This window comes from Hyla sarda, chromosome 11 (assembly GCF_029499605.1).
Source record: "Hyla sarda isolate aHylSar1 chromosome 11, aHylSar1.hap1, whole genome shotgun sequence".
Classification (NCBI taxonomy): Eukaryota; Metazoa; Chordata; class Amphibia; order Anura; family Hylidae; genus Hyla; species Hyla sarda.
Window position 1 is genome coordinate 76863635 of NC_079199.1, and position 72089 is coordinate 76935723.

Below are 72089 nucleotides of genomic sequence, written 5' to 3' on the forward strand. Positions count from 1 at the left end.
TTCCCTTGCCTTCTGCATTTGTTTCCCTATTAACAGTGATGGAGGTGCTTTGCTCAGGGGATGGCTCCGTGAGACACTCGGTGTCCAGAATTTATGAGGTGTTGATGTTTCCCCCGGACCGGGGACCCCTGAGTTTTATTTCTAAGTGGGAGGTGGACCTACAGATCTCTCTGACCCCCGTGCAGAGGTCTCAGTTTTACACCAGTCCACGATTAGTTCCCACTCCTAGGAAGCTAGATATAAAATCTTATCTAGGTGGTACAGAGTGCCAACTCAACCTCATGCCATGTGGTCACATGTAGAGTCTGCTTTCTGGCGTTGTGGGGACGCAGAGGGCTTTTTTGGTCATGTCCTCTGTTGACCCAATTTTTGGAGGGGGTAACACGAATCATAAAGGCTGCAACAGGCATGAAAATAGATCTGTCTCCAGCTCTTTTTCTTCTCCATCACTGTGAGGTACCCATTAAGATATATAAGAAGCCTCTTTTGAGGTTTCTAGTTATGTCCGCTAGAGCCTGTGTTCCAATTCTTTGTAAAAAAAATCTAATGCTCCATCTTTGTCTCTCTGGGTTTCCAAGTTAAATGATTTAATGACTCTTTAAAATTTGACTTCTTTTATCCATGATGCCGGTGAACAGTTTCAGCAAACATGGTATGCCTGGAGGGAATTCTGTGAGACGTCAGAATATAAGAATATAGAGGGTTTTCCCTGACAAGCTTTTATATAAGGATGCTCTTTATGAGTTAAGCAAGTATGAGATTAGGTCCTAGCGTCCTCCTTTTTCTTTGCGATATATGATAAGCTGGACCTAGTGCTGAGGGAGAAGAGGGGTTTGGGGTGGTTTTTTTTTTCGGGGCCTAACTGGGCATGGGGGGGGGGGGTTAGGGATTGGGGTTGGTTATTTATATGTCTTCAGAGGGGTGGAATAGGGAAGAGAGTGGCGATTATATTTCATCAAGTTGTTGTTGAGGAGATTGCTGTATTGTTTTATTTCTCTTAAATGGAATGTTTTGTCTTGGATTATTCCTTTATTGATGTTATAGGGGAGGCCCTTCTGGCCTAGTGTACCACCCTTTTGGAGACTAAAAAGTTACATAAAGATAAAAAAAAAAAGATATGATAGCTGCAGATGACGTTACACACCTGAAGGATGGCGGATGAACCCTTTGGATCATAGGAGCACAGGTAATGTTAAGACATACCTGTGCATTGGACTACTAAACAGGCAGGAGAGATTGGCTGATTGTCTGGCACCTAATGATGAGTTAATCTACCTAGGGCATGTTTGACCGGGAGGACCACGAGGAAGGGTGTTGCCTTATTATCCTCCTGAGGACGGTGCTGCTGCACCGAAAACTAGTAGAGGGGGTCAATATTATTGGTTTTAATTCACAATACAGCAATCATAGAACAGTGACTGCAGACCCCAGTACCTAAGATTTGTGGGTATATCCCAACTGTATATACATAAATAAATGGAGCAGTCCTGCCATGCTAGGGGTATAAGATGAAAGATGAAGAATAGAATATTAAAGAGATAGTAGATGAAGAGTTGTGTCAAATATTAAACATTTATTAGTAGGGATCGACTGATTATCTGTTTGGCCGATATTATCAGCCGATAATCACGATTTTGGGCATTATCGGTAATTACCTTTCCGATAAGCCGATAATGCCCCGCCCCGCACCGCCCCCCTACCCGCCGCAACGCACTGCGACGGCCCCCCCCCCCGACCCACCGCATCGCGTCGCACCCCCCACCGCACCACCCGGCCCCAATGCCTCCCCCATCCCGGTTTTATAATTACCTGTTCCCGGGGACCATGCTACTTCTGGCTCCTGCTGCGTCCTGCGTTACACTGTGCGCAATGACGAGTGACGTGACGTGTGCGACGTCACCGTCAGTGCGCACAGTGACAGCTCAGGAGGACGCCACCGGAGCCAGACGTAGAGTGGACCCCGGGCCCCGGGAACAGGTAATTATAAAACCGGGGATGGATGAGGCAATGGGGCCGGGGCGGAGCGGTGGGGGGTCGCGGTGCAGTGGGTCGGGGGGGCGGTCGCGTTGCGGTGGGTCGGGGGGGCGGTCGCGGTGCGGCGGGTCGGGGGGGCGGTCGCGGTGCGGCGGGTCGGGGGGGGGCGGTCGCGGTGCGGCAGTGGGGGGAGCGATGGCGGTGACAGGACTCAGGACCCCCGGACAGGCAGGGGGAGAGAAGCGGGTGGCGGCGGCGGCCTATGGCACCGCAAAAGCCACTACAGTTCATTGATTTAAATCGCCCACTTTAAATCAATGATCTGCAGCGGTGTCGCGGGGGGATAAATAGCCGATAACTTATACCGGAATATCGGTATAAGTTATCGGCTATCGGCACTAACCTCCACCGATTATCGGCCCTAAAAAAACGATATCGGTTGATCCCTATTTATTTGATTACATTAATTACAATAGTTTCATAGTGAGGTCCTCGGCAGTGCCCTTGCTTCGGACGACACACAAATAATATTAACCATATATTAAAAAATGAGTAAAATACAATTGGGGCTAATATTGCACTAGAGGGATATATGGGAGAGAAGGTGTCAAGCAATAGTCCAGGGGATGACGGTGACCTATTTCTGTGGATGATAGGTAATGAAAGTAATAGTCTTGTAATAGTCACATAGCATACATAGCACTGATAGGGTTAATCCACAGTAGTTTTGGCGCTCGGCGGCGCTGTAGGCTTTCAGAAATTAGACCACTTTCCCTGTCTGCGCAGGGTTTACTTAAAATAGATGCGCGTAATAGCGCTGCAGGGGTATCAGGTTATATACAGTTGTGCAAGATGCGCTCTCCTATACCCCGGCGGCACGGGGACAAAATACAAGAAGAGGTCAATGAAGAACGGGCACTATGTGCCTCTTACCGGCTCCTCTGAATTTGAATGCGCGTGTCAGTGCTGGAGGTCCTCCGGTGCCTGCCATCTGTGACCCGGCAGCATGGGGAAACAGGAGCAGGAGAGGGATGGAGGTCCGGTGTGAGATGACGTTGCTGGCTGTAGCGCTGGGAGCCGGTGCTGTCTGCGGCTGATTAGCGGTGACTGTTCGGGACTCTGCTGTGGTAATAGAATGCTCTGATGTGTCCCGGTCTCTGTGCAACTAAGCAGTCTGTACCAGACGCGTTTCAGGGAGCCACGGTAGGGATAAAAGACTGAATCAGTCTTTTATCCCTACCAGTTTCTTCTGCTTCCAGAGGAATTTAGAGAACAGAGGCAGTATAGAGGCAAAAAATGCTTCCGGCAGGGCTATTGGGACCACGTGCATCCTATATGTGAGTTTCAGGAGAACATTACATTGAAGCCATGATATGAGGGTGATATCGTACTCCTCCAGTAAGGATGGTATGTCATGTAAAAGTGGTTTGTAGTTGGCATCATAGAGAGTGCCCATCTCTGCTGTGATGTGGACACCTAGATATTTGAGGGAAGTGGGAGCCCAGGCAAACTGAGACTGAGATTTGAGCATGGAGGTTTTAGAAGATGGGAAGGAGACATTCAGAAGCTCCGACTTTTATTAGACACCAGACACCCCCCCCCCAACCCACCGAAACCCCCAGCCCCCCCCCCTCCGCACGCGACACCGCTGCAGATCATTGATTTAAAGCGGGCGCTTTAAATCAATGAACTGCAGCAGCTTTTGCAGTGTCAGAGACTGCCGCCGCCACCCACTTCTCTCCCCCTGCCTGTCCGGGGGTCCTCCTGAGTCCTATCACCGCAACCGCCGCACCTCCCACCGCACCGCCCCGGACCCATTGCCTCGCCCATCCCCGGTTTTATAATTACCTGTTCCCGGGGCCCGGGGTCCACACTACATCTGGCTCCGGTGGCGTCCTCCTGAGCTGTCACTGTGCGCGCTGACAGAGAGGTCGCGTTGAGGACGTCACTCATCATTGCACAGCGTAACACAGGACGCAGCAGGAGCCAGAAGTAGCGTGGACCCCGGGAACAGGTAATTATAAAACCGGGGATGGGGGAGGCCATGGGGCCGGGGCGGTGCGGTGGGGGGTGCGGCGGGTGGTGCGGCGCAGTGTGGGCGGGGGCCATTATAGGATTGTCGGCAAGGTAATTGCCGATACCAGTAACGCCCAAAATCGTGAATATCGGACGATAAAATCGGCCAAACCGATAATCGATCGATCCCTACTTCTAGAGACTGCTTAGGGAGAGGGGTACCCTGGAACAGTGAGGAGTACAGGATTTGTGAGATGGGGGTAGTAAGATATCTTGGAACTACTTGTAATAAAGTAGTGGTAGTCTGTCTGGACTAGGGCTTTTTCCGGGGGGGAGGAGAGCACTACTTTTACCTCTTCTGGTGTAAAAGGGGTGAGAAGCTCTGCAGACATGTCCTCATGCAGTTGAGGAAGAGATAGAACTTTAAGGAACTGCTCAATCAGCAAATTCCGCTCACTCACTTTGGATGGGGGACTTTTATCGTTAAGGTTGTATAATTTGGAGTAGATCCGCTGGAAATCAAATTCAATGTCTGGTGTGGAGGTGCTAAGAGCGCCACCAGTGGTTCTCACCTCATGAATGTGTTGCTTATTGTCATGAGCGTAGATGCGGTGCCTGAAATGTAAGTATGCTTTGGATGATTTATGGTTGAGAAGTTTTTCTCAGAGGAAGCATAGTTCTTTCTGGGTGTCTGCTGTATGTGAGGCTTTGTGGATCCTCTCCAATGCAGCTATTTATTGCAAAAGGGAGTCATTCTCATGCTGGCTAGCTTTCGTTAGTTTAGAGCCCCAGGATATGAAAATTCCCATAATGCAGGCTTTGTGGGCCTCCCATATGACTGGTACAGGCGGGCCAGAGTCACAATTCAGCTTGAAATAGGAATCAAGATGAGACTGAATATCTGAGACGGCCTGTGGGTTCTCTAGAATGTGTTCATTTAGGCACCATCTCCAGGTTTAGAGGTGGTTTTAGAAAGGAGAAGACAGAGGTGAACAGGAGCATGGTCAGAGAAATAACATCAATACCTGTGGCTGTGAGGTGTGGTAAGAGAGAAGAATGGACAAACAAGTAGTCCAGTCTCTGGTAAGAGTTATGAGCTGCTGAAAAGTGCAAGTAGTCTTTGACGGAAGGATTCTGCAGGTGCCAGGCATCTATGAGAGATGAAACTGAAACCAAAACCATAATTTAGCAACTTATTCTGTAGGTCCATACGATTACAGAGATACCAAATGTTTATGTAAACATTTGTTAACCCCTTTAGGCCAATTTTCATTTTTACATATTCATGTTTTTTTGTTTTCTCCATATTTAGTTATTAACCCCTTAAGGACCATGCCCGTTTGACCTTAAGGACCAGGCCAATTTTAGTTTAGCATTTTCGTTTTTTCCTCCTCTCCTTCTAAAAATCGTAACTCTTTTATATTTTCATCCGCAGACTATATTATGAGGGCTTGTTTTTTGCACGACCAGTTGTCCTTTGTAATGACATCACTCATTTTACCATAAAATATATGGCGCAACCAAAAAACTACTATTTATGTGGTGAAATGAAAAAGAAAAACGCAATTTTGGAAATTTTGGAAGGTTTCGTTTTTACGCCGTACAATTTATGGTAAAAATGACATGTGTTCTTTATTCTGTGGGTCGATACGATTAAAAAGATAACCATGATTACATACTTTTCTTTTATTTTTGTGCTTAAAAACAAATAGCAAACTTTTAAAACCAAATTAGTACGTTTAATCACGGCATCTGAGGGGTTAATGGCAGACATCCGTGCGATCACAGATGTCGGCCATTACCAGAGGCTCCTTGGCTGCTATCAGCAGCCAGGACCTGCCGCGCATGACCCGAGCATCGCTCCAATGTTCGCGGTCATGTACAGGACTTAAATGTACATCCTGGTGCATGAAGTACCGCCGCACCAGGACGTACATTTACGTCCTTGGTCGTTAAGGGGTTAAAGTGTACCTGTTGTCAACAAAAACTTTTTAGACAATGTAGATAATACCATTATATGCGTATTTGTAATATACATTGGTTAAAAAATAAGGAGATTTTTTAATGCTTACCGTAAAATCTCTTTCTCGAAGGATCCATTGGGGACACAGACCATGGGTGTATGATGATGTCTCTAGGAGGTATGACACTATGGCAACAAAAAAAGTCGGCTCCTCCCAGCAGGATATACCCGCCTCCAGGCCCTGAGCTAATCAGTTTTAGTACCAGAGCAATAGGAGAGGACCGACAGGTCAAGGAAAAAACACGAACTGTTCAAGAACCAGAAGAAAAAGCATAACTAAACACACCCTTGGACAGAGAACCAAAGAGAAACCCAAAAGGGTGGGAGCTGTGTCTCCCAATGGATCCTTCGAGAAAGAGATTTTACGGTAAGCATTAAAAAATCTCCTTTTCTCTATCGACTCCATTGGGGGACACAGACCATGGGATGTACCAAAGCCGTCCCTTGGGTGGGCAGATAATCAGTCAGGCAGGCGGCTGTTCCACTGCCGCCTGCAGCACTTTACGGCCCAGACTAGCATCAGCCGATGCAAAGGTATGAACCTGGTAGAACCTCGAGAAAGTGTGCAAAGACGACCAAGTAGCCGCCTTGCAAATCTGCGAGGCCGAGGCTTTGTTCTGGAGAGCCCAGGATGCACCAACAGAACAGGTAGAATGAGCCACAACCCTGATGGGAGGAATCTTCCCCATACAGCGATAGGCTTCCAAAATGGCAGACCGGATCCACCGAGAAATGGTGGCCTTGGAAGCCGGTTGTCCCTTACGACCTTCCGTAAGGACGAAAAAGGAATCGCACTGACGAAATGAAGAAGTGATAGAGAGATAGGACCTAACAGTGAATCACCAGAAACGGAGAACAGCAGGAGAGAGCTGCCAATTCAGACACTCTCCGAATGGAGGTGATCGCAACAAGAAACGCCACTTTCCAAGAAAGGAGGCGCAGGGACACCTCCCTAAGGGGTTCAAAGGGTTCACCTTGGAGGACACCCAGAACAGATTCAAGTCCCAAGGGGGAGAAGGTGACCGATAAGGAGGGGCAGCATGCGCCACTCCTTGAATGAAGGTCTGGACATGAGAATTAGAAGCCAGAGGACGCTGGAAAAGAATAGAAACGGCCGAAACCTGACCCTTAAGGGAACTGAGAGACAACCCAATCCCGACTGCAAGAAGGAGATAAGACGGGGAACAGAAAAAGTAACAGGAGACAAGACCTGAGCTTCACACTAACGAAAATAAGACTGTAAATTTTCGCCGAGGAGGGCTTACGAGCCCTGAGCATGGTGCGAATGACTTGGGAAGAGAAACCGTGGGCTCTCAAAACCGCGGTCTCATCCGCCACGCTGTCAAATGTAAATTGGGGTGGCAAAGAGGACCCTGAGACAGCAGGTCCGGACGAAGTGGAAGGCGCAGCGAAGAGTCGTCCAGGAGCCTGACCATGTCGGAGTACCACGTCCTTCGGGGCCAATCTGAAGCTACCAGTATGGCGGGAATGTCCTCCGCTTTGAGCTTCCTCAGAACCCTGGGAAGGAGCAGAAGGGGAGGGAACAGATAGGGCAGGGCAAACCCTGCCCAAGGAATCACTATGGCGTCCACGGCTAGAGCCAGGGGGTCCCGGGACTTTGAAACAAATGGAAGAATCTTCCGATTGTGCCGAGACGCGAAGAGGTCCACGTCTGTAATGCCCCAGAGGTCGCAGATCTGCGCGAAGACCTCTGGATGAAGGTCCACTCGCCGGGGTCGGCTGAGGACCGGCTGAGGAAATCCGCTTCCCAGTTGAGCACACCCGGAATGTAAATCGCCTAAATGGCCGGAACCTTGTTTTCCACCCAGATGAGAATCTTTGTCACCTCGGCCATGGCTGCCGAGCAGCGAGTGCCGCCTTGCCAATTTATGTACACTACGGCCGTGGCGTTGTCCGACTGGACGCGGACAGGGCGGGTCTGAAGCAGGGACTCCCAATGAAGAAGACAAAGAAGAATCGCCCTCAGTTCCAAGATGTTTATCGGAAGAAGGGCACCCCGGGGAGACCAGAGGCCTTGAACCGTTTAGTCCCTGAACACACCGCCCCAGCCGACAGACTGGCAACTGTTGTAACTACCTGCCAGTGGAGGGGAAGAAATGATCGCCCCTGAAGAAGAAGGGGGGAGCGGAGCCACCAGAGCAGAGACTGACGGATCCGACAAGGGAGGACAATCTTGCGATCGAGAGACAGAGGAGATCTGTCCCATCGAGAGAGAGAATCGCCAGTTGAAGGGGGCGGTAATGAAACTGGGCAAAGGGTACGGCCTCCATGGCCGCTACCATCCGACCCAAGACTTCCATGCAAATGTGGATGGAAACTGGGACCTGGGCCCGAAGGGAGAGGACTACTGACAGGAGAGTCAGACGTTTGTCCGGCAGAAGGCAAATCCGGGCAGATGGCCGTGTTGAATTGAAGTCCCAAGAAGATCAGAGACTGGGTGGGATAGAGGTCAGACTTGTCCCGGTTGACCATCCACCCGAAGCGATCCAAGGTCTGGAGATTGAGATCCACATTCTCCAGAGTCTGGACTCTGGTGGGAGCCTTGATGAGAAGGTCGTCCAGGTAAGGGATCACTGAGACTCCTCTCGACCGCAACAGGGCTATCACTGGCGCAAGGATCTTGGTAAAGACCCGAGGAGCAGTGGCCAGACCAAAGGGGAGGTCTACGAATTGAAAATACCCCTCCGGAACCGCAAAGCGGAGGTACCGCTGATGGCCGGGAAATATTGGAACATGGAGGTAGGCATCCTTGATGTCCACCGAAGAAAGAAACTCCCCTTGTTCGATGGATGCCATTACTGAATGGAGATATTCCATTCGGAAGTGGCGGATGAGAAGATGACGGTTGAGACGCTTGAGGTCCAAGATTGGCCACACAGAACCGCCCTTCTTGGGGACCACAAAAAGATTGGAATAGAAACCCCAAAAACGTTCCCCTGGAGGGACGGGGACAATAACTACTTGGAGAAGTAGGGACTGGAGGGCCTCCCGAAACTGCTTCGCCAGAGAAGGAGACCGGGGGGCCCGGGACTGAAAAAAATCGATCCCTCGGAAGGGAGGCAAATTCGATTCGGTATCCGTTGGACACCACGTCCCTGACCCAAGAGTCCTGAATGTGTGTGGTCCAGATGTCTCGAAGAAGTAAGAGACGACCTTACACCGGAGAAAAAAATCTGCGGGTGGGGGCATCACTTCATGCGGAAGTGGGTTTGCGGTTGCCCTATTTGGCCACAAAACGTCCGGAACGGTTGGTGTCTGATTTCCAAGACGGGCGCGCCCGGAACGAGAGAGCCGTCTTGTTCCGCGAAGGCGCCTGCCCAGACCCCTTATTGGGGCCAAAAGTCCGGCATTAACCCTCTAGACACCGCAATCAAAGTTGATTGCGGCATCTAAAATGAAATTGAAAGCATCCTGGCAGCTCAGCGGAGCTGATCGGGACTATTGCGATGAAATCGCGATGTCTCAATCAGCTAAATGGACAGTGGAGGGTCCTTACCTGCCTCCTCGCTGGACGATCGGTCCTCTGTTGCTCCCAGCCGTCCATGCAGGCTGAAGCAGTAGAGCACTGATAACACTGATAGATGCTATGCTATTGCATTGCATTGAACAGTGTATGCAATCAAAAGATTGCATGGTATAGCCCCCTATGGGGCTTAAAAAAAAGTTAATATATGTGAATAAGCCCCTCCCCTAATATGAGCCCTCATGTAGCCCTGTGTGTATGTAGCCCCTATGGGGGCTATAACATTGCAAAAAAAAAAAGTGGATAAAGATGATTTAACCCTTTCCCTAATAAAATCATCCCCCTTTACCCATAAAAAAAAAAACTGTGTAACTAAAAATATTTATGGAATAAAAACTGATGGAATAAAGACTTTCTGCACGGATACACAGGTGAGTGCGGTTCCTCTCTCTGCATATTACAGTAGCGCTTTGTGCTCTTCTACCTGCACTACCAGTTTTAGCAGCCTCTTTAACCTCACGCCAATCAAACTGTGTGTGCTACCAGTGCAATCTACGCACTACACCCTTGCAGTGCCGGACACGACAGTCTGTATCTCCTACGAACACAATAATAGAAAGGTATGTAAAGATGGGCATCATTTTAATTGTATTGACCCAAAGAATGAAGAAACTTAATTTTTACTGTAAAGTGTACAATGTGAAAACGAAACCCTCCAAAATTAGCAAAATTGTGTTTTTTATTAAAATTTCCTCACTAAAAAACTGTATTTTTGGGTTCATCGTACATTTTATGGTAAAATGAGAGGAGCTTTTATAAGTACAATTGGTCACGCAGAAAAACAAGCCCTCATATGGGACTGTGGATGGAAATATAAAAGAGTTATGGATTTTAGAAGGCGAGGAGGAAAAAAATGAAAATGCAAAAACAAAATTAGCATTGTTCTTAAGGTCAAACTGGACTTGGTCCTTAAAAGGGGTTAAACATACTAATTTTGGTGCATGTAATTATAATTTTTTTTAAGGGTGTCTTTTTTACCGAAAGGTGCACTGCGTAGAAACGAAAGCCTTAAAAAGTTGCTAAATGGTCTTTTTTTTAATTTTTTATTTCACCCCACAAATAAGTTTTTTTTTTGTTTTGCCGCAGATTATGTTACAAAATAAGTGATGTCATTATAAAGTAAACTTATTGGCGCAAATAAAAAGCCCTCATATGGGTCTGTAGGTGCAAAATTGAACGCGTTATGATTTTTAGAAGGGGAGGAGGAAAGAACGAAAATTGCCCTTAAGAGTTCTTAACCCCTTAAGGACATAGGGCGTATCCATACGCCCCCGTTTCCAAGTGCTTAAGGACCGAGGGATGGATACGCCCTGAGCATTTCCGGCCCCCGCCGCTAGCCAGAGGGGAGCCGGGGCCGGATGCCTGCTGAAATCGTTCAGAAGGCATCCCGGCATATCGCCCAGGGGGGTCATTATGTCCCCCCATGTCGGCGATTGCCGCAGATCGCTGGAAAATTCAGTCCAGCGATCTGCGGCGGATTCCGGGTCAATGGGGTCTCCAGTGACCCGATGACCCGGAATTACTGGCTGATCAGCCAGAGCCAGCAGGGGTGAGGTGGCACTGGTGCCACCTCACGATCGCCCTGATTCGTCGGCCGGATTCCCGGCCGACCAATCAGGGCGCCTGCTGCGGGTGTCACTCCCGCACCCGCTCCGCCCCTCTTCCGGAGGACATGAGCGGGTGCGGGCAGAAGACCCCGGGTGCTGGGGACCCCGATCCCCGGCGTCCCTGTTGGGATCGGGGCCCCAGGAGCGACAGCGGCGGCGGGACTGACCTGTTCCCTGAGCAGCAGCAGGAGGTGAGTGACAGCCTCCTGCTGTTGCTTAGCAACAGATCCCAGCATGCAAAAAGGGCATGCTGGGAGCTGTAGTTATGCAACAGCAGGAGGCAGACCACCACAACTCCCAGCATGCCCTTATGGGCATGCTGGGACTTGTAGTTTTGCAACAGCTGGAGGCACATTCTTTCTATGGAAAAGTGTACCTTCAGCTGTTGTATAACTACAACTCCCAGCTTGCACAATCAGCTAAAGTGCATGCTGGGAGTTGTAGTGGTGCATCTGGTGGTTGCATAACTACAACTCCCAGCATGCCCGTTGGCTGTCGTGACTGCTGAGAGTTGTAGTTTTGCAACAGCTGAAGGCACACTGAGTTAAGTAGCAAACCAGTGTGTCTCCAGCTGTTGCATAACTACAATCCCCAGCATCCCCAGCCAATGTAGTATGCCTTCGGCTGTTGCATAACTACAAGACCCAGCATGCCCTTCCGCTGTCCGTACATGCTGGGGGTTGTAGCTTTTGCAACAGCTGAAGGCACACTGGTTGCAAAACACTGAGTTTGTTACCAAACTCGGTGTTTCACAACCTGTGTGTCTCCAGCTGTTGCAAAACTACAACTCCCAGCATGCACTGATAGACCGTACATGCTGGGAGTTGTAGTTTTGCAACAGTTGGATGTTCCCCCCCCCCCCCCCAATGTGAATGTACAGGGTACACTCACATGGGCGGAGGATTACAGTAAGTATCCGGCTGCAAGTTTGGGCTGCGGCAAATTTTCTGCCGCTGCTCAAACTGCCAGCGAGAAACTACTGTGAACCCCCCGCCCGTGTGACTGTACCCTAAAAACACTACACTACCACAAAATAAAATAAAAAGTAAAAAAACACTACATATACACATACCCCTACACAGCCCCCCTCCCCAATAAAGATGAAAAACGTCTGGTACGTCACTGTTTCCAAAACTGAGCCTCCAGCTGTTGCAAAACTACAACTCCCAGCATGCACTGCTAGACCGTACATGCTGGGAGTTGTAATTTTGCAACAGCTGGATGTTTCCCCCCCCCCCCCAATGTGAACGTACAGGGTACACTCACATGGGCGGAGGATTACAGTAAGTATCCGGCTGCAAGTTTGAGCTGCGGCTAATTTTCTGCTGCAGCTCAAGCTGCCAGCGAGAAACTACTGTGAACCCCCGCCCGTGCGACTGTACCCTAAAAACATTACACTAACACAAAATAAAATAAAAAGTAAAAAACCCTACATATACACATACCCCTACACAGCCCCCCTCCCCAATAAAAATGACAAACGTCTGGTACGCCACTGTTTCCAGAACGGAGCCTCCAGCTGTTGCAAAACAACTACTCCCAGTATTGCCAGATAGCCACTGACTGTCTAGGCATGCTGGGAGTTTTACAACAGCTGGAGGCCCCCTGTTTGGGAATCACTGGCGTAGAATACCCCTATGTCCACCCCTATGCAAGTCCCTAATTTAGGCCTCAAATGCGCATGGCGCTCCCACTTTGGAGCCCTGTCGTATTTCAAGGCAACAGTTTAGGGCCACATATGGGGTATCGCCCTACTCGGGAGAAATTGGGCTTCAAATTTTGGGGGGTATTTTCTGCTATTACCCTTTTTAAAAATGTAAAATTTTTGGGAAAACAAGCATTTTAGGTTAAATTATTATTTTTTTTTACATATACAAAAGTCATGAAACACCTGTGGGGTATAAAGGTTCACTTAACCCCTTATTACGTTCCCCGAGGGGTTTAGTTTCCAAAATGGTATGCCATGTGTTTTGTTTTTTTTTTGCTGTCCTGGCACCATAGGGGCTTCCTAAATGCGGCATGCCCCCAGAGCAAAATTTGCTTTCAAAAAGCCAAATGTGACTCCTTCTCTTCTGAGACCTGTAGTGCGCCAGCAGAGCACTTTTCACCCCCATATGGGGTGTTTTCTGAATCGGGAGAAATTGGGCTTCAAATTTTGGGGGGTGTTTTCTGCTATTACCCTTTTTAAAAATGTAAAAATTTTGGGAAACCAAGCATTTTAGGTAAAAAAAAAAAAAAATTCACATATGCAAAAGTTGTGAAACACCTGTAGGGTATTAAGGTTCACATTACCCCTTGTTACGTTCCCCAAGGGGTCTAGTTTCCAAAATGGTATGCCATGTGTTTTTTTTTTGCTGTTCTGGCACCATAGGGGCTTCCTAAATGCGGCATGCCCCCAGAGCAAAATTTGCTTTCAAAAAGCCAAATGTGACTCCTTCTCTTCTGAGACCTGTAGTGCGCCAGCAGAGCAATTTTCACCCCCATATGGGGTGTTTTCTGAATCGGGAGAAATTGGGCTTCAAATTTTGGGGGGTATTTTCTGCTATTACCCTTTTTAAAAATGTAAAATTTTTGGGAAAACAAGCATTTTAGGTTAAATTATTTTTTTTTTTACATATACAAAAGTCATGAAACACCTGTGGGGTATAAAGGTTCACTTAACCCCTTATTACGTTCCCCGAGGGGTTTAGTTTCCAAAATGGTATGCCATGTGTTTTTTTTTTTTTGCTGTCCTGGCACCATAGGGGCTTCCTAAATGCGGCATGCCCCCAGAGCAAAATTTGCTTTCAAAAAGCCAAATGTGACTCCTTCTCTTCTGAGACCTGTAGTGCGCCAGCAGAGCACTTTTCACCCCCATATGGGGTGTTTTCTGAATCGGGAGAAATTGGGCTTCAAATTTTGGGGGGTGTTTTCTGCTATTACCCTTTTTAAAAATGTAAAAATTTTGGGAAACCAAGCATTTTAGGTAAAAAAAAAAAAATAAATTCACATATGCAAAAGTTGTGAAACACCTGTAGGGTATTAAGGTTCACATTACCCCTTGTTACGTTCCCCAAGGGGTCTAGTTTCCAAAATGGTATGCCATGTGTTTTTTTTTTGCTGTTCTGGCACCATAGGGGCTTCCTAAATGCGGCATGCCCCCAGAGCAAAATTTGCTTTCAAAAAGCCAAATGTGACTCCTTCTCTTCTGAGACCTGTAGTGCGCCAGCAGAGCAATTTTCACCCCCATATGGGGTGTTTTCTGAATCGGGAGAAATTGGGCTTCAAATTTTGGGGGGTATTTTCTGCTATTACCCTTTTTAAAAACGTAAAATTTTTGGGAAACCCAGCATTTTAGGTAAAAATGTTTAAATTTTTTTTACATATGCAAAAGTCGTGAATCACCTGTAGGGTATTAAGGTTCACTTTACCCCTTGTTACGTTCCCTGAGGGGTCTAGTTTCCAAAATGGTATGCCAAGTTTTTTTTTTTTTGCTGTCCTGGCACCATAGGGGCTTCCTAAAGGTGACATGCCCCCCCAAAACCATTTGTCGCTCCTTCCCGTCTGAGCCCACTACTGCGCCCACTGAACAATTAACATAGACATATGAGGTATGTGCTCACTCGAGAGAAATTGGGTTTCAAATACAAGTAAAAATTTTCTCCTTTTTACCCCTTGCAAAAATTCAAAAATTGGGTCTACAAGAACATGCGAATGTAAAAAATGAAGATTTTGAATTTTCTCCTTCACTTTGCTGCTATTCCTGTGAAACACCTAAAGGGTTAATACACTTACTGAATGTCATTTTGAATACTTTGGGGGGTGTAGTTTTTATAATGGGGTCTTTTATGGGGTATTTCTAATATGAAGACCCTTCAAATCCACTTCAAACCTTTCAAAATTGCTGCTGAACTTTGAAGCCCTCTGGTGTCTTCCAAAAGTAAAAACTCATAAATGTTATGATGCAAACATAAAGTGGACATATTGTATATGTGAACCCAAATTTTTTTTATTTTGAATATCCATTTTCCTTACAAGCAGAGAGCTTCAAAGTTAGAAAAATGCAAAATTTTCATTTTTTTCATCAAATTTGGGGATTTTTCACCAAGAAAGGATGCAAGTTACCATAAAATTTTACCACTAAGTTAAAGTAGAATATGTCACGAAAAAACAATCTCGGAATCAGAATGATAACTAAAAGCATTCCAGAGTTATTAATGTTTATAGTGACAGTGGTCAGAATTGCAAAAAATGCTCTGGTCCTTAAGGTGAAAAAGGTCTCGGTCCTTAAGGGGTTAAGGTTTCAAATTATGTGGTATCACTGTGTGCGTAAATGTCTGAACTATTAAAATATGACATTAAGAAAACCGTAAGGTCAGTGTCATTGAATGTGTCATTATTAGAAACAGAAGCCCCCAAAATTTACAAAATAGAATTTATTTGCCCCACAAATATTTATTTTTTTGTTTCACAGTAGATTTTGTGATAACATTTGTGATGTTATTACAAAGTACAGTTAGTGAAGCCAAAAAAGGAGCCTTTTATGAGTGTGTAGGTGTAAAATGTAAAGGCTATTACAAAGCAAAGAGGAAAAAAATCAAAAATCCCAATGTCCTTAAGGGGGGTTACATTTTATTTTAATAGTTTGGACATTTCCACACGCGGCAATACCAAATATTTTTGTTAATCTAATTTTTTTCACTTGTAAAATGGAAAAGAGGGTTATTTATTATTTCATTGGGGTGGAAGCTTTTTTACTTATATAAACATTTTTTTTTCCTCTTAACTCCATTGGAGAATATTTATAGCAGTCATTAGATTATGCATAGGCATAGCAGTGATAAGTAATATCGGAGATCTGCTTCTATGGTCTGCCAGAAAAAGATTGCCAAAGTGGGCCAGGAGCAGGTGAGAGGAGATTTGGCTGCCATCTTGACTCATTATACCCCAGAGATTGTGCAGTGGGTGGTCTGATGGTGATATGGTGGCCTCATATTCTCTGTTATGCTTCATAAGCTGTGATCAGTATTGATCATGGCATCTGAAGGGTTAATATAGGGTATCAGCATGATGGCTGATGTCTGCCATTAGCCGCAGCTCTATAAAGTAAACAGCTACTGCGCTCGATTCATAATCCAGTAGAGACTCAGGACATACATGTACGTCCTGGTGCGCCAAGTACCATGCAGCCAGAGTGTACAGTAACGTCCTCTGTTCTCTAGGACCTGTGGCCTCCCCAGACATTGTGACTTTTTAATATCCCTTAAAATCTTAGGGCGCCCTAAATCTACCGGTGTTCTTAGTTAAAAAAAATTCTTCCTCCCCCATTCTCGAGATATGAAGGTTTTTGGATCCTCTCTGACTGACAGTGAATCTGTCAGATGAGCATACCCTTCATTACAATACTGTGTTCTGATGCTGCAGTGAGGGGCTGTGATTTACATAGGGGGTGAGCTGGAGCTGATTGTGTGATTTCAGAGTAGGATGTTGTCAGATCTCTTACAGCACCCTGCAAGTGTAAGGGATGACTACTTGAATGTACACAACATGGGCTCTAAACTGCCAAGACCAAAGAATGATTTGTAGTGTAAGGGTCCTGGCACTGTGGAGTCCACGGTTTGTACATTCCAGTGCAGAGCTATTGCTCCTGTTCTGTACACCTGCCAGGACCTGCAGCCTACAATACAAGTCTTTTAGTGCACAGGACTGGGAGCCGGGATCTGGTGCTGCACTCGCTCCTTCTTGGGGAGCTGAAACAACATGGAGGAGCACAACGGATCACAAATCCCCCCTTACCCCATCCTGCAATCACCCTGCTGTGATGCTATCTAGTCCCCCACTACTTTACCTACTTCCTACTTAAGGGAAACACTCTTCCCCCTAGTGTCGAGGCTCAGACAATCAGATTCAAGAAGAGCTTGTCTCAGAATTAGGTAGATAGAGCTGAGGGAGACCAGATGACAGGGAGTCAGGTACATAAATATATGAGGAAGAGAGCGCATGCTCTTGAAACGCGTATGACAAGGGAGGGTGTCGGTTTTACCGTGGAAAGTTTGTTTGTCGGATTCGGACCAAAATAAAGCTGCAACTTTTTATCCAAGTGCTGGATCAGTTTCTACTTTCTTCGTTTACATAAATATATGTTTTGTTTTACTTTCATGTCACCCCTAACAATATATAAAGTTTTTTTTAGCATCTGGATAACCCCTTAAAGGGGTATTCCGGGATTTTTTTTTATTTGACTATGCTACAGGGGCTGTAAAGTTAGTGTAGTTCATAATATATAGGTTTTCTTATTTGATTTATTTTTAAACAGCATACAAAATGACTGTTGTCCCAGATTTTTCCAAGGTTGCAATCACTAGTCAGCTGATGACAGGGAGCCTGTCTGCTTCAATGGCTTGAGCAATCGCTTGGTGGGAGTGAGCTCAATCTGCAACTAATGCAACAGCTGTAGGCACCCTGATTGAAAACACAGGTCTTTTGAATGGATGCAGCTGATTTATGTTTTAATGGGTCGGGTGGCTGATTTGTGGGAGGGAGGAAAATGGAATTATAGGATTTGTAGGCAAAGAAGAAAACTCAAACAGGAAATACCAGTTCACAAAAAGCTAGCCACAGTGTTATGGTAATCTCACAACATATCCATTTAGCCCCAAGACGAGCGCAGATCCTTCCTAAGCATGTCCATTACTGTCTGGCAGGTACGCACTAAAATCACCTTATGGTGGATAACCCCTTTAATTCTTTTAGAATGCTGTGCATTTTCATTTCTTCTGCTTCTCCTTTTATTTTCTATATTAAATCTCCATATTCTGAGCCCTATAACCATACCTCCCAACCATCCCAGATCCGGCGGGACATTCCCGCTATTGGCCCCCACATGTCCCGCATTTAACTGTAAATGCCTCTTAATGAGGCGTCTGCAGTTAAATGCGGTGCTCGGTGAAAGGTTTGACAGAGCCATTGGCTCCTCACCCAGTCAATCACTCTTGTGCTCGCTGGCTCAAGTTAGCCAGAGAACACAAGAGGCCAGGCTGAGCTCTTCCTGCTTCTGCGAACGAGTGACTTCATCAGATGCCGGAGCACAGAGGAAGAGAAAGGAAGAGCCCATGCTAAGGAAGCCCCCGCCGCCGGAGCCGCTGGGAAGAGGGTAGAAGAGCCGCAGAAGGTAAGCATCCAGGAGGGGGAGGGGAAGGGCACTGCTACTGACTACCATGTGGGGGAAACTGTCTGGTACCATGAATGGCTTCCAGAGGAATGTGTTTCCCAACCAGGGTGCCTCCAGCTGTGCAAAACTACAACTCCCAGCATGCCCAGACAGCCAAAGGCTGTCCATGCATGCTGGGAGTTGTAGTTTTGCAACAGCTGGAGGCACCCTGGTTGGGAAACACTGATCTAGGAGCACAAAGTCTGAGCTAAACTTGCAGGCCATAATATTGGTCAATGTATAGAATATTTCTTCGAAGCTAGATGGCTAAAGCTGATGAATAAGGGGAAAGAATTCTGCATCTTTATGCCACAATCTCATCATGTCATACTGAGGAGCGCCTAAGGTCCTGGCAAATGCCCACCTACAGCTCCATGCATATGTCGAGGCCAGTTGGTGCAACACCTGATGGTAGTGGTGTAAGTGCAATCTTTAAAAGTTATCCTCTATATATAGAGTAGGAGACAGGGCTGCCATCAGAGATTTCTGGCCCCCTTACACAGGTAAAGGCCGGGATTCGCTTCAACCTAGTGGCCTGTCCCTGAGTCTGCCCCCAGGGACCCCCCCCCCCCCCAATTGATTTTTCTAATTATGCATTTTTAATTAGATTACAGCAGAGGGTAGTGCAGTAAAACACTGTGCTGCAAAGTATGTAACTGCGCCACACTCTGCTATAATCAAATATACCCTATTCTGGATACTGTAAAACTGCCCTAAAAATTTGTGAATATTCCCACATACTGGGGGAGATTTATGAAAACCTGTGAGAGGAAAAGTGGAGAAGTTGTCCATAGCAACCAATCAGGTGGCTTTTTTAACCTGTTGGGGACCACGGGCGTATGGGTACGCCCTTGAGTCCTGGTACTTAACCTGTTGGGGACGAAGGGCGTATGCATACGCCCTTGCGTCCTGTTACTTAAGGACAAAGAGCGTATGCATACGCCCTTGCGTCCTGGTACTTAAGGACAAAGGGCGTATCTATACGCCTGGTGGAATTTTGGTCCCTGCCGTGCGCCGGGTGGGGACCGGACCGGGGTGACTGCTGATATCAATCAGCAGGCACCCCGTGCAAATGCCCAGGGGGGTCATTAGACACCCCCCCCCATGTCGGCAATCGGCGCAAATCGCAAGTGAATTCACACTTGCGATTTGCGCCGATTCCAGGTCATACAGGTCTATGGTGACTAAGACACCTGCGATCCCCCTGAAGTGATAGGAGTGAGGTGGCAGGGGTGCCACCCCTCCTATCCCTGCTATTGGTGGTCACCAATATTGGTGGCGACCACCAATAGCAGATCGGGGGCGGGGGGGTTCATTTTAGTTTTCCCCGTCCTGCCCATCCACAATAGGCGGCGCAGAACGGGGAAACCGGCGGGGACCGGCGCCGAAGATCCACTTACCGATCCGGAGGCTGCGGGCGACGGTGATCGGCGATGTCGTGCGGCAGAAGAGGACGGCTCCCTGGATCCTATGGAAGCCGGTAAGTTGCCTAGCAACATCTGGAGGGCTACAGTCTGAGACCATTATACAGTGGTCTCTAACCTGTAGCCCTCCAGATGTTGCAAAACTACAACTCCCAGCATGCCCAGACAGCTGTTTGGGCATGCTGGAATATCTAGTTTTGCAACAGCTGGAGGACTGAAGTTTGAGACCATTATACAGTGGTCTCTAAACTGTATCCCTCCAGATCTTGCAAAACTACAACTCCTAGCATTCCCAAACAGCTGTTTGCTGTCTGGGCATGCTGGGATTTGTAGTTTTGCAACATCTGGAGGGTCACAGTTTGGAGCTCACTGTGCAGTGTTCTATAAACTGTAGCACTCCAGATGTTGCAAAACTGCAAATCCCAGCATGCACAAACAGCAAACAGCTGTCTCAGCATGCCGGAAGTTGTAGTTAAGTACCTCCAGCTGTTGCATAACTACATATCCCAGCATGCTCTTCGGCGATCAGAAGGTTTTCCAATCAGTGTGCCTCCAGCTGTTAAAAAAAATACAACTCCCAGCATGCAAGGTCTGTCAGTACATGCTGGGAGTTGTAGTTTAGCAACAATTGGAAGCACAATGGTTGGAAAATACTGAGTTAGGTAACAGAACCTAACCAACAACTCCCAGCATTTCTGGACAGTCACTGACTGTCCAGGCATGCTGGGAGTTTAGCAACAGCTAGAGGCACCCTGTTTGGGAATCACTGGCGTAGAATACCCCTATGTCCACCCCTATGCAATCCCTAATTTAGTACTCAAATGCGCATGGCGCTCTCTCATTTTGGAGCCCTGTCGTATTTCAAGGAAACAGTTTAGTGCCACATATGGGGTATTTCCGTACTCGGGAGAAATTGCACTACTAATTTTGGGGGGCTTTTTCTCCTTTTACCCCTTATGAAAAGGAAAAGTTGGGGGTTACACCAGCCTGTTAGTGTAAAAAAAAATAAGAAAATTTACACTAACATGCTGGTGTTGCCCCATACTTTTTATTTTCACAAGCAGTAAAAGGAAAAAAAGACCCCCCAAAAATTTGTAACGCAATTTCTCCTGAGTACGCTCCACATATGAGGTATTTCCGTAAAGTGCTCTGCGGGTGCACGACAAGGCTCAGGATTGAGAGCGCACTATGTACATTTGAGGCCTAAATTGGTGATTTGCACAGGGGTGGCTGATTTTACAGCTGTTCTGACATAAACGCAAAAAAATAAATACCAACATGTGACCCCATTTTGGAAACTACACTCCTCACGGAACGTGACAAGGGGTATAGTGAGCCTTAACACCCCACAGGTGTTTGACAAATTTTCCTGAAAATTGGATGGGAAAAAGGAAAAAAAAATCAATTTTCACTAAAATGCTGGTGTTACCTTAAATTTTTCATGTTCACAAGGGAAAATAGGAAAAAAGCCCCCCAAAATTTGCAACCCCATTTCTTCTGAGTAAGAAAATACCCCATAGGTGGATGTAAAGTGCTCTGCGGGCAAACTACAATGCTCAGAAGAGAAGGAGCACCATTGGGATTTTGAAGAGAAAATTTGTCTGGAATTGAAGGCAACGTGTTTACAAAGCCCCCATAGTGCCAGGACAATGGACCCCCCCCCCCCCACATGTGACCCCATTTTGGAAACTAAACCCCTCACATAATGTATTAAGGGGTGCAGTGAGCATTTACGCCCCACAGGTGTCTGACAGATTTTTGGAACAGTGGTCAGTGAAAATGAAAAATTTAATTTTTCATTTGCACAGCCCACTGTTCCAAAGATCTGTCTAACGCCAGTGGGGTGTAAATACTCACTGCACCCCTTATTAAATTCTGTGAGGGGTGTAGTTTCCAAAATGGGGTCACATGTGGGGGGGTCCACCGTTCTGGCACCACGGGGGGCTTTGTAAACGCACACGGCCCCTGACTACCATTCCAAACGAATTCTCTTTCCAAAAGCTCAATGGCGCTCCTTCTCTTCTGAGCATTGTAGTTCGCCCGCAGAGCATTTTACGTCCTAACATGGGGTATTTCCATACTCAGAAGAGATGGGGTTACAAATTTTGGGGGGCATTTTCTCCCATTACCCTTTTGTAAAAATGGTAAATTTGGGGAAAAAACTGCACTTTAGTGAAAAAAAATTTTTTTTTTCATTTACACATCCGATTTTAACGAAAAGTCGTCAAACACCTGTGGGATGTTAAGGCTAACTGGACCCCTTGTTACGTGCCTTGAGGGGTAAAGTTTCCAAAATGGTATGCCATGTGGGGTTTTCTGCTGTTCTGGCACCATAGGGGCTTTCTAAATATGACATGCCCCCAAAAACCATTTCAGCAAAATTCACTTTCCAAAATCCCATTGTCGCTCCTTCCCTTCTGAGCCCTCTACTGCGCCTGCCGAACACTTGACATACACATATGAGGTATTTCCTTACTCGAGAGAAATTGGGTTACAAATTTTGTGGGGCTTTTTCTCCTATTACCACTTGTAAAAATTCAAAAACTGAGTCTACAAGAACATGCGACTGTAAAAAATGAAGATTTTGAATTTTCTCGTACACTTTGCTGCTATTCCTGTGAAACACCTAAAGGGTTAACACACTTACTGAATGTCATTTTGGAAACGTTGAGGGGTGCAGTTTTTATAATTGGGTCATTTATGGGGTATTTCTAATATGAAGGCCCTTCAAATCCACTTCAAAACTGAACTGGTCCCTGAAAAATTCCGATTTTGAAAATTTTGCGAAAAATTGGAAAATTGCTGCTGAACTTTGAAGCCCTCTGATGTCTTCCAAAAATAAAAACATGTCAACTTTATGATGAAAATCTAAAGTAGACATATTGTATATGAGAAACAATATATAATGTATTTGGAATGTCTATTTTCCTTACAAGCAGAGAGCTTCAAAGTTAGAAAAATGCTAAATTTTCAAATTTTTCATCAAATTTTCAAATTTTTCACCAAGAAATGATGCAAGTATCGACGAAAATTTACCACTACCATGAAGTAGAATATGTCACGTAAAAACAAATTTATAAGTAAAAGCATCCCAGAGTTATTAATGCTTAAAGTGACAGTGGACAGGGGGGGTTAAGGACCAAGGGCGTACCTGTACGCCTGTGAGAATTTCGATCCCCGCCTTTAGCCAGACGGGGATCGGAACGGGATGCCTACTGAAATCATTCAGCAGGCATCCTGTGCAAATGCCTGGGGGGTCCTTAGACCCCCCATGTCGGCTATCGCCGCAAATCGCCAATCAATTCAGATCGTCGATTTGGGGCGATTCCGGGCTGATCGGGTCTTTGATGACCCAAAAGCCCGGAAAATAGGGATGATCGGAGCTGTCAGAGACAGCCCCGATCATCCTAAAGGATAGGAGCGAGGTGGCAGGGGTGCCACCTCCTCCTATCCCCTGCGATTGGCCGGTCAGGACTGACCGGTGAATCGCAGGGGCGGGGGTGAAAGTTAATTCCCCCCGCTCTGCCCGCCCCTGGATGTCGGGGCAGAGCGGGGAAAGATGGCGGCAAAGTGCAGGGGCAGTGGATGCAGCGAGGAATGCCGGCGCCGGTTACCTGGGTTCACGCGGGGGCCAGGGACGATGAACCGGTGGTTGACAGGAGACGGCAGGCAAGTGGAGGCAGGCAAATGGCGGCAATGTCCCAGATGCAGCAGTGAAGATTGCCGTAAAGTAATCTTTACTGTTGCTTCTAGGAGTTTCAAAACTACAACTTCCAGCCTTTGGCTGTCTGGGCATGCTGGGAGTTGTAGTTTTGTGACCACTGTCCTTCCAGAGGTTGCAAAACTACAACTCTCAGCATGCCCAGACTGTCCAGGCATACTGGGAGTTGTAGTTCTGTAACATCTGGCCCTTCAGATGTTTAAGAACTACAACTCCCATCATGCCTGGGCAGTCTCAGCATGCTGGGAGTTGTAGTTTTGCATAATCTGGAAGGGCACTGTTTGGAGACCACTATACAGTGGTGTCCAAACTGTAGCGCTCCAGATGTCAATTCAAAGCATGCCAAGACTGTCCATGCATGCTAGGAGTTGTAGTTCGGCAACATCTGGCCCTTCAGATGTTGCCAAACTACAACTCCCAGCATGCCTGGGCAGTCTGGGCATGCTTGGAGTTGAAGTCTTGCAACATCTGGAGGGATATAGTTTGGAGACCACTACATAGTGGTCTCCAAATTGTTCTCCTCCAGTTCTTGCATAACTACGACTCCCAACATGCCCTTCGGCTGTCTGTGCATGCTGGGAGTTGTAGTATTGCAACAACTGGAGGCACACTGGTTGGGAAACATTGTCTGTATCCTAACTCAGTGTTTCCCAACCCGTGTGCCTCCTGCTGTTGCAAAACTATAACTGCCAGCATGCACTGACAGACCATGCATGCTGGGAGTTGTAGTTTTGCAACAACTGAAGGCACATGGGTTAGGAAACACTGAGTTAGGAAACAGACAGTGGTGCGGAAACACTTCGTTAGTCTGTTATCTAACTCAGTGTTTCCCAATCCCAACCAGTGTGCTTCCAGCTGTTGCATAACTACAACTTCCAGCATGCACGGTCTGTCAGTGCATGCTGGGAGTCGTAGTTTTGCCCCCACCCCCACGTGAATGTACAGTGTACATTCAAATGGGCGGGGGTATACAGCAAGTTTCTTGCTTCAAGTTTGAGATGCGGCAAATTTTCCGCTGTAGCGGGAAACTCACTGTAAACCCCCGCCTGGGTGAACGTACCCTAAAAACACTACACTACACTAACCCTAAATGAAGAGTAAAACACTACATATACACTACACCCTTACACTGTCTCCGACCCCCCCCCCCAATGAAAATAAAAAACGCCTTGTACGGCAATTTTTCAAAAACGGAGCCTCCAGCTTCCAGTATTCCCGGACAGCCATTGACTGTCCAGGCATGTTGGGAGTTTTGCAACAGCTGGGGCACCCTGTTTGGGGAAAACTGACGTACAGCATTTTTGGTGGAGGAGACAAGTGAAACGCTTGCATCCGGGTACACCCTTATGAAAATCCCTAATCCAGGCCTCAAATGCGCATGGCGCTCTCTCACTACAAATCCGTCGTATTTCAATGAAACAGTTTACGGCCACATATGGAGTATCTCCGTACTCGGAAGAAATTGCGCTACAAATTTTCCCTATGAAATGGTAAAGTTGGGGTCTACACCAGTTAGCGCAATTTTTTTTTCTTTTTTACACTAACATGCTGGTGTTGCCCCATACTTTTCATTTTCATAAGAGGTAAAAGGAAATAAAGACCCCCAAAATTTGTAAAACAATTTCTCCCCAGTACGGAAATACCCCATATGTGGGCGTAAAATTCTCTGCGGGCGCACAACAAGGCTCAGGAGTGAGAGCACCATGAACATTTGAGGCCTAAACTGGTGATTTGCACAGGGGTGGCTGCTGGTCACAATGGTTCTGATATAAATACAAAAAAAAAAAGAAATACCAGCATGTGACCCCATTTTGGAAACTACACCCCTCACGGAACGTAACAAGGGGTATAGTGAGCCTGAACACCCCACAGGTGACTGACAGATTTTTGAAACAGTGGTCCGTGAAAATTAAAAATTTAATTTTTCATTTGCACAGCCCACTGTTACATAGATCTGTCAAACTCCAGTGGGGTGTAAATGCTCACTATACCCCTTGTCACATTCCTTGAGGGGTGTAGTTTCCCAAATAGTGTGCCATGTGGGGTATTTTTCGCTGTTCTGGCACCATGGGGGCTTCCTAAATGTGACATGCCCTGCAAAAACCATTTCAGCAAAATTCGCTTTCCAAAAGCCCAATGTCGATACTTCCCTTCTGAGCCCTCTAGTGCACCCCCAGATCAATTTAAATCCACATTTGAGGTATTTCCTAACTCAAGAGAAATGGGGTTTAAAATTTTAGGGGACATTTTCCCCTATTACCCCTTTTGAAAATGAAAAATTTGGGGTAACATCAGCATTTTAGTAAAAAATAAATAAAATTCACGTCCATCAAACATACACAGCCCCTATACACATCCCTCCCACACACACACACATACATACACAGCCCCCACACACACACATACACAGCCCACATATACACACACAGCCCCCACAAACACATACACAGCCCCCACACATACATACACAGCCCCCCCACACACACACATACATAGCCCCCATATACACATACACAGCCCCCTATACTCATACACAGCCGCCATATACACATACACAGCCCCCTATACTCATACACAGCCCCATATACACATACACAACCGCCATATCCACATACACAACCCCCATATACACATACACAACCCCCCATATACACATCCCCCATATACACATACACAGCCCCCACACACACATGCACAGCCCCATATACACATACACAACCCCCATATACACATACACAGCCCCCATATACACACATACACAGCCCCCACACATACACAGCCCCCACACACACATGCACAGCCCCATATACACATACACAGCCCCCATATTCACATACACAGCCCCCACACACATACACAGCCCCCACACACACATACACAGCCCCATATACACATACACAGCCCCCATATACACATACACAGCCCCATATACACATACACAGCCCCCATATACACATACACAGCCCCATATACTCATACACAACCCCCATATACTCATACACAACCCCCATATACACATACACAGCCCCCACATACACAGCCCCCATACACACACACACAGCCCCCATACACACATACAAAGCCTCCATACACACATACAAAGCCCCCATATACACATACAAAGCCCCCATCTACACACATACATAGCCCCCACACACACATACACAGCCCCATACACATATACACTGCCCCATACACATACACTGCCATACCAGAACAGAACAAAACCCCATACCGCGACTGAATAAAAACGACATACCAGAACAGAAACATACCACCATACCGTGACTGAATAACACTACCATACCAAAACAGAACAATATCGCCATACCGTGACTAAATAACAATGCCATACCAAAACACAACAATACTGCCATACCTTGACTAACACTGCAATAACACATACCGTGACTGAAGATGCAGTAGATATTTCTCACACATGCACGTTTTATATATATATATATATATATATATATATATATACACACACACATCAGCGTTTCCCAACCAGTGTGCCTCCAGCTGTTGCAAAACTACAACTCCCACCATGCCCAATTGCAGTTTTGCAACTGCTTGGGGCACCCTGAGAAACAATGGTGTGTATATGTGTATATATATATATATATATATATATATATATATATATATATATATATGAATCACCGTGAAAATTCGAGCACAGGACGGCTTCTAGTGCGGTGCAAAGTGTCCCCCAGTATGCCACACTGGATCCCCATAAAACTTCCTCCTCTAGGAAACAGCACCCAACACGAAGTCCAGGTATTATGCAGGCTACAAGGTTTTTATTTGCATCAGAGCATAAAGTGCGATGTTTCGGCTAGCAAGCCTTTTTCAAGCAATGCTTGTAGTCTGCATAATACCTGGACTTCGTGTTGGGTGCTGTTTCCTAGAGGACGAAGTTTTATGTGTGTGTGTGTGTGTGTATATATATATATATATATATACACACATACATACATACATACATACACAGAAAATCTGCAGCACTCCAGGCCCAATAATTAAGATGTGACTGAACTTGCATCTCCATCTCAAACAGGCAGCGCCACAGAAGATCACAACTTTTTTCCTGCACCTTTCTCATAGTGAGGAAGAATACACAATGACATCAGTGACTACAGGTGACGTCTTCTCTATAGTGAGGAGAATACACAATGACATCAGTGACTACAGGTGACGTCTTCTCTATAGTCTTCCCTTATCTAATTCAGATGGTACATACCACTGGGTCCAGCTAAATCTTCTCTTTGCAGAACTTGACGCCCAGATGGCATTGGTTCATTACTGTTACGCCGAGCGCTCCAGGTCCCTGCTCCTCCCCGGAGCGCTTGGGGCGTTCCTCTCTCTGCAGCGCCCCGGTCAGACCCGCTGACCGGGAGCGCTGCACTGACATTGCCGGCGGGGATGCGATTCGCATAGCGGGACGCGCCCGCTCGCGAATCGCATCCCAAGTCACTCACCTGTCCCGGCCCCCGGCTGTCATGTCCTGGCACGCGCGGCTGCGCTCCTTAGGGCGCGCGCGCGCCAGCTCTCTAGGATTTAAAGGGCCAGCGCACCAATGATTGGTGCCTGGCCCAATTAGCCTAATTAGCATCCACCTGCTCCCTGGCTATATTACCTCACTTCCCCTGCACTTCCTTGCCAGATCTTGTTGCCTTGTGCCAGTGAAAGCGTTTAGTGTTGTCCAAAGCCTGTGTTCCAGATCTTCTGCTATCCACATTGACTACGAACCTTGCCGCCTGCCCCGACCTTCTGCTACGTCTGACCTTGCCTCTGCCTAGTCCTTCTGTCCCACGCCTTCTCAGCAGTCAGCGAGGTTGAGCCGTTGCCGGTGGATACGACCTGGTTGCTACCGCCGCAGCAAGACCATCCCGCTTTGCGGCGGGCTCTGGTGAATACCAGTAGCATCTTAGAACCAGTCCACCGACACGGTCCACGCCAATCCCTTGCTGACACAGAGGATCCACCTCCAGCCAGCCGAATTGTGACAATTACTTTGTCAGCGGAGTCTGATCCTCTACATGAAAATGATAATTAATATAATGCTGCCAAACTCGGACTTCTCTGAAAATAATACTACCACACACTTTATCCTCTGAATAGAATACAATCGCACACTGTACCCTCAAGATATATAATACTACTACACACTGTGCTCTCTAAATATAATACTACTGAACACTGCGCTCTCTGAAAATAAACCTGGCACACACTGTACTCTCTGAATATAATACTACTGCACACTGTGCTCTCTGAATATAAACCTGGCACACACTGTACTCTCTGAATATAATACTACTGCACACTGTGCTCTCTGAATATAAACCTGGCACACACTGTACTCTCTGAATATTAAACTACTGCACACTCTGCTCTCTGAATATGATACTACTGCACACTGCACTCTCTGAATATGATACTACTGCACACTGCACTCTCTGAATATAATACTACGGCACACTGCGCTCTCTGAATATAATACTACTGCACACTGTGCTCTCTGAATATAAACCTGGCACACACTGTACTCTGTGAATATTAAACTACTGCACACTCTGCTCTCTGAATATGATACTACTGCACACTGCACTCTCTGAATATGATACTACTGCACACTGCACTCTCTGAATATAATACTACTGCACACTGCGCTCTCTGAAAATAAACCTGGCACACACTGTACTCTCTGAATATAATACTACTGCACACTGTGCTCTCTGAATATGATACTACTGCACACTGTGCTCTCTGAATATAAACCTGGCACACACTGCACTCTCTGAATATAATACTACTGCACACTGCGCTCTCTGAAAAGAAACCTGGCACACACTGTACTCTCTGAATATAATACTACTGCACACTGCGCTCTCTGAAAAGAAACCTGGCACACACTGTACTCTCTGAATATAATACTACTGCACACTGCGCTCTCTGAAAAGAAACCTGGCACACACTGTACTCTCTGAATATAATACTACTGCACACTGCGCTCTCTGAAAAGAAACCTGGCACACACTGTACTCTCTGAATATAATACTACTGCACACTCTGCTCTCTGAATATGATACTACTGCACACTGCACTCTCTGAATATGATACTACTGCACACTGCACTCTCTGAATATAATACTACTGCACACTGCGCTCTCTGAATATAAACCTGCCACACACTGTACTCTCTGAATATAATACTACTGCACACTGTGCTCTCTGAATATAAACCTGCCACACACTGTACTCTCTGAATATAATACTACTGCACACTCTGCTCTCTGAATATAAACCTGGCACACACTGTACTCTCTGAATATAATACTACTGCACACTCTGCTCTCTGAATATAAACCTGGCACACACTGTACTCTCTGAATATAATACTACTGCACACTCTGCTCTCTGAATATGATACTACTGCACACTGCACTCTCTGAATATGATACTACTGCACACTCTGCTCTCTGAATATGATACTACTGCACACTGCACTCTCTGAATATACTACTGCACACTGCGCTCTCTGAATATGATACTACTGCACATTGTACCCTCTGAATGATACTACTGCACAATGTACCTTTGGAATATAATAATACCACACACTATACCCTCTGAGTATAATACTGTCACAGATTGTATCCTCTATATATAACACTACCACACACTGTGCTCTCTGAATATGATACTACTGCACATTGTACCCTCTGAATGATACTACTGCACAATGTACCTTTGGAATATAATAATACCACACACTATACCCTCTGAGTATAATACTGCCACAGATTGTATCCTCTATATATAACACTACCACACACTGTGCTCTCTGAATATGATACTACTGCACATTGTACCCTCTGAATGATACTACTGCACAATGTACCTTTGGAATATAATAATACCACACACTATACCCTCTGAGTATAATACTGCCACAGATTGTATCCCCTATATATATTACACTACCACATACTGCAGTCTCTGAATATGATACTATTACATACTGCGCCTCTGAATATAACCTTGTCATACATTAAACCTTATATGATACACCATACCTCACCCTCACATATAGTGATAATGCCTCCTGACCTGTGCAGGGGTAATACGCACAGTGATGTCACAGTTCAGCGATGAAACACCCAATAATGTCACAATACACGGATAATATATACAGTGATGTCACAATACAGGGATAATACAAACAGTGATGTCACAGTACAGGGATAATACACACAGTGATGTCACAGTGCAAGGATAATACACACAGTGATGTCACCGTACAGAGATAATACACACATTGAGGTCACAGTACAGGGATTATACACACAGTGATGTCACAGTACAGGGATAATACACACAGTGATGTCACAGTACAGGGATAATACACACAGTGATGTCACCGTACAGAGATAATACACACATTGAGGTCACAGTACAGGGATAATACACACGATGATGTCACAGTAGAGGGATAATACACACAGTGATGTCACAGTACAGTATAATGCACACAGTGATGTCACAGTACAGTGATAATGCACACAGTGATGTCACAGTACAGGGATAATACACACAGTGATGTCACCGTACAGAGATAATACACACATTGGGGGAGATTTATCAAAACCTGTGCAAAGGAAAAGTTGACCAGTTGCCCATAGCAACCAATCAGATCGCTTCTTTCATTTTGCAGAGGCCTTGTTAAAAATGAAAGAAGCGATCTGATTGGTTGCTATGGGCAACTGGGCAACTTTTCCTCTGCACAGGTTTTGATAAATCTCCCCCATTGAGGTCACAGTACAGGGATAATACACATGATGATGTCACAGTAGAGGGATAATACTCACAGTGATGTCACAGTACAGGGAAACTGCACACAGTGATGTCACAGTACAGGGATAATACACACAGTGATGTCACAGTACAGGGAAACTGCACACAGTGATGTCACAGTACAGGGATAATACACACAGTGATGTCACAGTACAGGGAAACTGCACACAGTGATGTCACAGTACAGGGATAATACACACAGTGATGTCACCATACAGAGATAATACACACAGTGATGTCATAGTAGAGGGATATACACAGTACAGGGTTAGAACTCACAATGGGGTGAGGATTGGCAGGGGTCAGGGCACAGTATTTATAGTGTTACCTATGTAACCTGCCTGTCATGCCATCATCCACTGTTCACCTGCACTCTGGTCCTTCCTCTGACCCCAGCAGGCCTCCGTATGAGTCTATGATCACATGACCAGCAGGGGAGGAGCTGAGCTGGAGGTTGAGATCGCTGTGTGTATGGCAGTGTTTCCCAAGCAGGTGCATACAGATATAGCAAAACTACAACTCCCAGCATATCCAGACAGCTTTTGGCTATCTGGGCATGCTGGGAGCTGTGGTTTTCAACAGCTGGATGCACACTGCTTGGGAAACACTGCTATAGGAAGGCAGTGAAGGGGTCCATATGTGTACACATAGGACACAACAGAGCAGGTATATTTCCCCTCCCCTGGATCTCCACTGATGGCAGGAGCGGCTCACAGTTGGGGGCCCGGCTGTATGAGTCATCTGTGACTGTGGGGACTCATAATGATGCGCACAGTCCTGAAGCCGCCGGCCACCGCGGTGCCTGTCACAGGAGGGGGGGGGAGGGGTGTTCAGCGGTCGGGATTGCTGCCCCCATGAAAAGTGCCTTATAGGAAAAACCGTCCCTGGCTGCAGCGCAGTGGACCGGTGGGGCTAAAGGGCTAGCTGCTTTGGGCCCCCAGGAATGCCCCATACACATACACTGCCCCAGGGGTCAAGTCCTGGAAAAAAAAGTGTAGGAACTCACCCAAGATGGGGGGGGGGGGGGGGCCACAGCTGAGATCGCAGGGGTCCCCAATGGCGGGACCCCTGCGATCAGACATCTTATCCCATATCCTTTGGATAGAGGATAAGATGTCTAGAGGAGGAGTACCCTTTTAAAGGAGTACTCTGGGGCAGTATTCCTGCTCCGTCCTGCCCGGGCTGCAAAAAAAAAATGAAAATAAACCATCTCTCACCTTCCTGGGTTCCCGCGGAGCGCCACTACAGCTGATCGGTCCTCCGGTCCATCCTCTTCATACTTCCGGGTGTAACGAAGCGTCACATGGCGCTCAGCCTATCGCCGGCCGCCGCAATGTTCTGCCTCGGCCCATAATAGGCTGAGCGCCATGTGACGATTTGTTCACACGGAAGTATGAATAAGATGGACCGGAGGACCCATCAGCTGTAGTGGCGCTCCGCGGGAACCCAGGAAGGTGAGAGATGGTTTATTTTCATTTTTTTTGCAGCCCGGGCAGGACGGAGCAGGAAAACTCTGCACCAGAGTACTCCTTTAAGTACCAGGGCACCTTTAAGTTACATCCAATGGGGGAGATTTATTAAAGCCTGTGCAGAGGATAAGTTGACCAGTTGCCCATAGCAACCAATCAGATCGCTTGTTATTTTTTTAAAAGGCCTCTGAAAATGAAAGCAGCGATCTGATTGGTTGCTATGGGCAAGTGCTCCACTTTTCCTCTGCACAGGTCTTTATATATCTCCCCCAATGTTCTTAAGGGGTTATCATTCTGATAATACACTGTAACAAAAACTTCCTCATGTCCCTATCATCATGATAACACACTGTAAGAAACCTCCTCATGTAATCTTCTTAGAATTGGGGTGACACACTGTAACAAGCCTCCTCCTCATGTAATCACCTTACTACTGGGGTGACACACTGTAACAAACCTCCTCCTCATGTAATCACCTTACTACTGGGGTGACACACTGTAACAAACCTCCTCCTCATGTAATCACCTTACTACTGGGGTGACACACTGTAACAAACCTCCTCCTCATGTAATCACCTTACTACTGGGGTGACACACTGTAACAAACCTCCTCCTCGTGTAATCACCTTACTACTGGGGTGACACACTGTAACAAACCTCCTCATGTAATCACCTTACTACTGGGGTGACACACTGTAACAAACCTCCTCCTCATGTAATCACCTTACTACTGGGGTGACACACTGTAACAAACCTCCTCCTCATGTAATCACCTTATTACTGGGGTGACACACTGTAACAAACCTCCTCCTCATGTAATCTCCTTACTACTGGGGTGACACACTGTAACAAACCTCCTCATCATGTAATTACCTTACTACTGGGGTGACACACTGTAACAAACCTCCTCCTCATGAAATTACCTTACTACTGGGGTGACACACTGTAACAAACCTCATCATCATGTAATATCCTTACTACTGGGGTGACACACTGTAACAAACCTCCTCCTGTAATCACTTTACTACTGGGGTGACACACTGTAACAAATCTTCCATGTAATTACCTTACTGGGGTGACATGTCTCCTCCAGCTCCGCCCCGCCTCCTCCACAGCATCACACAGGTCCTTCAACCACAATCTTCCCTCTCCACCACAGCTAAGCTCCGCCCCAACATGTGATGGTGACATCATCACAGGTCCTACATCTCCAGCATCTAGCAGTCTGGGCCAGGGGAGGAGACGGAGGGAGGGTAAGAACAGAGAGGTCGGTCCTGCAGGACTAATGTAAGGAACAGCATTCCTCCTGTGGAAAATGCAAAGGAACGCTGTTCCTGCAGGACTCGAGCCCTGCACTGCCCCCATACACATACACTGCCCCATACCATACACACTGCCCCCATACACACACACTGCCCCATACCATACACACTGCACCATACACATACACTGCCCCATACACATACACTGCCCCATACCATACACACTGCCCCATACCATAAACTGCCCCATACACATACACTGCACCCATACACATACACTGCCCCCATACACATACACTGCCCCCATACACATACACTGCCCCATACCATACACACTGCCCCCATACACAGCCCCCATACACAGCCCCCATACACATACACTGCCCCATACACATACACTGCCCCATACCATACACACTGCCCCCATACACAGCCCCCATACACATACACTGCCCCATACACATACACTGCCCCATACCATACACACTGCCCCCATACACAGCCCCCATACACATACACTGCCCCATACACATACACTGCCCCATACCATACACACTGCCCCCATACACAGCCCCCATACACATACACTGCCCCATACACATACACTGTCCCATGCCATACACACTGCACCATACACATACACTGCCCCATACACATACACTGCCCCATACCATACACACTGCCCCATACCATACACTGCCCCATACACATACACTGCACCCATACACATACACTGCCCCATACCATACACTGCCCCCATACACATACAATGCCCCCCATAAGCATACAATGCCCCCTCATACACATACACTGCCCCCATACACATACACTGCCCCCATACACAGACACTTCCCCCATACTCATACACTGCCCCCATACTCATACACTGCCCCATACCATACACACTGCCCCATACACATACACTGCCCCATACACATACACTGCCCCATACACATACACTGCCCCCATACACATACACTGCCCCATACACATAAACTGACGACATACACTGTCCCATACACATACACTGCCCCCATACCTTACACACAGCCCCATATATATGCACTGCCCCATACACATACACTGCCCCTATATACACACACGTACACACCCCATACACACATACACTGCCCCTATAAACACACACACGTACACAACCCCATACACACACAGTCCCATACACATACACTGCCCCCATACACATACACAGCCACCATATACACACATACACAGCCCCCATACACAAAAACAGCCCCATACCATATACACTGCCCCTATATACACACACTTAGACACAGCTCCCACACACAGTCCACCATACACACAAACACAGTCCCCCCCACACACATACAGCCCTGTACCATATACACTGCCCCATACACTGCCCCCATACACATACACTGCCCCATCCATACACTTACACATACACCCATACAAATATACTCGCATACACAGCCCCCATATACTCACCTACACTGCCCCATACACATGCACTGCTCCCATACACATACACTGCCCCCATATACACACACATACAGAGCCCCCATATACACACATACACAGCCCCATACAAAATACACTGCCCCATACACATACACTGCCCCCATCTACACACACATACACAGCTCCCATATACACTGCCCCATACACATGTACTGCCCCCATATACTCACATGCACTGCCCCCCATACACTGCCCCTATGTACACACACATACACAGCCCACATATATACTGCCTCATACACATACACTGCACCATACACATATACTGCCCCTATATACACACATACACAGCCCCATACCATATACATAGCCTCATACACATACACTGCCCCTATATACACACACACAGCCATACACATACACTCAGGACCAGTTTTAGATTTAATGTGGCGCTGGGCAAATTAAAAGTGGGGCCGCAAAAGCCAAACAAGTTAGATTTTATTGTGAATGACTGATGTCTTTACAAAGTAAAATTGGTAGTGCATAAAACAAGCCCTTGTAGGGGTCTGTAGGTGGAAAACTGAAAGCGTTATGGTTTTTAGAAGGTGGGGAGGAAAAAACAAAAGTGCAAAAACGGAAAAACGCTGAGTCCTGAAAGGGTTAAATGATCAGGAGCACAAGCCACAAAGCTTGTAGACACACAATATTTGCTAGACACACAATACCGCTATATTATTCCAAATTAAAAACCACGATAAAAAGACCAATATTCTGACATACAATAACATATACTGTAGTGGTAGATACCAACTATACACTGGCACCCTGCAGATCGAATGAGGCCGGGTTCACATATGTCAGGCGTGCACTGGAGGGAAACTAATGCTAGAACTGATCCCATTTATTTGAATGGGACAGTTCACAATCATCCAGCGTCTTAATTTTGACGCTGGATTGTTGGACACACCGGAGAGGGAGGTTTGGATTACACCCCCTGAAAAACACTACTGTGCATGTGTGTGTGTGTGTATATATATGTATATATCATAGGAAAGAAAGAAAAAAAAAAAAAAAATATATATATATATATATATATATATATATATATATATATATATATTTCCCAACCAGAGCGTATCCAGCTGTTGCAAAACTACAACTCTCAGCATGCTGGGATTTGTAGTATTCCAACAGCTGGAGGCACCCTGGTTGCGAAACATTGATATATACACACACATGCATAAATCAGTGTTTCCCAACCAGGATGCCCCCAGCTATTACAAAACTACCAATCCCAGCATGCCCGAATAGCCTAAACAGCTGGAGGCACCCTGGTTGGGAAACACTGTTAACAATATATATATATATATATATATATATATACAAAGTCCCGAAATCACAGCACCAGTCAGGTCATGGATCTTGAAATGCTGGATTATTTTATTCTTCCCCACAGCAAATGCAACGTTTCGGAAGTAGTAGCCTTTATCAAGCATAATACAAATACAAAATGTGCATATATATATATATATATATATATATATATATATCACAGATACATTTCATTGGCTACAACTCATGTGATACAAATGTATAATTATCTAAAAACGCACCTCTATTTAAATTTAATTGGAGCAATGCTCTGTTAATCACAGTGATGTCAAGTTGACATAGCATCCGTCTATATACAATACAATCAATACACATATAAAGTGCCCTGTGCCATATGACATACAGTGCTATATAGTGTTATATAGGTACCTTCAGTATCAGCCAAATATATAACTCGATCGCACCCAGAACATGCCGATCGCTGCCATCTCCGTTCTCATTCTTGTTTGTATACAAAGCGACTGCGCATGCGTCGGAAAAGTTCCTACGTATCAGCGCATCACTTCCGCTCTCGATCGCTCACAGTAATGTGTGCTGATCAGGTGCGCGTAATGCCCTTACCCACACTAATCACCATTTGTGTTCTGCGGCTGCGCAAACGGGTCCGACGATCGTGTTATCACACTGGACATATCGCGATCCAGCCGGCCGGCTGTGCATGCGCATTGTAACCAAACACTTGTAACCTAGCAAATCATGTTTGAATAGTACAACAGTAAATGCTGACATCAAATTATCATGCAACTGATATTTTATTTCTAGATGACATGAATGAGGGCATATATTAGAAAAAATAATAATATATAAGAGGATGGCTGCAATGGCTGCGATCTTGGCTGTAGTGAAGGTCCCCACGCATTTGCTGTGGGGAAGAATAAAATAATCCAGTATTTCAAGATCCATGACCTGACTGGTGCTGTGATTTCGGGACTTTGTTTATATATATATATATATATATATATATATATATATATATATATATATATTCTTTTATTTTATTGAAGAGCTGAGGTATGTGCTCTCAAGTCACCCAAGTGCAAGTATTCACACAAAATACCGTGCACAAGGATGCGGTCTATCGCAAGCCCTTTTTTTACACTTGATCTTAGCCAAAAGGCCCAGAGGTGATAACCGGTAAAGGGGTGGAACCAACCATGCCCCCTTCATGAGCACTCACACTACTTATAGGGAAGAAAGGAAGGCTGGCAGGCGGCCTCCCATGCATAGGAAAGGAGGGAGGCAGGCAGTCTCCCATACACTCTCTGGGTGGGTGGCAGTCAGCCACCCGTACATACAGCACAGGCTAAATCCACATCATTGCTTAAAAGAAGGACAGGAGTCCATTCCACTCTGATGGAGCAATAAGCAATGCAATCCATACCCTGGCTTTTACAGGAACCCCTGTAATTGTGTAATTCACATTTCTTGCCACAAGATGGCAGTGGTGTTTTAAAATCTTGAACGCTGTGCACAGCTAACTTCGTACTATTGAAATTGCTCAGTGTCTGTCAGACAGACTGGTATTTAGACTCTTCTATCTAGTTAGTTCCGGTGCCCTGCTGCAGCTCGGGCACGGGAGTTACTAACTAAACTGGGACACTGGCACAGCGTTATTATTAAAACATAATCCTCCCTTACTTTAAAGGAAGGGAGGATTACGTTTTATATCATGAAAAACTATTTCCGAAACTATCTCGGAGTTAGCTGTGCACAGCGTTCAATATTTTAAAACACCACTGCCATCTTGTGGCAAGAAATGTGAATTACACAAGTCAAGAAATATTTTTAAAGAAGCATTAATAAAAGTAAATTTTTAGGGGATCTTTAGTCAGGGTTAATCCTGAGGGGATTTATTTCCCCAAGTAGGTTGTTCATTAATAAGTCGGCCCAGAGATTCCTAGGGGATTTAGCTAGTGTAGGTTTTCGTGACATATTCTACTTTAACATATCGGTAAATTTTTGTCGTTACTTGCATCACAAAATGACATGAAAATTTAGCATTTTTCTAACTTTGAAACTCTCTGCTTGTAAGGAAAATGGATATTCCAAATACATTTTATATTGATTCACAAACACAATGGGGGAGATTTATCAAAGGATTTAGACTGATTTTTCCTGTCTAAATTTGTCGCACAGAAAGTCGCAGTCTAAATATGTGCGACTTTTCTGCGACTTTTGCTCTAGAGGATTTTTAGAACATGATGCATGCAAGTCTATTTTAGACAGAAATGCATTGGAAAATGCATTGGTGCTAAATTTATCAAGTGCGACTTTTGTGCGACAAGTCGCATCTGCCCAAAATACGCTGAAATGTCAGACCATGTTGGAGCAGGACTAAATGCAGTTTAAGCTGTAGACCCTGAAGTCTGAGCACAGAATTTATCAAGGGCTGTGAGACCTTTGATAAATTAGGAGCACAATAGACAGGAAACTACCACATACGCTGGTCTATTAGCATACCCAGAATAGACTAGATTATTAAATGTCCCCCAATATGTCTAATTTATGTTGGCATCATAAAATTGACCAATTTTTTACTTTTTGAAGACATTAGAGGGCTTCAAAGTATAGCAGCAATTTTCTAAATTTTCATGAAAATGTTAAAATCTGAATTTTTCAAAGACCAGTTAAGTTTGAACTGGATTTGAGGGGCCATTCTGTGAGAAATACCCCATAAATGACCCCATTGTAGAAACTACACCCCTCACAGTTTTCAAAATGACATTCAAAAAGTGTGTTAACCCTTTAGGTCTTTCACAAGAATTGCAGCAAAGCGGAGGAGAAAAATCAAAATCTGCATTTTTTACACTAACATATTCTTGTAGCCCCATTTTTTTCATTTTTAAAAGTGGTAAAAGGAGAAAAAGCCCCCCAAAATTTGTAGCTCAATTTCTCTCGAGTACGTAAATACATCATATGTTGACATAAAGTGCTTTGTGGGCTCACAAGATGGCTCAAGAGGGAAAGAGCAACTGTAGGATTTTTTTAAACAAATTTTGCTGTCATGGTTTTTGGGGCCATGTTGCATTTAGGAAGCCCCCATGGTGCCAGAACAAAAAAAACATATGGCATACTATTTTGGAAACTACACCCCTCAAGGAATGTAACAAGGGGTATAGTGAGCCTCAACACCCCACAGGTGTTTGGCGACTTTGCGTTGAAGTTGGGTGTAAAAATGGAAAATTAGATTTTCTCTATCGGCTCCATTGGGGGACACAGACCATGGGTGTATGCTGCTGTCTCTAGGAGGTATGACACTATGGCAACAAAAAAAGTCGGCTCCTCCCAGCAGGATATACCCGCCTCTAGGCCCTGAGCTAATCAGTTATAGCTTAGTGTCTGAAGGAGGTGGACATGGTCTGGAATTCTCCAGACCAGGTCTTTTGTTTCTTATTTTTCCTAGTTAGGGTATGTGTTAGTTTTTTATTCCGTTTTCTTTCATGTTTTCAGGTGGGGACTCAGGAACTGCGGCTCACTGTTTTCTCATTGTGATTGAGGGGGCACAGACATTGTGTATATGCGCTGTTCACCCCCTCTCGCCAACGGTCAGCGTCTGGGGTTGTACCTCATGGGTCCGGGTCCCCCTATTCCCTGCTCGCTTTGCTCGCACATGGTAGCTCAGCGTGATGCAGGTAACAGAAAGCTGACTGAAGACCTCACAGAAGACTCCATTAGGTAAGTACTACTGATTGAGGTGAGTATATATTCTTCTCCCTTTAGGTGCTGACTTGCAACCTCTGGAGACCCTCATTTTTTGGCCCACCTTTCAGGGTCCATGGGGCTGGCCTGTGTTAGGGGCTCTATCTTTTATTCTAAAAAAGGGGCGAGCAATGGCATATTGGGAATGAATGGTTTACTTTATTATTATGCACATGTGTGTGTGTGTTATACTATGCGGCTGACAGCCGCGGCGCTTACTATGTGGCTGACAGCCGCGGCGCTTTTACTGTTCGGGCGCATGAAGCGCCGACTTACTTTCGCTTTCGGCAACAGACGACTGTCGGCGAATATGTGTATCGCCCGCTCACTTCCCCGTGGGCGCATATGCGGCTGACATGTGCGCCTGGGGCAAGGAGCGGGCGCCATTACTATTGTTCTTCTCGGCGGCCGGGGCGCTATAGCTCCGCCCACAGCGCCGCCGGAGCTCACTGGAGGCACGTATTGTCCTCCAATCAGCGCCGTGCGTGCGATTTTCGGTGGCAGAGGCCAATCAGACAGGGCCCCTGCTCCAGGCACGCCCCTCTCTGGCTATTGGCTGGCCTGTTTCTCCCCCTCTATCTACACAGTGCGGAGTTCTCCTCACAGCAGCCGCCACAGGGGACACAGACTCGGGTGAGATAGTTCTTTTTTCATTATGTTCGTACCCAGAACTGTTCTTCCCTCTAAACAGACAACTGGAGCGTTAGTTTCCTATTTGGTCTGTAAGAACTGTAATTCCAAAATGCCTGGTTCTGCTGAACCCACTTGCTCTGCCTGCTCCTCTGCTGCCCCAGACCCCCTGGTACCCTCGGATGCTCTTTCAGTTCTGGTGGATTCGGCCGCCCCTCCAGCCTGGGTTTCTTCCCTATCCCAGTATATGGGCTGACTTGACTCAAGTCTCCCGTTCGGTGGCTGAGGCTTCTCGTGACGTGGTGTCTGCCTTGAAGAGGTCTGCCCTGTGCCAACCCTCTAAAGGGCCCCGCTCCTCTTCTCCACATACTTCACCCTCTCACAGGCGTACTAGGGGTGTATCTTCTGACTCTTCCATTGAGTCTTCAGGTAGACGTGGGTGCTCCCCTCGTGGGTCCCGCCCCCCCGTGTCATCTGGTCACAAACGTCGCTCCTCCAGAGGACGTTCCCGGAATCGCCACTCTGCCTCGCAAGAGTCGCGTACCCGGTCATGGTCGCCCCCCTCCAGGGCTTCCTCCACTTGTTCACATTCTCCTGGTGAACTGGTGGATGAGGCTTTCGAATCGGCATCTGACTCGGAGGACCGCTCGGATACAGTTGAAATGGTGAACTCATTGGTTGCGGCCATAAGAGACACCTTTCACTTAGAGGACCCAGGATCTTCGGATGTGACTCCTGAAGTATCTTTTCATCATGCTAAACTGGCACCTCAAAGGTTCAGCTCTCACGCTGAATTTGACACCCTTCTGGAATCTGCATGGAAACATCCGGACAAGAGGCTCCCGGGAATGAAGAAGGTTCAGGTGTGCGTTACCCATTCGACAAGGACCTTGCCTCTAAGGTGGTTTCCCCTCCCTTGGTGGATCCACCAATTTCCCGCCTCTCTAAGGCTACTACACTGTCGCTAGCAGATATGGCTGCTTTCAAGGATTCGACGGACAAGAAGGTGGAGTCCTTAGCGAAGTTTGCCTCTGAAGCAGCAGGCTCTTCTCTGCTTCCCACCTTCGCCTCGGCTTGGGTGTCCAAGGCCCTATCGGTGTGGTGCTCAAAACTCCGTCAGGGTATCCAGGCGGGATCCCCCCAGAGGATCTGTCTGCTTTGGTTCTCCAATGCTCTAAAGCTGGGGACTTTCTGTGCACAGCTTCCATGCAGTCAGCCCGTTGTGCTGCCTTTTCTGTGGGTCACCTGGCGGCCCTCCTCCGTTCCATGTGGCTTAAGGCTTGGGATGCGGATGCCGCTTCCAAAAGGTCTCTCACCGAGCTTCCTTTTACTGGTGCCCGTCTTTTTGGCAAGCGCCTTGACGAGATTATCTCTGAGGCGACGGGGGGCAAGAGTTCCTTGTTGCCTCAAAATAAGGCTCGCTCTACTTCCCAGAGGAAGTCCTCTTCCTTTCAGTCCTTTCGGACTTTTGGCCCTAATAAGGGGTATAGGCAGGCGCCTTCGCGGGACAAGAAGGCTCCCTCATTCCGGGCTTGCCCGTCTTGGAAGTTGGACACCAACCGTTACGGACGTTTTGCGGCCAAATCGGGCAAACGCAAACCCACTTCGGTATGAAGTGATGCCCCCACCCGCAGATTTTTCTCGGGTGGGAGGTCGTCTCTTACTTTTTCGAGACATCTGGACCACACACATTCAGGACTCTTTGGTCAGGGACGTGGTGTCCAACGGATACCGAATGGAATTTGCCTCCCTCCCGAGGGATCGTTTTTTTCAGTCCCGGGACCCCCGGTCTCCTTCTCTGGCAAAACAGTTTCGGGAGGCTCTCCGGTCCCTGCTTCTCCAGGGAGTTATTGTCCCCGTTCCTCCAAGGGAACGTTTTTGGGGTTTCTATTTGAATCTTTTTGTGGTCCCCAAGAAGGGCGGTTCTGTGAGGCCAATCCTGGACCTCAAGCGTCTCAACCTTCATCTTCTCATCCGCCACTTCCGATTGGAATCCCTCCGTTCGGTAGTGGCATCCATGGAACAAGGGGAATTTCTTTCTTCAGTGGACATCAAAGATGCCTACCTCCATGTTCCAATATTTCCCAGCCATCAATGGCTTTTTTTCCTATTACTCCTTGTGAAAATGAAAAATTTGGGAAAACACCAGCATTTTAGTGAAGAAAATAAAATTTTTCATTTTCACGTCCAACTTTAATGAAAATTTGTCAAACACCTGTGGGGTGTTAAAGCTCACTATACCCCTTCTTACATTCCGTGAGGGGTGTAGTTTCCAAAATGGGGTCACATGTGGGTATTTATTTTTGTGCGTTTATGTCAGAACCGCTGTAAAAGGAGAAAAAGACCCCCAAAATTTGTTGGGCAATTTTTACCGTGTACGGTAAAGTGAGAGAGCGCCATGCGCATTTAAGGCCTAAATTACGGATGCAAGAGTTAGACTTGCCTCGGATACCAAAATTACCTTACGGCAGTGTTTCGCAAACAGAGTGCCTCCAGCTGTTGCAAAACTCCCAGCATGCCTGGACAGTCAATGGCTGTCTGGCAATACTGGGAGTTGTTGTTTTGCAACAGCTGGAGACTACGTTTTAGAAACCGTGCCATACCAGAGGTTTCTCATTTTTATTGGGGGGGGGGGGGGACTGTGTATGGGTATGTTTATAGGTAGTGTTTTTTGGGTACATTCAGACTGCCGGGGGATTACAGCGAGTTTCCTGCTGGGAGTTTGAGCTGCAGCAGAAAATTTCCTGCATCTCTAGCTTGCAGCGAGAGACTAACTGTAAACCCCCGCTCCTTGTGAATGTACCCTGTACATTCGCATGGAGGGGGGGGGGGGGCAAACCCCCAGGTACCGCCACCATCTTCTCCCCCCCCCCCCCCCTCTCTGCCTGACATCCAGGGGCGGGCAGAGTGGGGAATTTCCATGGTAACCCCTCCGCCTTTAACTGCCATTGGTCAGTAGTCATTACTAATGGCAGGGGATAGGGGGGGATGGCACCACTGCCACCTCGCTCCTATCCCTTAGGAGGATTGGGGCTGTCACTGACAAATCCTTTCATCCCTATTTTCCGGGCAATCGGGTCATCAGAGACCCGATCAGCCCGGAATTGCCACAAACGTCGATTTGCCGCCATGGCCGACATGGGGGGTTCTCAGGACCCTCCTAGGCATTTTCACAGTATGCCTGCTGAAAGATTTCAGCAGGCATCTCGTTCCGGTCCCCGACGGCTAGCGGCGGGGACCGAAATTCCCACGGGCGTATCCATACACCCCCAGTCCTTAAGGACTTTGAAACGGGGGCGTATGGGCACGCCCTCCATCCTTAAGGGGTTAAGATCTGTATATGAAAACAACACGCCTACCTTTGTTGCCTGTAGCCACCTCCCTGGCTGTCCGGACACGGAATCAAACCAACTGTAACGAGAAACTGAAAATAAACAGTATTCACCTGCATCCTTTTGGACTCTTTGCTAAATCAGGGTAATCTGACAACCCATGGTCGTGCTGTTGGTGCTTCTGGTTCTTCTGCTGTTTACACCTGGCAGTGGCATTGAATGACATTTAATAGAACTAAAGGTCCTGGGTGCAACAATCCTCCCATGAGGACCAGCCTCAACAGCTTTGTAGATTGCACTCATGTTTGCAACTCCATATACATTTTATTTTCTTCATACTTCTTTCTTCATACTTTTTTCTTTCTGTCATTCAGACTTTCATTCATTCTCACTCACACACTCACTCACTTTAATTCATTTGTTCTCTCTCTCACTCACTCAATTACTCACTCAATCACTCACTCACTCTCTCTCTTACCCACTCACTCAGTCAGTCTCTCTCTCTTTCTTTCTTTTTTTTATTATTTTTTTTCCATCTTCTTCTTCTTCTTCAGACCCCATCATAGCACTAATGCTTATCCAATACCACCAGCAGATGGAGACACTCCATTGCAACATTGGTTGTGAGCAGCAGTTTCTAAAAACAAATGCCTCATGGCTGATTTCTCATCAATCAATGGATGGCAAATTTTGTTTTTATCATTCACTGACCACAGAACCAATGCATGGTCAAGCAACAGCAATGACGCACCCTTGTGAATAACCATGAGACCCTCACATCATTTAACAGGATTCAGCACCACCTGCAAGACAGCTACGTTTCATGTCATGTCAAACCTGCACAGGTGTGCTAGATTAGTATTATTATTATTTTTTTATTTTTTATGACATCAATCAGTGTGCAAACATGGTCAGTAAAACGCCAAATGGATAGACGTTCATAAACCAGTCAGTGCAACTCATTATTGTGGTCTCTAATTGTGGAACTCTTTTTTTTTTTGTGAGGATACGATGAGCTTATCCAATTAAGGAGGCCATTCAGCAGTACTGGGTCTGGACAGCAGCGGCACCTTCTGCAGCCAGACTGATTGACATGACAAGGCAGGCAACAGCTGCAGCAGCACCCACAGAGGATTAAATAAGAATCTGTCTTTTTTAACACTGGAATGGGGTGGTGCACTGTACCCGAAGATACTGCCATATCGGGTCAATGCATTGGGCGACGGAAGCAAGTTTCCAAATCGGCTCCCATTCTCAAAAATCCATTTAATTTATGGTCCCCAAATAGGGGACATATCAGATATTAAACTGATAAGAACAGATTTTTGATTGAAAAAACCTTTATTACCAATCAATTGTCAATCACACAATAAATATATTCACCATAACAGAACTGACTTTTTTTTAAATCTATCTATCTATCTATATATATACCGTATTTATCGGGGTATACCACGCACCGGCCTATAACACGCACCCTCATTTTACCAAGGATATTTGGGTAAAAAAAGTTTTTTACCCAAATATCCATGGTAAAATGAGGGTGCGTGTGTGCGCGTGTATACCCCGATAAACCCCCAGGAAAGGCAGGGGGAGAGAGGCCGTCGCTGCCCGCTTCTCTCCCCCTGCCTTTCCTGGGGTCTAGAGCGCTGCTTCCGGCCCTTCTCACCCCCTGGCTATCGGCGCCGCTGCCCGTTCTGTCCTCCTGACTATCGGTGCCGGCGCCGATAGCCAGGGGGAGAGAAGCGGCGCCGACAGCCAGGGGGGAGAGAAGGGGCAGCGGCACCCATTGCCGGCGCCGCTGCCCCGTTGCCTCCCCCCATTCCCGGTGGCATAATTACCTGGGTCGGGTCCGCGCTGCTGCAGGCCTCCGGCGCGCGTCCCCTGCGTCGTTGCTATGCATGGCGCGGCGCATGACGTCAGTGCGCCGCGCCGTGCAGCGCATAGCAACGACGCCGGGGACGCACGCCGGAGGCCTGCAGCAGCGCGGACCCGACCCCGGCAACAGGTAATTATGCCACCGGGGAGCGGCGCCGATAGCCAGGGGGTGAGAAGGGCCGGCAGCAGGGCTCTAGACCCCAGGAAAGGCAGGGGGAGAGAAGCGGGCAGCGACGGCCTCTCTCCCCCTGCCTTTCCTGGGGGTGTATCGGCGTATAACACGCAAATAGACTTTAGGCTAAAAATTTTAGCCTAAAAAGTGCGTGTTATACGCCGATAAATACGGTATATATATATATATATATATATATATATATATATATATATATATATAAAAAAATTATTTTATTGAAGAGCTGAGGTATGTGCTCTTAAAGAGTAGCTATCCTCAACTAAAATGTCCATATTCCCCCTCCCCATCTTTCCCTCACACTGTCTACATCTATCCCTGTTTTTTTTATCCTCTTAAAACATTAGAACAATACCTTTTTCCACTCCTCTTCGGTAGCTCAGAGTTGAGCAGTCTCACGATTGCAGGAAGTCGGCGGGCGGGCGGGCCGGCGTGACGTCATCTGAAGCCTCGCCGGCCACCACTTCCGCCCATCTTGCTGTATTCTGCGCTCAATGTCGGGAGCGCGCATACAGGCGCGCATACAGGCTGGGAGGGATGGCAGCCTCTGAGTCTCCTCCTTTCTGTTTGGTTTTGCACGTACCATTCAGAGAGGAGGAGAGTCTGAGAACGGAGCTGCTGTACTGTGCCCTGAGGGAATTTATAATATCAAAATGGTGGGTAGTACAATTGATTATATGCCCAAAACAATAAAAATAAAATTTCACAAAGCTGCAATCCCCAATGAATGACTGCAGACCGCAGTGCATTATAAATGGTGTGAATAATAGTGATTTTATCCCAATCAAAAATGATGCATCATTTTTGAATGGGATAAAATCTCCATTATTGACACCATTTATAATGCACTGCTGGCTGCAGCCATTCATTGGGGATTGCAGCTTTGTGAATTTATTTATTTATTTTTTCATATAAAGCTGCACTCCCAAATGAATGGCTGCAGCCAGCAGTGCATTATAAATGGTGTCAATAATGGAGATTTTATCCCATTCAAAAATGATGCATAATTTTTGAATGGGATAAAATCTCTTTTTTTTCACCATTTGTACCAGTGGTCCCCAAACTGTGGCCCTCCAGATGTTGCAAAACTACAACTCCCAGCATGCCTGGACAGCCAACGGCTGTCCAGGCATGCTGGGAATTGTAGTTTTGCAACATCTGGAGGGCCACAGTTTGGGGACCACTGACCTATACTGCATTGCTGCAGTTTTATCGTGTACATGTGCTCACTGATTGCATATTTTATTGCATTAGGAACACCGCAGCAATTCAGGATAGGTGGTGATTAAAAAAAAAGATTTTATTCCATTCAAAAATTGTGCATATTTATTGATGGAATGAATTCACAATTTATATCACCATCTAGACTGTATTGCACATAACACCATAACCTCCCCCCAATGGAATAAATGTGCTTTTTTTGCTCACCATCTATACTGGAGTGATCCGGTGTTACTCAATAAAACCGCAGCACTACAATATAGATAGTGATCCAAAGTCCCAAATGAGTCCAAAATCAGAAATTTACCGTGCATACCATCCACACTCAATATATGATAATGAGCGTGCATAGCATGCAGGCTCAAAACATGATAATGAGAGTGCATAGCATGCATGCTCAATACCTGATATTGAGCATCCATAGCATGCACACTCAATACATAATAATAAACATTAATATTTTGAGCGTGCATAGCCTGCATGTTGAATACATGATATTGAGCATGCATAGCATGCACAGTAAGTATATGATATTGAGCATGCATAGCATACACACTCAATACATGATAATGAGCGTGCATAGCATGCAGGCTCAATACATTGTAATGAAAGTGTGTAGCATGTATGTGTAGCATACATTGAGTATCCATAGGATGCATACTCAATACATAATAATGAACGTTAATATATGAGTGTGCATAGCATGCATGCTCAATACATTATATTGAGCATGCATAGCATACACACTCAATACATGATAATGAACGTGAATATATGAGCGTGCATAGCATGCATGCTCAATACATGTTATTGAGCATGCATAGCATTCACAGTCAATACATGATATTGAGCATGCATAGCATACACAATCAATACATGATATTGAGCATGCATAGCATCCACAGTCAATACATGATATTGAGCATGCATAGCATGCACAATCAATACATGATATTGAGGGTGCATGGCATAAACACTCAATACATGATAATGAGCATGAATAGCATGCAGGCTCAATACATCGTAATGAAAGTGTGTAGCATGCATGCTCAATAAATGATATTTTGCATGTATAGCATGCACACTCAATACATAATTAACGTGAATATTTTGAGCGTGCATAGCCTGCATGTTCAATACATGATATTGAGCATGCAAAGCATACACAATCAATACATGATAATGAGCATGCATAGCATACATTTTCAATAAATGATATTGAGCATGCATAGCATTCACACTCAAAAATGATATTGAGCATGCATAGCATACAGGCTCAATACATCATAATGAGAGTGCATAGCATGGATGCTCAATATATAATAATGAACATGAATATATGAGCGTGCATAGCATGCACAGTCAATACATGATATTGAGCATGCATAGCATACACACTCAATACATGATAATGAATGTGAATATATGAGCGTGCATAGCATGCATGCTCAATACATGTTATTGAGCATGCATAGCATCCACAGTCAATACATGATATTGAGCGTGCATAGCATGCACAATCAATACATGATATTGAGCGTGCATGGCATAAACACTCAATACATGATAATGAGCATGCATAGCATGCAGGCTCAATACATCATAATGAAAGTGTGTAGCATGCATGTTCAATATATTACATTGAGCATCCATAGGATGCATACTCAATACATAATAATGAACGTTAATATATGAGTGTGCATAGCATGCATGCTCAATACATGATATTGAACATGTATATCCTACACACTCAATACATTATAATGAGCGTGCATAGCATGCAGGCTCAATACATCATAATGAGAGTGCATAGCATGCACACTTAATACATAATAATTAGCGTGCTTATCTGATCAATACCTGATGTTGAGCGTGCATAGCCTGCACAGTCAGTACATGATAATGAGCCTGCATAGCTGAGTGTGCATAACATGCACACTCATTACATGATAATGAGTTTGCTTAGCTGAGCGTGCATAGCATGCAGGCTCAAAATATGATATTGAGCAGCCCTAGCTTGCTGTCGCTATAAATACAATGTGCAGAGTATTATTAAACCTTGTATAATTGATTATTGTACTGAAAAAGGATGATAGCCACTAACATGTTATCTCAACAAGACCAAAACCAAGTAATGGAGAATTTTGCTTTAGGCTATTACATACTCTATTAATCTATTTACTAAAGGCAACTGGATATTCATATGCTGCAGAGGAGGAAAGGAATGAAGAATATAATCCTGAAGAATCTTCTGATGAGGTAATTAATATTCTTTATTATTTTTATATATATATATATATATATATATATATATATATAAAAATTTAATACTTATTATTATATTAATTCCCTTTTTTTTTAAATAGGAAGATTATAGTATTCAACAGGAGACGGAAAGTGACAGTGAGGAGGAAACAGCTGCAACAATACATGAAATAACGCCGGTAAGCATATCAACAAGCTACACTTGAAGATCATTTGAACACTGTAATTGAACCCACACCAGGGTCTAACCTACACATTACTAACAGCGCCCTGATGTTTAGCTTTCTACCCCGTTTGACAAAAGATCTCCATAGACCACAATGGGCAAAATAAAAAAAATAAAATAAAATAATGTTTTAGATCTAGCCCATTCATTCCTATCCACCAAAAATAGACCCTGGAGGCTGACTTCCAGTACCCTGCTGTTTAGCTTCCTACTTCATTTGACACAGGATCTCCATAGACCACAATGGGCCATTGAATTCAATGGGCAAAAAATCTCAATATTATAGATCTAGCCCATTCATTCCTATACACCAACAAGAAACCCTGGAGGCTGACTTCATACTCAGCCTCCAATGGTATTTTGACTAAACAAACCTCAAATGTTTAATGGGTTAATTTGTTGGTGTATAGGAATGAATGGGCTAGATCAGTGTTGTTCAAACAGTGGCCCTCCAGATGTCGCAAAACTACAACTCACTCACAGTCCACGCATGCTGGGGGTTTTAGTTTTGCAACATCTGGAGGGCCACAGTTTGAAGACCACTTGGCTACATCTATCTTCTACAATCTTCACTATCACCAATCTCTTCTTTCTCCTGCCCTAATCTAGCAGCCAAACATTACCATGACACCCTAAAGTCTACCCTGGATCAAATGGTACCCTCTAAAACACGAATCTCCCAACACAGACGGCAGCAACCCTGGCACACGCTAACAACCTGCTTTCTCAGGCGATGCTCTAGGTGTGCTGAACGTCTCTGGAGGAAAACTAAGACTTCTTCAGACTATCTGCACTATAAATTCATGCTTAAATCCTATTACTCCGCTCTTCACCTCGCCAAACAAACATATTTTACCTCCCTCATCTCCTCTCTGTCTAACAACCCAAAACACCTTTTTGACACGTTCAACTCTCTCCTTCGGCCTAAAGTACAGACCCCAATCACTGATCTCTGTGCTGAAGACCTGGCCAAATACTTCAAAACTAAAATCGATGAAATTCGTGATGAAATCCTCTCCCAGTCCCCTAAAAGTTCTGATCCAATTCCCAGCCACGTCTCCTCTTCATTACAGGCTCAAAAACTGAGAGTGATGGAAGATGAGGTTTCCAAGCTCCTCTCCTCCGCCCGCCCCACTACCTGCTCTAGTGACCCCATGCCTTTACACCTCATCCAGTCTCTCTCTCCTGCTATCAGCTGTCACCTAACTAAAATCTTTAACCTCTCCCTCTCTTCTGGGGTCTTTCCCTCCTCCTTCAAACACTCTATCATAACCCCACTATTGAAAAAACCATCTCTGGACCCTTCCTGTGCAGCCAACTATTGACCCGTCTCAAATCTCCCCTTTATCTCCAAACTCCTGGAATGCTTAGTCTACTCCCGCCTTATCCGCTATCTCTCCGAGAACTCTCTCCTTGACCCCTTACAGTCTGGTTTCCGCTCCATTCACTCCATTCACAGAAACGGCCCTAACCAAAGTCACTGACGATCTTCTGATGGCCAAATGAAATGGCAATTTCTCTTTACTGATTCTCTTGGACCTGTCTGCGGCTTTTGACACTGTGAATCATCAACTCCTCCTCAGTAGTCTCCGCTCCATCGGTCTCAAGGACTCTGCTCTCGCCTGGTTTTCCTCCTATCTCTCTGGCCGCTTGTTTAGCGTCTCGTTTTCTGGCTCTACTTCTTCTCCTCTTCCCCTTGCTGTCGGGGTTCCCCAGGGATCGGTCCTAAGTCCTCTACTCTTTTCACTCTACACATCCCCGATTGGAAAAACAATCAGTGGATTTGGTTTCCAGTACCACCTCTACGCTGATGACACCTTTATACCTCCTCCTCCAACATCACCCCTGCACTCCTACAGAATACCAGTGACTGTCTCTCTGCCGTCTCAGACATCATGTCCTCTTTATATCTGAAACTAAATCTTTCTAAAACAGAACTTCTTGTCTTTTCTCCATCAACTGATACTGTACCTAACCCTGACATTTCCATCTCGGTATGTGGTACTACCATAACTCCCGGGCAGCAGGCTCGCTGTCTTGGAGTTATACTTGACTCTGATCTGTCTTTCACTCCCCATATTCAGTCTCTTTCACGTTCTTGTCACCTGCATCTAAAAAACATTTCCAGAATCCGCCCGTTTCTCATTACTGAAACTGCTAAAACTCTCATTATTGCTTTGATTCACTCCCGTCTCGACTACTGTAACTCTTTACTAATAGGCCTTCCTTTCTCCAAACTCTCTCCTCTTCAGTCCATCCTTAATGCCGCAGCCAGACTCATCTCCTCTCCAGCCGCTACAACGACGACTCCTCCCTGTGCCAGTCACTACACTGGTTAACAATTCAGTCCAGAATACAGTACAAAATCCTTAGTCTCACACACAAAGCTCTCCACAATGCTGCACCTCCCTACATCTCCTCTCTCATCTCCGTCTACCATCCTACACGTTCTCTCCGATCTGCTAATGATCTCACACTAACATCTTCTATAATCCGAACTTCTCACTCCCATCTACAAGACTTCACTCGTGCTGCACCGGTTCTCTTGAATGCTATCCCTAAATCCCTCAGACTCAAGAACAACATCCATAGTTTCAAACGTGGCCTAAAAACACATCACTTCTCTTTTTGAATGTTTTCTGTTCTTGTTGTCTGTCCTGTTGGTCCTCGTCTACTTGTCCTTTATGTTGCTTATATTTAGACTCTCCTACTCGGCAATACTGGCAGCGAGGGTGTATCTCCATGTCTACATGTCCACACTTATTAAGGTTCTTGTGTTACTGGTGTTACTAAGGATGTTTATGATTCGTATTTATGGCTATTAAGGTTGTGTCACTTAACGTGAATGAACTTAATTCTCCATACAAACGTTCATCGGTGTGGAGAGAGGCTAAACGCCTAAATGCTGATATTTTATGTATACAGGAGTCACACTTGGTCGCCTGTGATGCGGCTAGATTACAGAATAAGCGATTCCCTCATATATATCAGGCGCATGCTGTGCACAAGAAAGGTGGAGTAGCGATTGCATTTAAAAATACTTTGACACTTTCAGTTCAACATGCTGTGTTGGATGATAGAGGTCGATACATAATCTTGGTATGTCTACTAAATAACATTCAATTCACTTTAGCTTCAGTTTATGCTCCAAATGCTAAGCAGTGCACCTTTCTAAGGTCATTTGTGCGCAAACTAGATTCCTTGAAAAAGGGCCACTGTATGCTACTGGGGGACTTTAATATGACCTAGTGTAGAGTAGTGTAGACTCCACTTCAGCCACCTCTCAAAAAGAGCCCACTGGATTTTTTAACTGTGTTTCCCAAAATGATCTCTATGATGTGTGGCGTATCTTCCATCCTACAGAGCGAGACTTCACCTTCTTCTCACATGTACACAAGACTTATACTCGTATAGACTATGCCCTTGTCTCGCGCTCTTTACTCCCCTTGGTGTCTGAGGCTAAAATTATGCCTATAGAATGGTCGGACCATTCCCCCATTAGTGTGACTATTAGAGAGGCTTTCGTTTCCCGACCGACTTATGTGTGGAGGCTCAATCCTCTGATCCTACATGACCCTGAATACTCTGAGGCCACCAGATTAGCTGTGGATGCTTACTTTAGAATTAATGACACAGGGAATGTTTCTGACCCCACAATCTGGTGTGCGTTTAAAGCGACCATTAGAGGTCACTTTATTAGTCAAACTGCACATGATCGGAAGGTTCGCCAGACTAAGACATTAGAACTACAGCAACAGCTAGCAGACTTGCACAGGCGCAATAAGGCCTCTCATTCTCCAGAGGTGGCTGAAGAAATCTCACTGATTAGTGCTAGACTAAACTCCCTTTCCCTGCACAATTATGAGATGGCGCTGCTTAGGTTTAAGATGACATGGTACTGGCAGGGTAATAGATCCAGTTCCTTGCTGGCTAAACAACTCAAAAAACGCCAGGATAAGGGGAGAATTCCGTTTCTTATTAAGGGTGATGGATCTAGAGTTGCAGATCCGGAGGGAATTGCTAATTGCTTTGCGGAGTTCTATAGTAAACTATACAACCTTAGGGACAACACTGATACTGCACAGCCTGACCGTACTGCTATTTCTACCTTTTTGTCCTCTGTGTCTCTTCCCTCTCTGTCTCAGGAACAGGCCTCTGCCTTGTGTTCTCCTTTTACTACTGATGAGATCCTTGATTGCATCCGCTCTCTCAGGTCCTCGAAGTCACCTGGTCCTGACGGCATCACTAATGAATTCTATAAGAGATTCGGCCCATCGGTGGCCACTTTCTTAGCCAGAGCCTTCAATGATATTGTAGAAAGCGGTTCACCTCCTGAGGAGATGCTGGAAGCTCTGGTTGTTACCATACCTAAACCAGGTAAACCGCTGGATATTACTGCAAATTATAGGCCAATATCTCTTCTGAATAGTGATGTCAAATTGTACGCCCTGGCTCTTGCCTCTAGGTTGAATAGAGTGTTGCCGGAACTAATACACAAGGACCAGGTCGGCTTCGTCAGGGGTCGACAGACGGTGGATGGTACGAGACGTTTCCTCGATATTATCCCTGCAGCCCACTCTGGTCGGACGCCTTCCCTGCTCCTTTCCCTGGATGCGGAGAAGGCTTTCGATCGGGTACATTGGGAGTATCTGAGATGTGTGCTGCGCAAATTCGGCTTTCCCCCACTCTTAGAGTCAGCGATAATGGCTTTATATACTTGCCCGTCTGCCAGAATTTATACCATGGGCACTCTTTCTGATAGATTTTCCCTTAGCAATGGAACTAGACAGGGGTGCCCCCTGTCCCCTCTCATTTTCACTTTAGTTATGGAGCCGTTTGCGCAGGCTATTCGAGCCTCCCCTGACATAGGGGGTGTTCGGATAGGGAATACAGACCATAGAATCGGCTTATTTGCTGATGACGTGGTTATCTGCCTCTCCAGTCCCGAAGTTCCTTGGGCCCGGTGATGGAAATCATACATGCCTTTGGCTTGGTTAGCTACTATAAAATTAACACTACTAAATCATGTATTCTACCGTTACATATCTCCCCTGATGTGCAAGGATGGCTGCAATCTAGATTTCCCTTTAAATGGGTAGATGACCAGATTCCCTATTTGGGCATTGTCCTAACCGCATTGCCTGAAAAGACGATTGCTACTAATTTTGCTGTTCTGAAATCCCAACTAACTAAAGAACTTGATAACTACTCTTTGCTTCCGGTGTCCTGGGCTGGCCGTATTGCTGCTGCTAAGATGATGTTGCTTCCTAAGATCCTATATTTCTTTAGATGCCTGCCAGTGATCATACCTGCTTACTATCTTTCACAGCTACAAAAACTGCTCATGAGATTCATCTGGGCGGGGAAGCATTCCAGGGTGAGTGCACATTTATTATACCGTCCGGTCCACAGGGGAGGTATGGGTGTTCCCAACCTTAAATTGTACTATCATGCAGTGCTACTTGACCAGATTAAAAAATGGTTGTGGCAAATTGAGTCCCCACTGTGGGTAGAGATGGAGGCTGCTATCCTCAATGTCTCCACTCTTCACAACTTTCTCTGGGCACTACGCTTTAACCCCACTTTTGCTCTTTCCTCTATCTTTTCTACTATTGCGGCTGCTGTCAGGCTGTGGGGTAAATCGACACATGTCCGGAACCTGTGCCCTCCTAGAGTGAAAGATATTCCACTGACCGCTATAGGAGATTATCTCTCAGATATAGATTTCAGGCCCTGGACTGCTGCGGGTATTGTCAATGTAGCAATGATTAGTAATGTGAATGGCCTGCTGCCCTTCTCCAACATTGTACAATTGTTTTCGGTTCCGCAAAGGGACTTCTATAAGTACCTCAGGCTTAGACATTTTCTTCAGTCTCTCGCCTGGGATGATTCATTGCCTTGCACTATATATGAGAAACATTTTATGAATGATCAATCCTTTGTGAGAGGCATTTCCCTGCCCTATGTGGCGTTGACTGAAGTGGAGGGTAGTGATGCATGTACGTTTACGTCCAGGTGGGAGGAGGACTTGGCACAGAGTTTTTCGTCCGAGCAGTGGAGCTTTGTGTTCGATTTACATAAGAAACATTCTAAATGTATTAGTCATTTTGAAGCCTCTAGGAAGCTTTTATACCGTTGGTACTATACACCCGTGCGCCTGGCTAAAATATACCCCAACACTTCCCCAGTCTGTTGGCGCTGTAATTCTGAACAGGGTACTCTTCTCCATGTTTGGTGGACTTGTTCCCTTATTAGGCCTCTCTGGTCTGAAATTAAAAGACTGCTGGACGAATTAATTGACTGCCCCTTCCCATGGGGACCAGAGAGTGCGCTTCTGTTCTTGTCCCTGGAAGTGGTGCCCCCATCCTTTATGACTTTAATATACCATATATTAACGGTAGTGCGGACCTCTATTGCTCGGAATTGGAGGTCAGCTGTTGTGCCGAGTCTTCCTGCCATTATGGCAGAGGTCCATCGTAACTTTGTATTGGAGGGCTTGATAGCGAAAAGATGTGGAGCTTCTGATAGCCATATTGCCATGTTACCCAAATGGGCTGAAAGCTCAGGGACGGCTTTTCGAGACGTGGACTAACTACGTTCGAATTAGGCTTTGTATTGTGATGCATGTATTAGGATTATGATTGTATTGGAGATGTCTTATCTCTTATTACATGCTTTGATGAGGACCCTGCTGTTGTTGTTCCTTTATGTTCGCTCCTATGTTGGGAGCTAGTTTGTAACATTTTGAAAAATCAATAAAGAAAGTTTAAAAAAAAAAAAACACATCTCTTCAGACAGGCCTACAGTAGTCTCTAATTGGCCTCAACATATCCTCAACATATCCCCACACCTCTTGTTTGAATAGTTATTGTGTAATTTTATGTCTGATACTTGTCTTTGTTTGTACCCCATAATTGTAAGCGGTGTGGAATCTGTATGCGCTATATAAATAAATAAAATAAATAAATAAATCTATAACATAGTGATTTTTTGTCTATTTAAATCCAAGGGCCCATTGTGGTCTATGGCGATATTGTGGTAAACTTGTAAGAAAGCTGAACAGCAGTGTCCTGTTAGTAATGTGTATGGGAGACCCTGGTGTGGGTTCAATTCCTCTGTTGATATAGAGGGAGATTTATCAAAACCTGTCCAGAGGAAAAGTTTCTGAGTTGCCCATTGCAACCAATCAGATTGCTTCTTTCATTTTTCAGAGGCCTTTTAAAAAATGAAAGAAGCAATCCAATTGGTTGCTATGGGCAACTGCACAACTCTTCCTCTACACTGGTTTTGATGAATCTCCCCCATAGAGTTCTGTGATTATACTCATATTAGTTTGAACTTTTGTGAACTAGGTCAATTGAATACAACACATTACCTCCTTTTTCAATTAACCTAGTTGCCCATTTATGGTATCCAATCAACCTAGTTTCCACGGTTCAAAGTATCAATTGACCTATATCTGTCAAACCTAATTAAAGAATAATCACACAACTTGAGCTGAACCCAGGAATTGAACCCACACCAGGGTCTCCCATACATATTACTGCCAGTACCCTGCTGTTTAGCTTCCTACTTCATTTGACACAGGATCTCCATAGACCACAATGGGCCATTGAATTCAATGGGCAAAAAATCTCAATGTTATAGATCTAGCCCATTCATTCCTATACACCAACAATAGACCATGGAGGCTGACTTCATACACAGCCTCCAATGGTATTCTGACTCACCAAAATGATAATGTTTAATGGGTTAATTTATTCCTAAATTTCTGTACTTTCCTATTTTGTCTGTAGCTTGATGCATTGGACAAACATTTTAGCAGGAACTGGTGGGTTTGGATAAAACAGTCCCCCAAAGGGCTACTGTAAGTGGTCCCCAAAATTTTTTGTGACACCCCTATGTCCATTTAATATATTGTTCAAGAGGATTAAATTTTTTTATTGTATACAATTTTTTATCTTTTTGTATTCATTTTTAGAAACGAAAAGCTCTTCTGGAAAGACTAAGAAAAAAGGCAGAACTACATGGCGAGCTACATGAGCACTCTTTCCAAAACGATCCAGAGTGGCCAAGCATCAATGACATCCCAGGTGACATAGTTACATAGTTACATAGTTAGTACGGTCGAAAAAAGATATATGTCCATCAAGTTCAACCAGGGAATTAAGGGGTAGGGGTGTGGCGCGATATTGGGGAAGGGATGGGATTTTATATTTCTTCATAAGCATTAATGTTGTTTTGTTCCAGGAATGTATCTAATCCTGTTTTAAAGCTGTTAATTGTTCCTGCTGTGACCAGTTCCTGAGGTAGACCGTTCCATAAATTCACAGTCCTCACGGTAAAGAAGGCGTGTCGCCCCTTGAGACTAAACTTTTTCTTCTCCAGACGGAGGGAGTGCCCCCTCGTCCTTTGGGGGGTTTAACCTGGAACAGTTTTTCTCCATATTTTTTGTATGGGCCATTAATATACTTATATACGTTTATCATATCCCCCCTTAAACGTCTCTTCTCAAGACTAAACAATTGAAACTCCTTTAATCGCTCCTCATAGCTAAGATGATCCATGCCCCATATTAGTTTAGTCGCGCGTCTCTGCACCCTTTCCAACTCCGCAGTGTCCCTTTTATGGACAGGTGCCCAAAACTAAACAGCATATTCCAGGTGAGGCCGTACCAATGCTTTATAAAGGGGGAGTATTATGTCCCTGTCCCTTGAGTCCATGCCTCTTTTGATACATGACAATATCCTGCCGGCTTTGGAAGCAGCAGCCTGACATTGCATGCTATTCTGTAGTCTGTGATCTACAAGTACACCCAGATCCTTCTCTACCAGTGACTCTGCCAGTTTAATCCCCCCTAAGACATACGACGCATGCAGGTTATTAGTACCCAGATGCATAACTTTACATTTATCCACATTGAACCACATTGAACTATAATGATCCAAGAATTGGGAATACACATTGGTGCAAGTGCCAAAATTGCAAAATTATGCCAACAAGAGATGAGAGCATCTGCTGCCAGGAGGAGGATATTCTTAATCCCCACTTTGATAAAGGACTAACTTGTATTCTACAACACGAGGAGTTAGTCAACTTGAGATTTAAAGAAAAAAGTTCAGTGGATGGATAAGTGCCAAAGAATTGTTAAAAAAATCGCAATAGGTAATAATATTGTATTGTAAATTAATTTTTATATCTTTTTTAGAAACATTTTTTTTTAATGTTTTTAAATATTACTCTCTTTTTTTGACCTTTTCATAAAACTTGAAAAATTAAAAATGTGCATATCAGCATTTCTCTGTGTTTACATGAACATAATTGCAGTTGCTATTACAATTCATTTTATTTTTTATTTATTTTTTTGTGTGCAAATAATTTACCAATCTCAAAGTACATTTACACAAACTTTAGCGTATACGGCTGGGGGAGATAAAACCGGGGGATCACGTATCCCTGCCATATGCAGCCGTATGTTAATTCCTTTCTATGAGCCGACCGGAGTGAAATGCCGATTATGGTTGGCTCATTTTTGCCCTCTATGCGCTTTTTCCACAGACCTAAAGCCATATTCGACCATGGTTTTACTTCACCTTTTTAGGTTGAAAGTGCATACGGGACAAAAATGAGCCAACCTCACTGAGGATCACTCCGGTCGGCTCATTGAAATGATTTACCATACAGCAGGGATACGGTAGCACATGGTTTTAGCTCCACCACAGCCTTATGAACTCATGTAAGTGTAACAACATGATGTAGGTCTTTATAAGTCTTCCCCCACGTTTGTGAAATTTTAATCTAAATCCACATATCTGTAAATTATTCATAATTTTTACACTATTTTAATCTTATTTTATTTGTAGGGTTATTCGCAAGTCCGCTTATAGATCCTACTCTTGTTTTGCGCATGGAATCCTTGGGCCTAAACGACGAAAGCCAATACCATCATGTGTCGTCAATTTTATTAGGTCTGAATTTCCAGATCCTGACGGGCAATATATTGGATTCCACTGGCCTGATGAATACCCAGCAAGTGACATGGCTGCTGATGTTTGATTCACTATGACACTTACTTTCTGCACTTTTCATGTTACTACAGTTTTACATTGCATTTTTATTGTTTACAATTTTTTTATGTTTATTTATCTTGTTATTTATATTATATTAATTAGTTATTTAAATTTGTATGGTGGTTATTTTATTTTGTCTATTTTAATCTGTCTACACCAGTCATTTCCCAAACGTGGTCCCTCGGCACACTGCTATTCCATTTGACACTTCCCATTGTTGGAGTTTATTTTTCCGTTGATTTTTTTATTTTTTTATTTCCAGCCCTGGCATGCTCGCTGATGACTGACGGCGCAGGGTGGAAGGGAAGCCTGCGTGCGAACTGCGCACAGTGTCCCACTCCCCCTTGCGGCCCAGTGAGGCAAAAATGGAGCCATGGTGAAGAAGCTGTAATACCTACAACTTTCTCTATAAAAATACAATGCAGAAGACTGGTTAGAAAAAAAATCTTGAGAAAAAAAAAATCAAGACAAAGCTTGGTATTTGGAAACCTGCCTTCGGAGCCATTGCAAGGTGCCAGTGTAATATTTTCGACTCCGAAAAAAAATATAGGACCAACTGGATCAGCAACTCTTAACAGTGTACCTGAGTTTCAAGAAAGTTGTAGAGCTAGACACGAACTACTACCTGCCACGCTTTTATCCGAATTGACAATTTCACCTATACAACCTATTGAAGACCCTGAAGTCACTGTTATTGTGGAGGAATCTACTCTGCATGCCCCTATATCTGTTTTAGAAGTAGATAAAAGTTTATCAACAATCACAACTCCAGTCTCAACAAATGAAAGTAGTTCAAGTGATGATGAGGGAGACTCAGTTCATTCAGATGATGAAGACTACGAAGAAGAGGACAGTCAGCATGTGCTGAGTGAAAAATTTGTAAATGTAAATGTACCACATCATGAAGAAAGAAAATTCATAGTTTATGAAAGCTGTTTGGACACATTACTATACAAGATGCCTTGTACCTCTAATCCACCCTGCAACAAAAAAATACTAAGAGTGTATAAAAAAACAAAGGGATCATATATTTCAGTCTTTGCTGAATTCGAGGCCAAACATTTAAAATGCATATGGCAGAGCCAGCCCCGATTGGGAAAGAAACCATTTGGAAATTTACAGTTAGCTACTGCTATCATTACTAGTGGAAACACTTACATCAAAATCCAACAGTTCCTAAAAATATTTAATATTTTGGGAATTAGCCAGGCTACTTACTACCGTATCCAAAAAATATATATATTTCCTGCAATTGAAAATTCTTGAACAATTAATCAAAAATTAGAAATGGAAAAAATATCACAACATGCAGTATGTGTTGCTGGAGATGGACAATGTGATTCACCCGGGCACAGTGCAAAATATTGCATATTCACATTGATGGATGTAGAAACTAACAAAATATTGAATTTCAACATTCAACAAATCGGTATTGGTTTATCCTCTGTTGCCCTTGAAAAAATAGCGTGCAAGAATGCCTTGGAATTTCTACTGCAAAATAAAGTGGACATAGACATCATTTGCACTGACCGGCACGTATCCATCAGAAAAATGCTGCGTGAGGAATATAAAACAATTGGTCACCAGTTTGATGTCTGGCACTTAGCGAAATCTATTGGAAAAAAGCTACTTGCCGTCAGCAAAAAAAAACAAAAAACTGCCAAGATTTAGCAGAATGGATAGGACCAATTAAAAATCATTTATGGTGGAGTTCTAATACTTGTGAATGCAATCCAGATGAACTTGTAAACAGATGGAACTCTGTCTTGTACCATGTCACCAACGTTCATTTTTGGAAGGATGATAATGGTCAGGAATCATCTTGTCATCATGACCAACTCCCTGAGGACATTCAGTCCACCCGAAAATGGTTAAAAAAACAAAGTGCCTGTTATGTTGAACTTGGAAAAATTGTCATGGATACAAGACTACAAAAAGACCTTAGACATCTTAGCAACTTTTGTCACACTGGAGATCTGGAAGTGTTTCATAGTTCACTAACAAAATACAGGCCTAAAAGACTTCATTTTAGTACAGACAGGGTGTATGCTCGAACACAGCTTGCTGCTCTTGACCATAATTATAATGAATAGAGTGCAAGCAGTTGTTACAAGAGAGACTGAAACTAGCGGACCTTTAGGCACACCGAGGTACAATCTTGCCTATTCAAAAGCCCGGTTTGTACGATCAGTGTATGAGCCAACCACTCAGGAATTCGTCTCGAAAATCATGCAGGATGTAATGGGACTTGCTGATGGAAACATTTCCATAGACTGGACCTCTCGCCGGTCAACAATGCCTTCTAATATAGCACCAATTGAAAAACCAGACAAACAATCAATGGTTGAAAAACACCACTCAAGATTTAAATTTTTTACTTGTTTGTTATGTGCTATATACTTGTTTATGTGCTATATTGTTTAACATGCATATTCATGTATATTTTCATGAGTAAAAAATACTTTTTTTTATTAATGGTTTATTATTATAGTGTTGTTTATTAAAAAATATTATTACTACTTGTTTTTGTGAAATGTTTTCATTACAGAAAATAAATTTTAATCATCAATTGTTAAAAAAAAACGTAAATCAAAAATATTCAGTTTCTAAGGAATTAATATTTTTTTTATATGCCATATAAGACTACCTTTAAACAAGGTAAAATTTTATAGAAAACCGGGGGTTATCTCATACGCCAGGTGCTGCAGCTGGCCGAGATACAAGGAGTATGGATTATCTATTTTTCAGTTGGTATGTATTTAAAATTTCTGCTTTATATAGCAACTGACAAATAATATCTTCTCTACTTTGAATTGTTGCCATCTTGACTATTTATTCCACACACAATTCTTCACTGTTAAACATGCAAAACAAACACATTAGGATCCGCAATTATTTTACGTGGGCAACAGAGGGGTGTACATGGGTGACAGAGGGGTGTAGAGGAGTGTATATGGTTTATAGAGGGGTGTAGAGGAGTGTACATGGTTTATAGAGGGGTGTAGAGGAGTGTACATGGTTTATAGAGGGGTGTAGAGGAGTGTACATGGTTTATAGAGGGGTGTAGAGGAATGTACATGGGTAACAGAGGGGTGTAATTGGGTAACAGGGGTGTAGAGGAGTGTACATGGGTGACAGATGTGAATAGGGGGTAGACATGATTGACGGGGAGGGGGAGCATGTGTGACACTGAGGACAGGAGGATGAACATGGTGACACGGGTGTGGACGGGGGGGGGGGTTGACAGTTGGGGTGGGTAGAGGGTGGACCTGGGTGACACTGCAGTGACGGTGGCACCGCAGGTATTACAGCTTCTTCACCATGGCTCCATTTTTGCCTCACTGGGCCGCAAGGGGGAGTGGGACACTGTGCGCAGTTCGCACGCAGGCTTCCCTTCCACCCTGCGCCGTCAGTCATCAGCGAGCATGCCAGGGCTGGAAATAAAAAAATCAACGGAAAAATAAACTCCAACAATGGGAAGTGTCAAATGGAATAGCAGTGTGCCGACCACGTTTGGGAAATGACTGGTGTAGACAGATTAAAATAGACAAAATAAAATAACCACCATAAAAATGTAAATAACTAATTAATATAATATAAATAACAAGATAAATAAACATAAAAAAATTGTAAACAATAAAAGTGCAATGTAAAACTGTAATAACATGAAAAGTGCAGAAAGTAAGTGTCATAGTGAATCAAACATCAGCAGCCATGTCACTTGCTGGGTATTCATCAGGCCAGTGGAATCCAATATATTGCCCGTCAGGATCTGGAAATTCAGACCTAATAAAATTGACGACACATGATGGTATTGGCTTTCGTCGTTTAGGCCCAAGGATTCCATGCGCAAAACAAGAGTAGGATCTATAAGCGGACTTGCGAATAACCCTACAAATAAAATAAGATTAAAATAGTGTAAAAATTATGAATAATTTACAGATATGTGGATTTAGATTCAAATTTCACAATCGTGGGGGAAGACTTATAAAGACCTACATCATGTTGTTACACTTACATGAGTTCATAAGGCTGTGGTGGAGCTAAAACCATGTGCTACCGTATCCCTGCCGTATGGTAAATCATTTCAATGAGCCGACCGGAGTGATCCTCAGTGAGGTTGGCTCATTTTTGTCCCGTATGCACTTTCAACCGTACCTAAAAAGGTGAAGTAAAACCATGGTCGACTATGGCTTTAGATCTGTGGAAAAAGCGCATACAGGGCAAAAATGAGCCAACCATAATCGGCATTTCACTCCGGTCGGCTCATAGAAAGGAATTAACATACGGCTGCATATGGCAGGGATACGTGATCCCCCGGTTTTATCTCCCCCAGCCGTATACGCTAAAGTTTGTGTAAATGTACTTTGAGATTGGTAAATTATTTGCACACAAAAAAATAAATAAAAAATAAAATGAATTGTAATAGCAACTGCAATTATGTTCATGTAAACACAGAGAAATGCTGATATGCACATTTTTAATTTTTCAAGTTTTATGAAAAGGTCAAAAAAAGAGAGTAATATTTAAAAACATAAAAAAAAAATGTTTCTAAAAAAGATATAAAAATTTATATACAATACAATATTATTACCTATTGCGATTTTTTAAAAATTCTTTGGCACTTATCCATCCACTGAACTTTTTTCTTTAAATCTCAAGTTGACTAACTCCTCGTGTTGTAGAATACAAGTTAGTCCTTTATCAAAGTGGGGATTAAGAATATCCTCCTCCTGGCAGCAGATGCTCTCATCTCTTGTTGGCATAATTTTGCAATTTTGGCACTTGCACCAATGTGTATTCCCAATTCTTGGATCATTATAGTTCAATGTGGTTCAATGTGGATAAATGTAAAGTTATGCATCTGGGTACTAATAACCTGCATGCTTCGTATGTCTTAGGGGGGATTAAACTGGCAGAGTCACTGGTAGAGAAGGATCTGGGTGTACTTGTAGATCACAGACTACAGAATAGCATGCAATGTCAGGCTGCTGCTTCCAAAGCCGGCAGGATATTGTCATGTATCAAAAGAGGCATGGACTCAAGGGACAGGGACATAATACCCCCCCTTTATAAAGCATTGGTACGGCCTCACCTGGAATATGCTGTTCAGTTTTGGGCACCTGTCCATAAAAGGGACACTGCGGAGTTGGAAAGGGTGCAGAGACGCGCGACTAAACTAATATGGGGCATGGATCATCTTAGCTATGAGGAGCGATTAAAGGAGTTTCAATTGTTTAGTCTTGAGAAGAGACGTTCAAGGGGGGATATGATAAACGTATATAAGTATATTAATGGCCCATACAAAAAATATGGAGAAAAACTGTTCCAGGTTAAACCCCCCAAAGGACGAGGGGGCACTCCCTCCGTCTGGAGAAGAAAAAGTTTAGTCTCAAGGGGCGACACGCCTTCTTTACCGTGAGGACTGTGAATTTATGGAACGGTCTACCTCAGGAACTGGTCACAGCAGGAACAATTAACAGCTTTAAAACAGGATTAGATACATTCCTGGAACAAAATAACATTAATGCTTATGAAGAAATATAAAATCCTATCCCTTCCCCAATATCGCGCCACACCCCTACCCCTTAATTCCCTGGTTGAACTTGATGGACATATGTCTTTTTTCGACCGTACTAACTATGTAACTATGTAACTATGTAACTATGTCACCTGGGATGTCATTGATGCTTGGCCACTCTGGATCGTTTTGGAAAGAGTGCTCATGTAGCTCGCCATGTAGTTCTGCCTTTTTTCTTAGTCTTTCCAGAAGAGCTTTTCGTTTCTAAAAATGAATACAAAAAGATAAAAAATTGTATACAATAAAAAAATGTAATCCTCTTGAACAATATATTAAATGGACATAGAGGTGTCACAAAAAATTTTGGGGACCACTTACAGTAGCCCTATGGGGGACTGTTTTATCCAAACCCACCAGTTCCTGCTAAAATGTTTGTGCAATGCATCAAGCTACAGACAAAATAGGAAAGTACAGAAATTTAGGAATAAATTAACCCATTAAACATTATCATTTTGGTGAGTCAGAATACCATTGGAGGCTGAGTATGAAGTCAGCCTCCATGGTCTATTGTTGGTGTATAGGAATGAATGGGCTAGATCTATAACATTGAGATTTTTTGCCCATTGAATTCAATGGCCCATTGTGGTCTATGGAGATCCTGTGTCAAATGAAGTAGGAAACTAAACAGCAGGGTACTGGTAGTAATATGTATGGGAGACCCTGGTGTGGGTTCAATTACTGGGTTCAGCTCAAGTTGTGTGATTATTCTTTAATTAGGTTTGACAGATATAGGTCAATTGATACTTTGAACCGTGGAAACTAGGTTGATTGGATACCATAAATGGGCAACTAGGTTAATTGAAAAAGGAGGTAATGTGTTGTATTCAATTGACCTAGTTCACAAAAGTTCAAACTAATATGAGTATAATCACAGAACTCTATGGGGGAGATTCATCAAAACCAGTGTAGAGGAAGAGTTGTGCAGTTGCCCATAGCAACCAATTGGATTGCTTCTTTCATTTTTTAAAAGGCCTCTGAAAAATGAAAGAAGCAATCTGATTGGTTGCAATGGGCAACTCAGAAACTTTTCCTCTGGACAGGTTTTGATAAATCTCCCTCTATATCAACAGAGGAATTGATACACATTACTAAAAGGACACTGCTGTTCAGCTTTCTTACAAGTTTACCACAATATCGCCATAGACCACAATGGGCCCTTGGATTTAAATAGACAAAAAATCACTATGTTATAGATTTATTTTATTTATTTATTTATTTATTTATATAGCGCATACAGATTCCACAGCGCTTACAATTATGGGGTACAAACAAAGACAAGTATCAGACATAAAATTACACAATAACTATTCAAACAAGAGGTGTGGGGATATGTTGAGGATATGTTGGGGATATGTTGAGGATATGTTGAGGCCAATTAGAGACTACTTGTAGGCCTGTCTGAAGAGATGTGTTTTTAAGCCACGTTTGAAACTATGGATGTTGTTGTTGAGTCTGAGGGATTTAGGGATAGCATTCAAGAGAACCGGTGCAGCACGAGTGAAGTCTTGTAGACGGGAGTGAGAAGTTCGGATTATAGAAGATGTTAGTGTGAGATCATTAGCAGATCGGAGAGAAAGTGTAGGATGGTAGACAGAGATGAGAGAGGAGATGTAGGGAGGTGCAGCATTGTGGAGAGCTTTGTGTGTGAGACTGAGGATTTTGTACTGTATTCTGGACTGAATTGTTAACCAGTGTAGTGACTGGCACAGGGAGGAGTCGTCGGTGTAGCGGCTGGAGAGGAGATGAGTCTGGCTGCGGCATTAAGGATGGACTGAAGAGGAGAGAGTTTGGAGAAAGGAAGGCCTATTAGTAAAGAGTTACAGTAGTCGAGACGGGAGTGAATCAAAGCAATAATGAGAGTTTTAGCAGTTTCAGTAATGAGAAACGGGCGGATTCTGGAAATGTTTTTTAGATGCAGGTGACAAGAACGTGAAAGAGACTGAATATGGGGAGTGAAAGACAGATCAGAGTCAAGTATAACTCCAAGACAGCGAGCCTGCTGCCCGGGAGTTATGGTAGTACCACATACCGAGATGGAAATGTCAGGGTTAGGTACAGTATCAGTTGATGGAGAAAAGACAAGAAGTTCTGTTTTAGAAAGATTTAGTTTCAGATATAAAGAGGACATGATGTCTGAGACGGCAGAGAGACAGTCACTGGTATTCTGTAGGAGTGCAGGGGTGATGTTGGAGGAGGAGGTATAAAGTTGGGTGTCATCAGCGTAGAGGTGGTACTGGAAACCAAATCCACTGATTGTTTTCCCAATCGGGGATGTGTAGAGTGAAAAGAGTAGAGGACTTAGGACCGATCCCTGGGGAACCCCGACAGCAAGGGGAAGAGGAGAAGAAGTAGAGCCAGAAAACGAGACGCTAAAGAAGCGGCCAGAGAGATAGGAGGAAAACCAGGCGAGAGCAGAGTCCTTGAGACCGATGGAGCGGAGACTACTGAGGAGGAGTTGATGATTCACAGTGTCAAAAGCCGCAGACAGGTCCAAGAGAATCAGTAAAGAGAAATTGCCATTTGATTTGGCCATCAGAAGATCGTCAGTGACTTTGGTTAGGGCCGTTTCTATGAATGGAGTGAATGGAGCGGAAACCAGACTGTAAGGGGTCAAGGAGAGAGTTCTCGGAGAGATAGCGGATAAGGCGGGAGTAGACCAAGCATTCCAGGAGTTTGGAGATAAAGGGGAGATTTGAGACGGGTCGATAGTTGGCTGCACAGGAAGGGTCCAGAGATGGTTTTTTCAATAGTGGGGTTATGATAGAGTGTTTGAAGGAGGAGGGAAAGACCCCAGAAGAGAGGGAGAGGTTAAAGATTTTAGTTAGGTGACAGCTGATAGCAGGAGAGAGAGACTGGATGAGGTGTAAAGGCATGGGGTCACTAGAGCAGGTAGTGGGGCGGGCGGAGGAGAGGAGCTTGGAAACCTCATCCTCCATTACAGGCTCAAAAACTGAGAGTGATGAAGAGGAGACGTGGCTGGGAATTGGATCAGAACTTTTAGGGGACTGGGAGAGGATTTCATCACGAATTTCATCGATTTTAGTTTTGAAGTATTTGGCCAGGTCTTCAGCACAGAGATCAGTGATTGGGGTCTGTACTTTAGGCCGAAGGAAAGAGTTGAACGTGTCAAAAAGGTGTTTAGGGTTGTTAGACAGAGAGGAGATGAGGGAGGTAAAATATGTTTGTTTGGCGAGGTGAAGAGCGGAGTAATAGGATTTAAGCATGAATTTATAGTGCAGATAGTCTGAAGAAGTCTTAGTTTTCCTCCAGAGATGTTCAGCACACCTAGAGCATCGCCTGAGAAAGCGGGTTGTTAGCGTGTGCCAGGGTTGCTGCCGTCTGTGTCGGGAGATTCGTGTTTTAGAGGGTGCCATTTGATCCAGGGTAGACTTTAGGGTGTCATGGTAATGTTTGGCTGCTAGATTAGGGCAGGAGAAAGAAGAGATTGGTGATAGTGAAGATTGTAGAAGATAGATGTAGCCAAGTGGTCTTCAAACTGTGGCCCTCCAGATGTTGCAAAACTAAAACCCCCAGCATGCCTGGACTGTGAGTGAGTTGTAGTTTTGCGACATCTGGAGGGCCACTGTTTGAACAACACTGATCTAGCCCATTCATTCCTATACACCAACAAATTAACCCATTAAACATTTGAGGTTTGTTTAGTCAAAATACCATTGGAGGCTGAGTATGAAGTCAGCCTCCAGGGTCTATTGTTGGTGTATAGGAATGAATGGGCTAGATCTATAATATTGAGATTTTTTGCCCATTGAATTCAATGGCCCATTGTGGTCTATGGAGATCCTGTGTCAAATGAAGTAGGAAGCTAAACAGCAGGGTACTGGAAGTCAGCCTCCAGGGTCTATTTTTGGTGGATAGGAATGAATGGGCTAGATCTAAAACATTATTTTATTTTATTTTTTTTATTTTGCCCATTGTGGTCTATGGAGATCTTTTGTCAAACGGGGTAGAAAGCTAAACATCAGGGTGCTGTTAGTAATGTGTAGGTTAGACCCTGGTGTGGGTTCAATTACAGTGTTCAAATGATCTTCAAGTGTAGCTTGTTGATATGCTTACCGGCGTTATTTCATGTATTGTTGCAGCTGTTTCCTCCTCACTGTCACTTTCCGTCTCCTGTTGAATACTATAATCTTCCTATTTAAAAAAAAAAAAAAGTGAATTAATATAATAATAAGTATTTAAAAAAAAAAAATATATATATATATATATATATATATATATATATATAAATAATAAAGAATATTAATTACCTCATCAGAAGATTCTTCAGGATTATATTCTTCATCCCTTTCCTCCTCTGCAGCGTATGAATATCCAGTTGCCTTTAGTAAATATATTAATAGAGTATGTAATAGCCTAAAGCAAAATTCTCCATTACTTGGTTTTGGTCTTGTTGAGATAACATGTTAGTGGCTATCATCCTTTTTCAGTACAATAATCAATTATACAAGGTTTAATAATACTCTGCACATTGTATTTATAGCGACAGCAAGCTAGGGCTGCTCAATATCATATTTTGAGCCTGCATGCTATGCACGCTCAGCTAAGCAAACTCATTATCATGTATTGAGTGTGCATGTTATGCACACTCAGCTATGCAGGCTCATTATCATGTACTGACTGTGCAGGCTATGCACGCTCAACATCAGGTATTGATCAGATAAGCACGCTAATTATTATGTATTGAGTGTGCATGCTATGCACTCTCATTATGATGTATTGAGCCTGCATGCTATGCACGCTCATTATAATGTATTGAGTGTGTAGGATATACATGTTCAATATCATGTATTGAGCATGCATGCTATGCACACTCATATATTAACGTTCATTATTATGTATTGAGTATGCATCCTATGGATGCTCAATGTAATATATTGAACATGCATGCTACACACTTTCATTATGATGTATTGAGCCTGCATGCTATGCATGCTCATTATCATGTATTGAGTGTTTATGCCATGCACGCTCAATATCATGTATTGATTGTGCATGCTTTGCACGCTCAATATCATGTATTGACTGTGGATGCTATGCATGCTCAATAACATGTATTGAGCATGCATGCTATGCACGCTCATATATTCACATTCATTATCATGTATTGAGTGTGTATGCTATGCATGCTCAATATCATGTATTGACTGTGCATGCTATGCACGCTCATATATTCATGTTCATTATTATATATTGAGCATCCATGCTATGCACTCTCATTATGATGTATTGAGCCAGTATGCTATGCATGCTCAATATCATTTTTGAGTGTGTATGCTATGCATGCTCAATATCATTTATTGAAAATGTATGCTATGCACGCTCAAAATATTCACGTTAATTATGTATTGAGTGTGCATGCTATGCATGCAAAATATCATTTATTGAGCATGCATGCTACACACTTTCATTACGATGTATTGAGCCTGCATGCTATGCATGCTCATTATCATGTATTGAGTGTTTATGCCATGCACGCTCAATATCATGCATTGATTGTGCATGCTATGCATGCTCAATATCATGTATTGACTGTGGATGCTATGCATGCTCAATAACATGTATTGAGCATGCATGCTATGCACGATCATATATTCACGTTCATTATCATGTATTGAGTGTGTATGCTATGCATGCTCAATATAATGTATTGAGCATGCATGCTATGCACACTCATATATTAACGTTCATTATTATGTATTGAGTATGCATCCTATGGATACTCAATGTATGCTACACATACATGCTACACACTTTCATTACAATGTATTGAGCCTGCATGCTATGCACGCTCATTATCATGTATTGAGTGTGTATGCTATGCATGCTCAATATCATATACTTACTGTGCATGCTATGCATGCTCAATATCATGTATTCAACATGCAGGCTATGCATGCTCAAAATATTAATGTTTATTATTATGTATTGAGTGTGCATGCTATGGATGCTCAATATCAGGTATTGAGCATGCATGCTATGCACTCTCATTATCATGTTTTGAGCCTGCATGCTATGCACGCTCATTATCATATATTGAGTGTGGATGGTATGCACG

At 44.5% G+C, this 72089-nt stretch overlaps 1 non-coding gene and 1 pseudogene across 1 annotated transcript; both read right to left on the reverse strand.

Moving 5' to 3' along the window:
- Positions 1–37813: 37813 nt before the first annotated feature.
- Positions 37814–38050, reverse strand: LOC130296102 (U2 spliceosomal RNA; annotated as a pseudogene).
- A 7701-nt stretch (positions 38051–45751) lies between these two features.
- LOC130296156 (U2 spliceosomal RNA) lies at positions 45752–45938 on the reverse strand. Its single transcript, XR_008849144.1, has one exon. It is a non-coding gene; the product is annotated as a U2 spliceosomal RNA (small nuclear RNA).
- Positions 45939–72089: the final 26151 nt, after the last annotated feature.